Here is a 72,089-nt window from a genome sequence, read left to right on the forward strand (position 1 = left end):
ATGTTACGGTTACGTGACACTATGACTAAGAATTTAGGAATATTGCCACCTATGTGTTTGATGCCAGGCTCAAGTTTTGTGTTGTTCTCAAAACCTAGTAAGTTAACAAGTGTACCTAGATCAACTGTTTCAGTTGCAGAAAGTAATTCTACTCTATGTGTAACAGAATTTTGTGAAAGTAACACACCTCTAGGTAGATGAGCTTGTAATGTTAAAAGATTATACTAACCAGGAGTAATAATATTTTTTTCATAAGATATATAAGATACATACTGTAGAGAGCACGTAGGGCTTAAGATCGAGGATAGATAATATCGTTCATAAAAAAAATTGCTACATTTTCGTATTGAAGTCTCACTACTGAGATGGAATACTCCCATGATGCATTAGATGCCCCCAGGCTTTCTCAAAATATTCAATTTTTGGTTTATTTATTTGTGATAGGAAGGCCAGCATACAAACACATAGGTAGCCACAATTTACATCCTAAAAACAGTGGATATGTTCGTCACTATAATACAGATTAGAAGTATTAAGATAACTAACTAAGCCTGATGTTGGTATTCCACTAAAGAATCAAAAAAGCTATGTTAGGTTATTTCTAATAACAAATCCAGTGAGTGCCTTGATTTTTGAAACTATCCAGATTGACTCTCCACACTCTATTTTATATGTCCCCTTGATAGGTAAGAAATCTGACATGAAAACACCTCTGAAGTATTTAATTTTCAGTAAATTAATCATATTTTCAATATCATGGTTGGATAATTGTTCTATTATTTTTTATATTTTCTCAAAACAATAATACCCCTGCCTTTTTCTCCATTGCCAGATTATGACGTTTTTTCTCATCTAGTTCAGCTTTGAACTTCATTGCGTCAATTACTGTTTTTCCTATATCTGCACTACCTCTTGCAAGAGTCCCCACAGCACCCAGAACTGCTAAAATAGCTGGAATAGTAAATATGAATCCACCAGTGTGTTTCAGTGTGGCTCAGTCGGAGAGTTCCGTGGAAGCCTTCAGAGAGAGCGGACGCGGAAACTAGTTGCTCCGTGAAGGTCAGTGAAAAGTTGCCTTCAGGAAACAACGAGCGGGAGTGCCGTGTGTGTGTTGCTTGTGGCGTTTAATGCAGTTGGCTGGCGAGTAAGTAGAATTGGAAAAGTACTTTAGAATAGTAAAAAGATGAATATCATTAGACAAAATACCATCCAGATACGTTTTCCGTTCGGGGCACCGAGGCCGTCGGCGCGAGAAATTCATGACTTTCTACATGGACAATTTCAACTCCACGTAGATGAGATCTTGGGAATACAAATACCTGCGCATTTTCGATGTGTTTTCGTAAAGTGTATCAGAGAAGCAATAATGACGCGAATATTAGAGAAATGTGGTCCGAAAACAAACTTTTGTTATGATAATGGTGAAACTGTAAATGTGCTTTTGAGTGATGCGGGGCGGGAAAGAAAAGCGGTAAGAGTGTTTAACTTACCACTAGAATTAGATGATGATTGTGTGATAGAAAAAATGACTGAATTTGGGAAGGTGCAATGTATAGACAAAGAAACGTGGTCAGAAAACTTTAAATATCAAGTTTACAACGGGGTGAGAATAGTGAAAATGGAACTAAAAAAACCGATTCCGTCGTTCATTACAGTAAAATCTCATCAGTGCCATGTGATATACAACGGACAGCCGAGAACGTGCAGGGCGTGTGGAAAAGAAGGAAACGATAGCTGGCAATGTGATAGTCGTCAGATAACAACGCTTTATGTGAATAAAAACCGAGAGAGAAATTATAGTGATAAATTAGTGGAAAAGGGGAGTTCCTCGAACGTGAACAATCAGTTCCAACCAGATAATAATCAATACAAGTCGGAAGGTCTACAAAAGGTGATAAAAGAACAAAGGAAATATAAGGGGATAAAGAATGTGCCAAGTGACATTCGCTCGGTGGAAATGTTACAACCGGTAAATATGGCGACTACAAAGGAAGAACACAACCAGAAAATCTTATCGATGGATACAAAACAACCGGGAACTTCCCACCTAGACAAACAAGAGGAAAAATGAAGTGAAGAAATGCAGGATGACCAGATGCAGGACGCAGGGAACTCAGCTGATTTTCCTCCCATCCCAGCGGCAAAGGACAACGTCCCAAAAGAGGAGGACAAGGGACCTTCGAGAGACTGTGAGCTGGAAAGTGAATTTAATACAGAAGAAGAAAGTGACGAAAGTGCCACTTCAGTTTCAAAGTGCAAAAAGTCTCAGCAGATGGGTGCAAAAAAACGGACGAAGAATACTTCGAAAGGTAGCGAGAACACAGTAGCGAAGAGGAGATCAGTGAGAGAGGTAGGAGGTATGAATAGAGTAATGAACAGAAGAAGTAAACCCTAAAAAGGGAAATTTAAATTTGATATTTCATTTGTTATTTGTATAATTTTTTTCAAAGTTATGATGGACGATCGGAAAGTACTATTAACTGTGTGCTATATTATTCATTTATTAATGGTATATACCACTATAATATGTATATGTACTATTAATATTAATGGAATCTTTTCGCCTGTAAAATGTAAAATGTTAGAATAATTTGTACGGGTACACTCCATAGACGTATTGTTTTTGCAGGAAATTTGTATGTGTGACTTTCCGTCAATATATGGTTACGAAGCCATAGTTAATATTGGTATCAATGGCCGTGGGACTTCAAAACTTTTTAGAAACGGCCTAACCATTAATCATGTCAAAAAGTTAGTAAATGAGAGAGGCATTAGCTTTCAAAGTACCAACTACACTTTTGTGAATATTTATGCCCCATCAGGCAATCAAAATAGACAGTCACGTGAACAATTTTATAATCAGGACATTTTATATTTGCTACCGTTAAATGAATCTAAATTAATACTTGGGGGTGATTTTAATCAGGTATTAAATCCCAGCGATTGTTTAGGAGTTTTTCGAAAGAGTCCAGATCTTGCAACATTAATTGAAGAATTGCATTTGAAAGATGTTTGGTTACAGAAAAGACAGGATATAATATTTACATATTTTAATAATAAATCTGGATCGAGAATCGATAGGTTATATACAAATACAGATCAAATAAAAAAAATATAAAATCCATAGAATCATTGCCAGCGCTCTTTACTGATCATATGGCAGTAAAAATGGTAATAAACCTGGAAGAAACAAAACTAGTCAGGGGTCCTTCATATTGGAAGCTAAATATACAGTTATTAGAGCTTCCACATATCAATGAAATATTTGCACAAAAATGGGTCGAATGGTGTAAACAACAAAAGTATTACAGTAATCATAATAACTGGGGGGTTCGATATATAAAACCAAAATTAAAAACTTTTTTCTGCTGGTATGGAAAAGAAAATGCAAAAGACAGAAACGGATTGATCAACTTTTATTACCAGTGTTTACACGAAGCTTGTCAAGGGAGAGATGTCACCAAAAATTACCAAGCCATACAGCAGTATAAAGCGAAAATCTTAACAATCCAGAAGCAACAAATGGACGGCATAACAATAAGAACCAATTCCAAGAATTTAAATCAAGATTGAAGAATTTCGATGTATCACTATATACAGATGCAAAAACAACAAACAACACTCATGATCAACAATCTTGTGGATTCAGGTGGAGAATAGCATGTGAGTCAGTCAGGAATCATGCGGACATTTTATGACTATTATGGGGAGCTTTATCAGACCGGGGAGGAGGAATCAGAGGCAATAGAGACAATACTGAAATCGCTAAAGAATGGTTTGCAAGAAGAAGATAGACAACTTTTAGATACCGAAGTAACAATAGAAGAAGTATATGAAGCGTTACGAACATGCAACCTTAAAGGAGCACCAGGAAAAGATGGTATTGGTTACAAGTTTTATTTGCAGTTTTATGAGATTATAAAATATGAACTAATCAAAATCACACAAGATGGCTTTAAAAATGGAAAAGTTGTTCAAAATGAAGGAATCATCATATTGATACCGAAAAAATCACACTCAAAACAAGTAGACGACTACAGACCAATAACATTACTAAATTGTGACTATAAATTAATGGCAAAGATCTTAGCAAATAGGTTAAAGTTACTTTTACCACTTTACCCTTTGGCACATGGGCTCAAAAATATCCAGATATAGGGATACCATATGTACAGGAAATTAAAATATTAGGAATAATTTTTCACAAGGACGAGGAACAAATGTTAGAATCCAATTGGAAAAAGATAGCGAGAGACATTCGAATACAATGATTTCAAATGCGCACCAGACAGTTGAACATGGTACAACGGGTGTGGTTTTTGCAAACATATATGTTTAGTAAATTAAACTATACGGCCCAAGTGATCCCAATCAATCAAAAATACCTCAGAATAATGATAACACCATTAAGCCTTGTTTCCATGATTATGAAAAACTAAATATGCTGACCAAGGCAGTAATTTATTTTATTAAAAACATAAACTAAACGTAACGTTTCAACCTTGTAGCAAAGTCTTCTTCAGACTCTGTATCAAGTACAAAAGTAACAAGATACAAAAACAGGGCCTTATATATCCACACAAACATTACTCCCTCCAGACTATTTAGAAAGTTGTTTGGAACTTTCTCGCAGGTGACTTTCACTTGCCAACTTTACTTTCACCTAAAAGGCTAAACACAATTACTTCCATATAGAATGTGGTTGGACTTTTAATCTCAAGCTCTTTTCCCTTCATTATTCTTCCTTCTCCTCTCCTCTTTCTCTCTTGTCCTTTCCACTCTTTCTAACATCTTCTTCCATTCTTTGTTTAACTTCAGTCCCCCATTCCAGTTCATTGTGTCTTCTTCACCTTTCTTTTCTATTTCCTTGGCTTCCTTCCATTTTCTCACTAGCATTCTCTTCTCTCTTCCTATCTTCTTAGGCTCATCCCACTCTATGTCATGTCCTGTTTCTCTCGTGTGTTTAAATATTGCATTTCTCTTTCTATTAAGTCGTACATCATCCCTATGTTGTTTCAACCTGTCTTTCAGCCTTTTTTTCGTTTCTCCTATGTACACACTCTGACATTCTTTACATTTCACTTCGTAGATAATCCCTTCATCTTCCTCTTCTCTGTTTTCCTTTTTCTTGTTAGCATTCCTCGCTATTCCTAAGATGCTTCTCCCTCCCTTCCTGTAAGTTTTAATTCCCGCTTTCCTTTTAGGTGAAAGTAAAGTTAGCAAGTGAAAGTCACCTGCTAGAAAGTTCCAAACAACTTTCTAAATAATCTGGAGGGAGTAATGTTTGTGTATATATAAGGCCCTGTTTTTGTATCTTGTTACTTTTGTACTTGATACAGAGTCTGAAGAAGACTTTGCTACAAGGTTGAAACGTTACGTTTAGTTTATGTTTTTAATAAAATAAATTACTGCCTTGGTCAGCATATTTAGTTTTTCAGAATAATGAATTCTGCAATTGGTTGGTTTACGTGGTATGGACATTTGTTTCGAATACTACTATCAAATCTATGGCAAATGAAACTAAAAGGAGGATTGGAGCTCACAAACATTGAGATCAAATGCAAATCCCTATTCCTGGCAAGATCCTATACGCTCTATGGCATTGAAGACTCCATTACATCATTAATGATAAAGTTATGGACGGAGGAATTTCCACCTCAAAATCCGCCAGATCTACGCAGATTGAAAAAAGTACCCTTATATCTCCGAAGTTTGATGCAAGAATTCAGTTATATGGTGCTTCCGCCAAAAGGTGAAGACGTAAAACTCTCTCAATACTTATATACACTGTTTCACAAACAGTTGCAGATACCGACTCACTGCATTGAAAAACATTTTCCCAATAACAGATGTCAAAATATATGGGAAAATTGAAATAAGAAATTTCTGGATACATCAGTGTATAGTGTTTGGTACAATGTAATACATGATATTATACCAACTAATGAACGCTTACATAATATCAATATACTAACAACTATTAAATGCCACATATGTGGAGAGATAGACACCACTGAACATAGAATAGTAACATGTAATGGAGTACAGGGAATTTGGAAATGCCTAACGACATATCTAGGACAAATATGTCGAACAGCACCCCAGTACTTTCAACCGTCGATGTGTACAAGACCAGATTTCAAATATTTTCCAGAAAAGAAAAACAATGCAGTAATTTGGTTAATAGCTAATACAATATATTATTTTTTTGTAAAAAGTATGAGAGCAATATCATTTTGTTCACACAGTATTTAAAAAGAACCAGAAGGAAAATGTTACAATATGCAAAAATGTATGAGTATTTTGGAAACTACCTCAATGTTGTTTAGACAACAATAATTGTATACTTGTGGTGTGAAAGTGTAAACAGGTATTTAATATATGAAGAATCGTATATTTGTATTACAGGTACAACTGCAAGTTTACGCCAAAAATCTTGTAACAGATAGAGAAAATGGAACTCTTACTATATTTATTACTATGTTAAAAATTCTATACAATACTTTTAACAGAATTTATGTAAGAAAGCAGATCTATTTTGTATATATGCTGATAAAATAAAAGTTTGTTAAAAAAAATCGGTAACGCGTCAGACTACCATGCTAAAGGTCCCGGTTTCGATCCCCGGCCGGTTCAAATCCGGGAACTTTTCTAACGATGGAAGCGACCCTGGCGCCCACCCAGCGTCGAATAACATGGCTACCTGGGGGAACCCTGGGGGGTAAAGGAGGTCAGGTGCGTGATGCTGATCACATCACCCCCACTCACGACCGGATCAAGAAAGTGTGGGGCGTTACCCCCACAACCCCCTATACGCCTTCATGGCGTGGTGCTATGCACAGGGGAGCACTTTAACTTTTTTACCAGTGTGTTTCTTGTTTCTGCAACTCTACATTCTTTAAAACTAAGGTGTACTAAGTGTTAATATCATTCCATGACCTCTACTCAAACAAGTTTTTTTCTTCTCCTGTTGTTTCTTAGTGAGGAGATTGTCTAAGGATCCTAGAGATTTTAGATCTGAATAAGGTACTTGGTATACAATACCTTTAGGTTTCATCATAATGGGTATTGATATATCTATTTAGAATTATAGTCCCCACCAACATTTTTATTTTGTATTCATGAGAATGGCTGTACAAAAGGCTTCTTTTTTTCACCTATGAAGCATCTTTGCTGATTAGTCTTACAAATGCTACTTGTTTCAATTTTTGATCAGCCGTATGACAAACACTAAGGTCGTTGTGAGTATAATAGGTTATGTCTTGGTCCTTACAAGCTATATCGAAAGGATTAATTACTTTTTCTCCTTTCTCCAGTCTTTGTTCTAGTTTAGTCCATTGACCACAGTATTGGTGACCAGGTAAGTGCATTTCGAAAGGAAGTTTCTTATTAATGTCATTAACTAAACCCTGACCCTTCCAGAATTTGGGAGGTAGAGTATTAGTAATTTTAATTAAGTATCCTCTGCCTTTACTCTCATTTACAATAAAATTTGCTACTTTAGCACTAATCATATCAATAATGCCTATTTTTTCATTATAGATATTCTTATTGCCATCATTTTCTTCTCCTCCTATGACCAACAATCTATCTAAGAGATTTCTCACATCATACACCCTCATAAACTCTTTGGGTAGAGTATTGTAGTGTTTAATTCCACTACCAGTTATAAGATGGTTCCATATAGGTTTAATCAAATTTTTGTATTTGAAGACCCAGGGGGGAAAACGATGAATGTCAATTTTTCACCAATTTGAGATAGCAGCGCCATCTGATAGCTCAGAAGCTGTACTGTAAGAATTCGAACGAACTTGGTTGGGAAAACGGTAAGAAGTGCCGGAAAGCGCATTCAAACGTACGGGGCAAGGCGGAAAAAACAATGAAAGTCTGAGCGTTTTGTGGAAAAACGATGAGTTAAACAATGTGTGCCTCACTGAAACGGTTAAGCGCTACGGGAAGGTTATTCCAGTCGTTTGTTGTGCGTGTGTTGAATTGTGCAGTGTTGTGATCAGTTCTATTGTGTATTATTTGTGACGAACCTGAATGTTTGCTTAATATTTGTTGAGATATTAAGAGTTTTAAATGTTTGTTATTTCAAATTATGTGCAAGATGTCAGAGACAACTTTAATTAGATTGGTACATATGTTTAGAAATACGCCATAATCTATTCGCATTGACGTCACGTTCCCATCTCAACCGAGGAAGTGACTCGTACACGTCGCAAAAAGCTGTGGTTAAAGCTGGCATCAATGTCTCTGAAAAATCAAAAAGAGAAACAGAACAAAAACTTCATTTACTGAAAGCTCAGAAGTTTTATTCCATCAAGACGTTATACAAAAATAAGAGTAGAAAAGCTGACACCATAGCTGCAATTACCATGGATTTTCAGAAAAATTTACCGCCATCAGTTCAGGTTCTACAGTTTTATTCAATATTCACATCCTTTCCTCTGGTGATTCAGTTTTCTTCACGTACGACGAGACGGTTGTTCATCAAGAGTCAGATGATGGATGTGTGCTCTATGGTCGACAGTTTTGTACACAACTTTTTGCAGGAAAAAGTTCGTCACTTGGTCATCCTTTGTGATTCTTGTGCCGGCCAGAACAAGAACTATACTGTCATTCGATACCTACACCATCTCGTGACAGAAAAACTTCGTTTCGATGCCATCAACATGTTTTTTTTTTTTTTCAATCAGGGGCCAATCCTACTTAGAGTGCTATAAAAATATGAGCTACATAAATCAACAATGCTATATTGAGTTGCCGGACGAATGAAGAGATGTAATAAGGAACACCAGACACAAACCAACGCCATTTGCTGTGGTAAACCAAACGAAGGAGCTCTTCAAGACGTGGACTGAGTTCTTGAAGCCAATGTACCTGCCAAACTGTCCATTTCCTACCAAGCCAGTGAGTTGTTTGGAGATACCAGCTAAAAACACTACCAAAATTTTCTAGCGCAATACCTATCTTGGCAGTTACTTGCGCGTTGATGTCATGTGGCGACTACCGAAGCGACGAAAGGACAACGGGACCTCTAATTCACCTAGAACCATTTGAGAAACCTGTGCGATGGACCGCTGCCCATTCCTTTGCCCAAGTACAAGGATCTCCAGGATTTTAAGCGATTTTTCACCAACCCAGAGGCTCAACAGTTTTACGAGATCATGCTAACGACCAACGCTACTGTAGAAAATGATGATGATCTCTATGTGGACTACTTAGTTGATGATCAGGAATAGTTTGTGAGTTGCCCCCAAGACTGATCCAACTTTTTTTCATTTTGATGATAGTTTGAACAAACAATAATTATTTTAAATGTTGTAGTGTTACTATCATTTTAGTTTGTTCATTAGTGCACACCTGCAATGTAGAATTAAAACCACATTTTTCGGCAAAAATTGTGCTTATTACTCTTTTTAGTTCTCCTCTGATTCTCCAGCAACATTTTCCTTTAGTTAACTATATCTGTGGGAGTAAAAAGATAATTAAAAGTAATTATTTTGGCATATAATTGCGAATTTAGTTAGTTTAGCGAATACTTGTTTTTCATTTCCTGGCAAATCGTCTCGAATGAACATTTATTGTTCTGTCTCCTGCCCCTTCATTTGTCTCCACTGCTAGATTTAACTGTAATCTGTCTAGCGTCATTGTTTTTATATAGAGCATTAGACAGTATTAACATTTCTAAATAACTCTGGTAATCTATGTCTGTATAATCTCTTGGATGTTTCCTGGTGATGAGTTCTCACAGTCCTACAGTACCAGGATATCTAGACCAGCTATTTGACTTTTACATCATCCCCTTGAAAGGTAACTCTAGATTTTCCAATTTTCCAAACTACACCCTCATTAACCTCCATGGTTGGATATAATCCAAAAACTTTAAAAAAAAAAGTAAAGTGTTCCCCTGTACTTAGCACCACGCCATGAAGGCTTATAGGGGGTGTGGGGTAACGCCCCACACTTTCTTGATCCGGTCGTGAGTGGGGGTGATGTGAATAGCACCACGCCCCTGACCGCCTTTACCCCCCATTTAATTCAACGCTGGGTGTGCGCCGGGGCCGCTTCCAACGTTAGAAAAGTTGGGGATCGGCCAGGGATAGATCCCAGGACCTTTAGCATGGTAGTCAGACGCGATACCGACTGAGCCACCGCGACCAAAAACTTCATCTTTGTCAAATTTCCCAGTACTCAAGTAATCTCTTGCCAAGGGACCTAATTCATATTTTTCTGAATCTCCTATGGCATTAGCAGGTGCTTGTTGGAACACTAGAGAAGTATGAATACTAGATATTCGTGTAGGAGAAAAATCTTCATAATTTCTAGCAACAAGAGGCACTAGCTCATTCATGTTCTATGACACCCTTAATTTCTCTACCAAGACCACTGATAATTGGTTGATCTTGACGCTTGAGTTGTTCGTAGTGTCCTCTATTCTCAGATTTACAGCCTTTAAATTTTCTAGCCAGATAGTAACGTAAATTCAAATGGTCTTCAATTTTACGTTTTGTCATTTTTGTTCATAAGTTATTTATAACGTCACAACGTATTTTATAACGGCTCAATATTAATATAATTGTTATTTTTTTCTGTAATTTCCATTGTTTGGTTTTGAGTCATATCAATTGTGACAAATCAAAATTCATCTTTGTTCCCGGAGGAAGAACATAATTTTCAAAATTGACTGTAGTGTAAATCTTTCCTACATAGTCTAATTACATACATTTTTAAGATTAGTGTGATCCTGACGACACAGAAAAAACTAGATTCGTATTATCACGAAGTAACTGTTTGGGAATCTTAGAATATGTCTGAGCCAGATAACAACAGTCTATTCAACTGTGACGATCCTGAGTAAAAAAAATACGTACTTCATTTTGATTTTCTGAACTTACATCCTCAAAATCTACAACTGAGTTTTCAAGATAATTGCCAGGTGGTTTAATTTCTGATTTAAAGTCGCTCATACAGTTTAATAAGCTGCTGGTATTTTGGTTGTTCCAAACTTTTTGAGAAAACATACAAGTGTCAGTTCTTCCAGTCTAACCACTTTGGGCAAGCAGAAAATTATCTACAAGGAGTGTAGTTTTTCTACAACCAGATGGAACTACAATGAAACACCTAATATTGTTCGGTAGCAATTCACCATTTTTCTTTTCAGTTTCTAGTAAATCAGGCAAACGTCTTACCACATTCCATGTTGTTGTGATAGAATTATTTTGTCTGTGGTTATCCAACTTTTTTCTAGAAGTCCTAGTCATTTCGCTAATAACTTTTTTTTACGTAATACTTTCTCAATAAGATATGTATCTGGGTATTAACTTTTGCTAAGTTCATCTTCATAAAATCTTCCTTTCAATATTTCATTGGAATTGTCTATTATTACACATGTATGTCTGTTCTCTAGTAAGACTTCAACCACAGGGAACAACTCACTACTCTAATTTTTAATAAAACCCTTTTCAAAATGCTGTTTAAATTTACTAACTCTTAGTAGATATCCCATTTTGTACTTGTGTACCTTGGTTATATGTTGATATTTAGGACAGTAAACAGTAGAAATCAATTGTAATTCATCATTATTATTTACTTCAGCAGGCATCATACGTATGATTCTATATATAGAGTTATTGTAATTATGAAAAAAATCAGATAAAATTGTTACCCATTTATAGTTAGCCTGCTAAGGAAACTGTTTCCACATATGATTTTTAATGTCCTGTTGAATCTCTCAACTATGCTAGCTTTCAAATTATTGTATGTAGAATAACGTCTAATATAATACTGGACCATTAATTTGGTGAATGTGGAATTGTAAAATTATTTTCCTCTGTCTGTCTGTAAGTGACAATATATTCTGCCTTGTTCCAAACTAGACTTAAAGGCCTCACTGACATAAGTTCCTTTTTGAGATTTCAGAGGAACAGCCCAAGCATATTTACTAAAAGTGTCTATGTTCATTTCAATCAAATCAGCCTGCCACAAACCATCAATTCCTTTTGTAACCACAGTAAGTCATTTGTAGTTACGACGAGCTCGTCTGTGCAGTTCATTAAATATATATTGTCTAGACATTGAGTTTGGTAAGAGATGATTACATAAAAGAGAATATCCTCGGGATACAATTGTTTAACTTCAAATAATAATTAGTCACCAGTTTCAACATCAAAAACAGACGATTGTTTATCTTCATGTATTTTATATTTATGGGTAGTATTATCCGAAGATGCGATTGGTATTTGAAGTGCACTAAATACACCATAAATATCAAATATCCAAACTTCAGAAATTGAATAGTACCATTGAGGAAAAATTCATGAGTCTGTGAATAAGAATATAATTTGTAAATATTACCATCCTTAACATATGTCCAGTTCCCTCTAGCATTTGGAATACTGTGAGGTCTGACAATTTCAACACAGAATAATTGACTAGATTAAACTTCATCCATTCTGCTCAGCATTGAATGCAAGTGTTCTCCTATCGTACGAACGATCTCATCATAGCTAGGTTTAATTTTCTCATCAACATACAGTTGTTTACATTGTTAATTTAAATCATGAAGCTGTGTGGTGAAACTTGATAAGGCTAGTTCTTGATTTGTTTATATAGTCCCAATTTGAAGCTTAATATTTGAAAAAAAATGCTAAAAACTCTTCAAAAGCCTCAATTTGAAACTCTGGCTAGAAAGATCATGTACTTGGTTTTTGATTTCCATAAATAATGAGTAAAGTTCGCTGACAATTTGGTTGGTGGGCACGTGGTAATAGTTTCTTGAATTTGTGCAATTTCTACCTTAATGTTTTTAATATCTTCAGATTTGATTATTATATTTACTGATCTTTTCACAACTCTTAATTCCTGAGAAGTAGGTAAGCTAGCTAAAGTATTTTGAAGTATTGCCAAAACTTATTTCACAGCATCTAATTCAGTGGCATTAGCTACAGTACTCTAGGCATTTAGGAGTTGTATTATGTCATTTTGTGTAGGTGTTGATTGTTGAAGTGTTTCTAATTTCGTTTCTAAGTCATATATCAAATAATGAAAATGAGATAATTCAGATTCAGTGATCAGATTTTCCAGCTTAGTAATTTGTTGTTGGACTATACTCAGAGTTTCAGTAGTGCCAGGTAATTTTGATTCAAATATTTCTTGGACACTAATCAGTTCATATTGCATAGTTGCCAAAGTATCCTCAATATGGGCGATGGTACTTTGAACTTTTCCAAAATCCTCGTAAGTCTCCATCTGGAGTTTGATGTTAGTAACATTACGAGCAATAGCATTATGTTCACTGAAAGAAGGTAGAATAATTACAAAAGGTTCTAAAATTCAAAGTTTGGCTTGGACTTCAGTTATGGCAGTGTTCAGCTCATCTGTTTCTAGTTCAATATTTATATTTTTAAATGTAGGAATCTCAAACGATCGAAACTGCTACGCAAATAAGTAATTATACTACCATAATATTGTGGAGTTTTAATACTGTTCTGTACGAATACTGTGTGTTTGATTATTTAATTATTATTTATGTTGATCTATATTAGTAGCGTCTTGTGACACACTTTTACTAAGCGTGTGAACCTCGAAAGGTTCGGGGATCAAACCTGGAGCCTTTTAGATGAAAGTAATTATTCTATTGGGGGTTAGCGGTAGCCCGTAAGCTCTCGGTTGGCTGCATCTGCTAACTGCAGGAGGTACCTGGATAAACTTAAATTTACAGAACCCTTTATAGAATAGCAACTCTCTAGATTTGGGTTACAATGACCTTAAGTCTGCTTTGGCAAAGGATGGCATTAGAAAAGCATATTACCTGTCTGTCTTTAGAAGCGTGGACCGAAGGATTTGTAAAGTAACTGTCACTCGCTTGCTGAAGTTCGCCTCTTAAATTGTCACTCAGCTTCGCTGCACTCCACTTCCAAACAAGTTTCTAAAAGTCTGCATCCAGCCTGAATCTCCTTCAAAACCAAACTCACTCTCCTCTCTCCAAAACTCAAAACTCCCTTTTCTTACTCCAGAACCACTCTCCTCTTCTCTTCAAAACCCAAGACCAACTCCCCCTCTCCCTAGCGCCAGATCCAACTTCCATTCCTCCTCATCAAAACTCCTCCCCTTTTTCTCTCTCATCAATTTTCCTTTGCAAATAAATATTGGCGAATGCTTTTTGCTGAGCTGGTGCTGCAGTTAACACTTTCCTATACTTCCTGTCAGGCTGCTTAGCTAAACGTAACTCGAAAATGAAAATGAGGGATACGTAACGGTAGTCTGAGCTTGTCTGAATTTCTAAACCTCATTTTTTAATTTGCCTACACTTTCTTCTAAGTTTTGAAGATTGTCTATTGAGGCTATATTATTGTATTTTTGCAGTAAAATTTGAGTTTAGCATGAATTTCGAGAATAGGGTCCAGACACTGAGACTAGAGGCTTGTTATCTCAGATTGGAGACTATAGTTTAGAGTTTCTTGTAATGATCGTAGATCAGTACGTAATTTTTTGACTAATACCAAGTTCAAGAATTTCATCAATGTGATCATTTTGTTTTGTATGACCAAAAACATCATTAGACATTTTGGTAATGGTTATTTTTTTTAAAAAAATAGATACTTTTTCAACTCCAAACAGATATATGCGTTTCTAAATAAAAAGAAAATTTTGAAAGAATTGAAAAAATTGAAAATTTCGAATAAAATGAAAAATTTGAAAATTTGGAAAAATTGAAAAATTTGAAAATTCTGAAAAAATGAAAATTTTGAAAAATATTATTTTGAAATTTAACTTAACGTTTTTGGGTAGTGCCTTATACTACCATTAATATTTCTTATTTTCTAGTTCCTCAAATACTATTATATGTAAAAATAATTTCTACTTAACATAGTACCATGCTTATGGGAATACATAGACTATATCTGCTTTATTGAGAAAGTACATATTACTTTTAACACACCCTGTTGTCTCATCTTGCTTTTAAAATACAGCATAGACTAAAGAGTTCCATCAAAAATGTAAAATTAATTTCTACTTAACACAACTCATTGCTTAAGGGAAAACATAGACTATAGCTGCCTTATTAAGAAAGTGTATATTATTTTTAACACACCTTGTGTAGAACGTGGAGATATTGATTTCCCAAAGGCAGACCTCTGTATTGATGTTCTAAGGCTAATTATACCAACATGCAACATTCCAAGCATGAAAAACAGGTGCAACAGAATATTTATGTTGTTTTCTCATTTTGCTTAGACAAGCATAGTAGTTTTTTTACAGAACATTTAATCTGGTGAGTAATAGGCATTTTGGTAACAATTATTTATTATAGGATAAGTGATTTTGAACTCTATAAATAAAGGAATAAGTCTATCATATTCTCCTAATAATTCTAATTATAAACAACCAATTGCATATATATCATATGTGTTTGCTGTGTCCACCTTATCATATTTAATACGATAGATATTACTCCGAGTAAATAAATATTTTTATCTCATCCGTGCAATCATGAGTTATAGTGAATTGCAGTTTCCCACCAGTGGGGATTTTTTTATAATTAGATTATTATTAAAAATATATAATATTTTACCAGTATCATCATTACATTCTGTTAGGATACTCTTCAAGTAAATAATTAATAGTCCATTTTGTTTAGAAATTAGTGAAATTTGGTAAGACAATCTGAACAGGTACTTCCATAGCTTGTTTTATAAACCCAAGTAAATTCATGGTTATTTGGCAAATATTACAAAGGTCGACATCTACTAGGCAATGGTAATGTATGTATTTCACATGAGAGAATCTGTCTGATGTCATCCTCTGAATCCATGTCAATTTTTCTTATTTTATTTGTAGTTAATATATGATCAACACTTTGAATTATTTTTTCTTCCCTTACTTTGGGAGACTTAGTTTTGGGACAGTTGTAATAATCATCAAAGGAGAGTTTATTCTCTACTATGGTTCTACCTAATCCCTTGGCATTTTTAACACTATATTTTTCTGATCTAATTGCAAAAATCTTTGCAAGTAATCCAAAAAAAATCCTTAATAATATCATTACTTTTTAATTTTTAGTTTACCATGCACCTTTTTGTTGTGGGAAGGTATAACAAAATCATGAAGGAATGAAGATGTGTAAAAACAACCAACCAACTTAGAATGTTTTATATCTTCATACAGATTAGGTGTCTTGATATGGTATATAAAACTATCAGTCTCCATATACAGAGAAGAAAGGTCTTTTGTATAAAAAGGCTTTATATGTGAAGCTTAGACATATCCAAAACTGCAGCTCCCATATAGATAGGTCTGTTAAATTTCAGCCATAGCTTTCCTATTTGGAAAGTGACAAATCTTCATGATATATTGTTCTCCATTTAAATTTTGGATTTGCCACTAACTTAGTATATTTTTTTTGGATCAGAGGCTAGTCTAACATCTACATACTTCCTAATATTCTCTATGGTCTTACAATTTACAGCATTATTCATTAAATTATAGAAATTCTCGTCTAAATCTAAATTAGCTAGTGTTCTTTTTCTTGTGTTTTCTTGAATGTGAGGACTCTTCGAACTTACACTACACGAACATTTTTCTCTATTAAAATTTGAGATTCTTATAGTGTATGAATCTCTCTTTAGATTCAGAGTCATCAGAAGCTTTTCTTCTTTTGATTCAGGTGGACAATTGAACTCAGGGGATGATGGCAAATCAGAAAACAGATTATGCAACTTATGAAGGAAATCAAAATCTACCACTGCAAAGAAACCATACTCAGTATCATCAAAATTTTCTAGGTTTATTGATGTATGGTCTATCCACTGAAAATTAGCATAGGGAAGTTTCTGCATCATTGAATAACCATATAAATTATTTACATCAACATAGAATATATAGCTAGAGGGTTCATTTAAATTATATTCTATTGTCATATGTATATTGTTGGCCCTTTTATATATGTGTGTACATTGTATACCATGCCCCCAACGTATAGCTCTTTCTATAAAATGAAACATGTCCACAAGTGAAATTTGCTCCAGCTCGATTTTTATTTTTTGCAACAGAGCTGACCAAGCTAAAACTGGGAGACTGTAAAATTTACAGGGTGCAATTTATAAGTATACATAGATAATTTTCTACAAGCTTGAAATATGTCGGGAAGAATTGTCACATCTAACTTTAAATAAGCATCATGGTGATCTTCCAGTGTCTTACAAACTAATTTCTTCAACACAAGTTGTTCATGATGGTAATCTTTATCTGTAATATTATTTTCTCTAAGTTGGCTATAGAACTCCTTGAGAAGAGTAAGAGTTTCATCATCAAACTTAGTATGGTCAGTTACATATACATATGGATAGACTTATTTTTGCCTAATATGTTCTATGCCTAAGCCTGGAAAACTGTTAGTTGTAATTTGGAACTGTATATTAGATAATTTGTTGGCAAGATCATCCAGGCCAGTAGAGAGAAATTTCATAGAGTCTACAAATCTCATCTTAATAGTGCCACTTCAGGAATCTTCACTGTTTTGCTTGATTTTCTGCTTCTATGCTTCTATATTTTCTGTATCATAACATAGATGTCTAATTAAATAGTGGAAATCATAGCCACTGCCATTACGAAAGAATATGGGGACAAATTTGTTTCTTTGCATTTTGAGATTACATCTGTTGTACAAAAGCCCCAAAATTTTCTCCTGTCAAAAGATAATGGTGATGAACTTTCTTATTATCATTTGTATAAATATGAATTGCACTGTGGGCAAATCTCAGTAGCATCATATAATTGCTCCACAACAGTAGATATTGGTACTCTTGGCTTTGACACAGATAGTACACCACAAATTTATTTTACTTCTTCTTCTCTTTTTTGGAAAAAGTGTTTGACTGCATTGTGTCCTATGTATAAATAAAAATCATTAGGCTTTAATGATTACGCCACAGAATTACGTAAGCTTAACTAGAGACCTCATGGAGTTGATAAGGTGTAGTAGAAGATATTTGAGGATCACGGTCTGAATATTTAAATGGTTTGTGAAATTCCTAAAAATGAGCTATTATTGTAGCTGTATACTCCAACAGGGCCCTGAATTGTTTGAATTTCTCAACTTCTTTTGGTTTGGGCATAATCGTACGTACATGTTTGTTCTCACCACAGTATTGTTTGTGTTCTTTAACTTTCTGGATGGCGATTTCTTGATTATTGTATTTAACACAGTTCACTTGTTTACAAGTATTAAATGTAGTCAAACACCTACAACAAATTTTGATTTCCCCGTGATATTTAGTTATTTGACTTCTCACCAGACGAAAAAGATTACGAATTAGACAGTAATGGAAATTTTTGTCATCTGAAATTAGTAACAAATCAATCTCAGTATCATTTTCATAATTAATATTACTTATTCTGAGAGGATATATAAAATTGTTCTCTGTCTAAGCATACACATTGATTACAAAGAGTTATTTTGCTTCTTTTTAAAATTTTGTTTTATCAATTATAGCAACATGATATTGTTTATCTCACATAGTATCTATACACTCTGTCTCATATTGTATATAATGATGAACTAGCTCTGATTTGTTTTTGCAATGAATAGGGTAAAGTTTAGCCAAGACCACACCATAGAAAACAATTGTTATATATATTTTATTAATATTGACCACTGCTTCCTTATTCTGAATATCTACTGGAAGAAGGGCATAAGTAGAAGTACATAACGGTGAGAATTGACTTATTTTCAGATTTAGTTTATGTGGGAGTACACATAATTTCCAACCAGATCCTTTAGCATCATATTCCACATGTTTTGTAAGTATGGTGCCCATAAGCTGGGCATAAATTTGTTACAAGTTATCTATTGCACTCAAATATAGAGGCTGCATTTTGGAACAATGGTGATGTATATGATGCGTCTCATCAGGTTTCTCATATTCAGAAGATAGAGTAGTATAAAACTTGATCGGTTTATTTTTAAGTTCACTTTTTACGAGTTCAATTATTGAAGATTTTATGTTCTTCAAAAAATTGTTGATATCACAATGTGGCACTGATTCAAAGGAGTAATCATTAAGACGACCACTAAAAGCTATTGCAATAGGTGTAGCCAAAAATCAACTTTGCTTTCATTCATGACCGTCAGTTGTATAGGACCTAGCGTACAACCTTGTGCAAGTTATTCCAGAATGGATCAATACTAGTATGTGTAGGTGATCAATAGACAGTATGTCCCACAAGTCATATACATAAAGACATGGTGTGTTAAAAATAGTATATATTTTCTTTATATAATAACATGTGGGAAATTTGAATAAATAAAAGCGTGTATGAAAAGTAGTATCTATTTTTGTATTGGTAACCAAGTAGTCAGTTTTTTTTATATCTAAGAAATTATATTTAGTAATAACAAATATGATAGCTTAGAGGTTCATATCATATTTAAGCAATTATTTTGAGTAGAAATAAATATGATAGCACATATTAGTAGTGTTAATTGATTGTTTCAAAATAACACTTTGTAGGTATGCATTTGTAGCCTCTGTTTTTTACCAATCGAATATCAGTTTTTGACATATTTTGACAATTTTTTGTCGATGTTTTTGCGTTTAGCGACGTTTTAGTAAAATTTCCCTTTTTTCCCACTCACACTTAGTAGGTATACATTTGTAGCCTCTTTTTTTATCAATTGAATATCAGTTCTTGACATATTTTGACAATTTTTTGTCTGTGTTCTAGCGTTTAGCGATGTTTTAGTAAAATTTCCCTTTTTTCCCTTTTTTCCCACTCATACTTGGTACGAATGCCACGATCTTACGTGATATAACTTAACCTATTCATTTTTTTTGTGCTAAACTACACGAGAGCCTCTACGTGCTTTGACCTACTAGTAGTGGTTATGGACCGGTTGAAAGTCATTAAGTGAGGATCAAAAAACCTCAAAAACTCACTTTCTCTCCACGTTCCGTGCCTCATTTATTGCGCTGACGATGTTTCACAGCGTAGAAAACAGCACCAAAAACTCAAAAACTCAGTTTAATTCACTGACCTGAGCCACAGTGTTGCCAACCTACGAAAATTTCTCCAAAACCTCAAAAAAAAAAAAAAAAACTCACTTTCTCTTATTCATTGCGCTGACACAGCGTGATGAGTAAATGTACTCTTTCATCCTTGAAGTACGAATGCACCTTATCGTAATTTTCCAAGTCCGGGGCCAATGTTTATATATCGTGACCTTTGTAAACCTCTCTCGGAACGATGTGCCACACACACACGCGCGCGCGCCTCTCATTATTTCTGTATTGTGACGTGTTTTTTTTATTTTAAGCAAACAAACAAATAATAATTGTTTTTCTTTCCCCACATGTATGTAATGCGATTTAGGGGGAAGAGAGGGGCCAAAATTTTTGAACTTACGGCTGAAAAAAAAAAGTCTCTATAACATGTTTTTGTTCGAGGCAAATTCATAGGTAGATATTGTTAAATAAACATTAATATTGTAAATATATATATATACTTATTGTATTTAGTTTTTCGGTATCGAAAAAAGCGTATTTGAAAATATTACGCCTTTGCCTGTGGACATCTAGAAACGACAATTTCGTTCCCCTTTTCTCTGCGTGTGCTAATGACAGATATTCAACAATAGGTAGGCCACGATCTTACGTGATATAACTTAACCTATTTTTTTTCTTTTTCCGCACCGACATTGGACTCCGTTTGTTTTATTATTTCAGTCGAGAACATGAAGACGATACCTGTGGAAATATTTCTAGTGTTTGCTACTAGATGTCACCACCGGCGACGTGGATGCAGTGTTGCCGTACTATGAGGTAACAATTTCCCTTCCTTTTTTTTTGACTATTCTTTTCCCTTCACCTAAGCAAATGACATAATAGAATAATAATTAGTTGTGGTAGTAAAAAGCAGCATTATTAGCGGTGGTGCAGTTGCGGTATTGTGGTATTTTTAATCGAAATTTCTCTTTTGGCTAAAAATCTCGGTCATGTGGCAACACTGCGTGGATGCATAAAAGAACAATTATACAGAACCTTATTCGGTTCTCCTCCGTAGCCGTGCGTGTTAAGGCGTTCACTCGTTCTTGTCATTGTTCGTTCTACGTGTGGCCTATAGGTTCGAACCCGGTCGTGGTCGAAAGTTTTTCAGCGTGTCTAGGAGTCTTTAACAGTGTGTATATTTACTTCTCTGTGTTGCGTCTACGGATTCTGAACAAGGTTGCTTAATGTATATGTTGTTCTTGATATACATTACATATATGTATATATGTGGTGTTCATGTATGTATCCAAAGCACATTGGAAACAATATTCGATCATTAGCTGCGTTCAACCACTGCTGCGGTGGAGTGACCACCCCCTGTTCCCGGTTAAGTTAGGTTAAGTTGTCTATGTCTATGTGTAATGTCTATGTCCATGTCTCTGTCTTTGTAGTTTTTTTTTGTCCTAAGATTTTTTTAACGCTGGACTTAGAAAATTTTCGATTGATGAAAAAAATTGGTTCCATGACGACCTATGTTCATTTTGGTATGGGTGGACAGAGGACACCGAGACTCGACCAACGCACTAAACCCGACCTCTCTAAGACTATTCGTTCAAAAGTTACGAGTGATCAAAGTTTTTGGGGGTTGGGCTAACTTCTTACCCCTTGGCCCCAGGACCACCAAAACTTGGTACACGTATTCTCCACCTCCAAAATCGACAGGGGGGGGGGTAGCTTCACTACCGGGATGGGGGTGTTTTTCGAGTTATTTCTTTGATAACTCTTACCATTTTGGAGATATTTGCAATTTAACGCTGGACGTGGAAAATTTTCGATTGATAAAAAATTGGTTCCATGACGACCTATGTTTATTTTGGTATGGGTGGACAGAGGACACCGAGACTCGACCGACGCACTAAACCCGACCTCTCTACGACTATTCGTTCAAAAGTTACGAGGGATCAAAATTTTTGGGAGGGGGTGGGCTAACTTCTTACCCCTTGACCCCAGGACCACCAAAACTTGGTATACGTATTCTACACCTCCAAAATCGACAGGGGGCATCTAACGATGCCGTATGGGGGTGTTTTTCGATATATTTTTTCGATAACTCTTACCATTTTCGAGATATTTGCAATTTAAGATTTTTTTAACGCTGGACTTAGAAAATTTTCGGTACATTTTTTTTTTGTTCCATGACGACCTATGTTTATTTTGGTATGGGAGGACAGAGGACACCGAGACTCGACCGACACACTAAACCCAACCTCTCTACGCGTACTCTACGTTACCAAAAAAGGTTAAAGGTTCCAAATAACAATAGTTTGAGTTTCCCCAATCTAGTAAAGTGGATTGGTTGAAATCTCCAAGGCGTATTTTGCATTTTTTTTCAAATATGAACACGTTAAAACTGAACTGTCTCGGATTTTTGAGTTTTGTATTCGCCCTGAGAAAATTCTATATAAAATAACATACCTGAAAATTATATTCACAGTAGATTGATTCTTTTGAGTTTTGTAATCACCTCAAGAAATTCTATATAAAATAACATACCTGAAAATTGTATTCACAGTAGATTGAATTCTTAAGTTTTTGTATTCGCACACAAGAAATTCTATATAAATAACATACCTGAAATTCTATTTACAGTAGATTGAATTTTTGAGTTTTGTAATCACTCCAAGAAATTCTATATAAAATAACATACCTGAAAATTGTATCGCTATATACTAGACTTTTTGATTTCTGTGATTTTGGAGAAAGCAATGGCATCCACCACCAGTTTCAATCGTAAAAATGATAAAACTGAATGTGTTACTTGTGGGAAGCTAATCTCAAGGAACAATTTATCGGTACACAGGGCAAGATGTAGCGAAACAGGTTCGAGAATTAATCGTTCGTTACCTTCTAAGTCTTGTGCTCGATGCGGAAAAATGATCAGCATTGAACATTTAAGTAAACACCTCAAAATTTGCAAACCATCGACCGGACAAGCATCGAAAAGGAAAATCGATAATTCAGAAACTGAAGCTTCCACTTCCAAACAAGTTAAATTATCTAATGAACGCAAACCAATTAGATCTGCATTTAACCGTCATATTCAGGATTTCTCTTTTACTTCGGAACAACGTTGCAACGTTTAGAAAGTCGTTGATTTTGTTTCTGTATTTTCCGTCGTTGGGTTTCCTCGTCATGTCGATCGTCGCGAATCCGAAATCGTCACTGTTCCAGCAAGAAGAGCAGCGTTCCGAAAATTGATTGATCAACAGGCCGTTGAGTTCAGATAACATGGAAGGTAGAAATGCATGATCTGCCGTGCGGTGTACAGTCTCCATTGTTTGCTTTCGGAAACCAAAGAGATTCATTGTCCTTGCTAGTTATTTATTGTGTATGTGATAATTTGAGACAGTTAAAGTTTTTTTTTATTTTAGTTATAGTTATTTAAGTTTATTTTTTTTTTAATTGCATTGTCTACAATTTTTACTAATTTCTAAACGATAGTGTCCCCAAGGCAACGTGTGGATTCCACAAGACAAAATACATCTTTTATCGTCATGCGGATCTAATGCTACTTTCCTAATTTTGTTTGTTGTAAGCACGTGGTCTACGCTTTGTATCCTTGTCTCCAAACGTAGAATCCTCGACTGTGAATAAAGGCAATTGATGTAATCCTCGAACACAAGCTTGTTTTTCACGGTATTTTTACCAACACCTTTGGCTTTTTTGGTGATGCTGGTTTCTGTTTTCACCACATACATTTTGGAACGTAAGCCGGCGAACTCCAGAATGATTTCTCCGTTGCATTCATCCTTCATTTTACCAAGCACTTTTTTATTGCGAGAAGGGAGATCAAATCTGTTTGGTTGACGGAAGGAAGATGTGTCGAAATGATCAATCATTTTCGGTTGTTTCAAATTGTTGTAGAGGTCAGATGTCTGTACGGAATAAATAAAACTGTCCGTGTCCGTGTACAGAAGTGTTAAATTTTCATTATAGAAGGGTTTCATGACATTATAATGAAATTCAAACATATGCAGTTTAGATAAATCCAAAACCGTCGCCCCCACGTAGATTGGTTTGTTGAACTTGATTATTTTTTTATCCATCACAAACAGGGCCAGGTTTTCATTATATATATTTCGTGATTTGAATGTCGGCGATGCTATCAATTTTCTACATTTATTTGAATCGGGAACTAATCTCACGTCCACGTGCTTCCTGACATTCTCCATTGTTTTTCCGTAAACAGCATTATTCATGAGTTTAAAAAAATCTTTATCTAAATCTGACGTGGCGCGTGTTCTATGATACGTATTATTTTCAATGTAAGGTTTTCACCACTCGGAATGTTTGAATTTCATTATTCTTCTCACATTTATTACTTGAACTCCCTTCTCAATTAAGAATTGAAGATTTTTGTAATGGAGAACGTATCTCTCTTTCCTATCCAATGTTAACAGAAGCTTACGTTGATTTGAATCAGGCGAACATTTTAGTTCGGGTGCAGGAGGTAGATCTTTGAAGTAATCGTGTAGATGGTCGGGGAATTCGAGGTCCACCTCTATAAACAAGCCAAATTCACAGTCGTTGAAATTATTAATGTTAATGGAAGTGGTATCCGCCCATTCGAACCCGCCGTAAGGAAGTTTTTGTATCATAGCATGTCCGTATAAATTATTTGCATCCACATAAAATATGTATTTCGATTGTTCGTTAGGATCGTATTCTTCTGTCATGTGAACGTTATTTGCTTTTGCATGTCTCTGTACGCATTGCACCATTCCACCTCGTATCCCCCTCTCGATAAAATATAACATGTCCACGTCCGGTATCAATTCGAGTTTTATTTTTGTCTGTAATAACATGGCAGACCACGCTAAGCCCGAGAGACCGTAAAAATATGCAGGATCTAATTTGTAAATATTCGCCGACGTTTTCCTGAATGCTTGGAAAACATCCGCGAGTATCGTCACGTCCAGTTTTAAGTAGGCATCGTGATAATCGCCGAGTGTCCTACATCCTAATTTGTCCCACATCCGTTGCGCGTGTTCGTATTCATCGTCCGTGATTCCTTTCTCTCTGAGTCGACTGTAAAATTCTTTTTGAGGTGGAAGAGTGTCGTCGTTAAATTTAGAATTATCACTAACATATTCGTAAGGGTAAATACCTTTACGTCTAATCATTTCTATGTCTACGGTGGGAAAATTAGCTCTCGTTATTCTAAATTGTTCAGCCGAAAGTTTGCTTGCAAGAGCGTCCAAGCTGGCAGATAAAAATCTGTAAGAATCTAAAAATCTCATCTCCACAGTTTCGTTTGTTCCCGGAATCAATACTCGCTTGCTGACACTGATGTACCTTTCTTCATTCTCTGCTAGAATATTTATTTTTTGTCTATCATATCCAAGATTCCGAATTAAGAGATGGAAGTCGTAACCGCTGCCATTATGAAGGTATATGGGGACAAACGTAGGTTTTTGGATCTTTAGATTACACGTGTTACAGATTCCACCGATGTAGTTTCCGGTGAAGTGATTATGGTGAATTACTTTCCGGTTCTCGTCGGTGAAACGTTGATCGCACACCGGACACGTTTCAATGTTATTGTGAGATTGAAGTTCATCGCTGGATAATGGAAGCATTGGTTTCGATTCGCGTAAGAGGCTGCCAATGGTCTCAACCTCTTCAACCATCTTTTCAAAAAAATGTTTGATTACGTCTAGTCCTCGGTAAACGTACGGTTCATCTATCCTATCCTGTCGCACGACAACATATCCGAAACTCGAGGCTTCGTGCAACTGATACGGTGTTGTGGAAGAAAGTTCGGGGTCTGGTTCGCAGTACGACAACGGTTTGAGAAAAGACTCAAAATCAGCAATGATGATTGCGGGATGCTCCAAAAATGCCTTATGCATCCTAAATTCTTCGACCTCTTTTGATTTCGGCATCAACATGCGAGTCGGTCTGTTGTCACCGCAATAAATTTTATGTTCGGCAAGTTTCTCGATAGCAATCTGACGTCCGGTGTAATTTCGATAATCGACTTGTTTTCGATCGTCGAACATGGTTAGGCATCTCGGGCAAACTTCGATGTGGTTTGCATACTTGGTAGTTTGACTTCTGACCAAACGTGATAGAGAACGAATTAGCGTGTAGTGATGAACATCCTCGTTTGAAATTAGAAGAAGATTAATCACACGAGCATCGTCATCGTCGATATCGCTTATCCTGACGGGTTGCACGAGATATTTATCTGACGTGAAGGAATATACATTAATAGCGATGCGTTTTCCTGCACGATTTTCAAACTTTGTTATATCCGACAATGTCACCGGGTATTCGATGCCAGACATTACACTTTCAAACTCGGACTCGTATTGTTTGTAATGTCCAACCCACTGTGGATTATTTTTGCAATAAACAGGATGCAGTGCAGCCAATATACACCAAAGGAAACACTTGTTATCGCTGTTCTGTATATTTAACACAGCCCTCTTGTGTTGAATGTTCGGTGGAAGAGGAACGTAGCTGGAAGCGCGAAGAGGCGAGAATCGGTTCACGTAAACAGTTAACGTGTGAGGACTTCCACACACAGACCATCCCGCTCCTTTAGCCTCGAAATCGTCGTGTTTCTTAACCAGTTCATTTGAAAGATCAGAATAAAATTCGTCCAAATTATCGACGTCCGCCAAATGAAGAGCCTGGTTTTTTGTTCGATGATAAAAAATACTTGTTGTAAAATCGACTTTTTCGTATTCGGAAAATAGATCAACGTATACTTTTATGGAATTATTTTCCAATTTATTTTTTAGAATATTTATCACGGATGTTTTCGTTTCACGCAAGAAACAAAGAATGTCGCAGCCTGGTTCCGAAGTAAAAGAGAAATCCTGAATATGACGGTTAAATGCAGATCTAATTGGTTTGCGTTCATTAGATAATTTAACTTGTTTGGAAGTGGAAGCTTCAGTTTCTGAATTATCGATTTTCCTTTTCGATGCTTGTCCGGTCGATGGTTTGCAAATTTTGAGGTGTTTACTTAAATGTTCAATGCTGATCATTTTTCCGCATCGAGCACAAGACTTAGAAGGTAACGAACGATTAATTCTCGAACCTGTTTCGCTACATCTTGCCCTGTGTACCGATAAATTGTTCCTTGAGATTAGCTTCCCACAAGTAACACATTCAGTTTTATCATTTTTACGATTGAAACTGGTGGTGGATGCCATTGCTTTCTCCAAAATCACAGAAATCAAAAAGTCTAGTATATAGCGATACAATTTTCAGGTATGTTATTTTATATAGAATTTCTTGGAGTGATTACAAAACTCAAAAATTCAATCTACTGTAAATAGAATTTCAGGTATGTTATTTATATAGAATTTCTTGTGTGCGAATACAAAAACTTAAGAATTCAATCTACTGTGAATACAATTTTCAGGTATGTTATTTTATATAGAATTTTCTCAGGGCGAATACAAAACTCAAAAATCCGAGACAGTTCAGTTTTAACGTGTTCATATTTGAAAAAAAAATGCAAAATACGCCTTGGAGATTTCAACCAATCCACTTTACTAGATTGGGGAAACTCTAACTATTGTTATTTGGAACCTTTAACCTTTTTTGGTGACGTAGAGTACGCGTAGAGAGGTTGGGTTTAGTGTGTCGGTCGAGTCTCGGTGTCCTCTGTCCTCCCATACCAAAATAAACATAGGTCGTCATGGAACAAAAAAAATGTACCGAAAATTTTCTAAGTCCAGCGTTAAAAAAATCTTAAATTGCAAATATCTCGAAAATGGTAAGAGTTATGGAAAAAATATATCGAAAAACACCCCCATACGGCATCGTTAGATGTCCCCTGTCGATTTTGGAGGTGTAGAATACGTATACCAAGTTTTGGTGGTCCTGGGGTCAAGGGGTAAGAAGTTAGCCCACCCCCTCCCAAAAATTTTGATCCCTCGTAACTTTTGAACGAATAGTCGTAGAGAGGTCGGGTTTAGTGCGTCGGTCGAGTCTCGGAGTCCTCTGTCCACCCATACCAAAATAAACATAGGTCGTCATGGAACCAATTTTTTATCAATCGAAAATTTTCCAAGTCCAGCGTTAAATTGCAAATATCTCCAAAATGGTAAGAGTTATCGAAGAAATAACTCGAAAAACACCCCCATCCCGGTAGTGAAGCTACCCCCCCCCCTGTCGATTTTGGAGGTGGAGAATACGTGTACCAAGTTTTGGTGGTCCTGGGGCCAAGGGGTAAGAAGTTAGCCCACCCCCTCCCAAAAATTTTGATCCCTCGTAACTTTTGAACGAATAGTCGTAGAGAGGTCGGGTTTAGTGCGTCGGTCGAGTCTCGGAGTCCTCTGTCCACCCATACCAAAATAAACATAGGTCGTCATGGAACCAATTTTTTATCAATCGAAAATTTTCCAAGTCCAGCGTTAAATTGCAAATATCTCCAAAATGGTAAGAGTTATCGAAGAAATAACTCGAAAAACACCCCCATCCCGGTAGTGAAGCTACCCCCCCCCCTGTCGATTTTGGAGGTGGAGAATACGTGTACCAAGTTTTGGTGGTCCTGGGGCCAAGGGGTAAGAAGTTAGCCCAACCCCCAAAAACTTTGATCACTCGTAACTTTTGAACGAATAGTCTTAGAGAGGTCGGGTTTAGTGCGTTGGTCGAGTCTCGGTGTCCTCTGTCCACCCATACCAAAATGAACATAGGTCGTCATGGAACCAATTTTTTTCATCAATCGAAAATTTTCTAAGTCCAGCGTTAAAAAAATCTTAGGACAAAAAAAAACTACAAAGACAGAGACATGGACATAGACATTACACATAGACATAGACAACTTAACCTAACTTAACCGGGAACACGAGCCCGGGGACAGGGATAGGACCCCCGAGGACAGGGGGTGGTCACTCCACCGCAGCAGTGGTTGAACGCAGCTAATGATCGAATATTGTTTCCAATGTGCTTTGGATACATACATGAACACCACATATATACATATATGTAATGTATATCAAGAACAACATATACATTAAGCAACCCCGTTCAGAATCCGTAGACGCAACACAGAGAAGTAAATATACACACTGTTAAAGACTCCTAGACACGCTGAAAAACTTTCGACCACGACCGGGTTCGAACCTATAGGCCACACGTAGAACGAACAATGACAAGAACGAGTGAACGCCTTAACACGCACGGCTACGGAGGAGAACCGAAAAAGGTTCTGTATAATTGTTCTTTTATGCATCCACGCAGTGTTGCCACATGACCGAGATTTTTAGCCAAAAGAGAAATTTCGATTAAAAATACCACAATACCGCAACTGCACCACCGCTAATAATGCTGCTTTTTACTACCACAACTAATTATTATTCTATTATGTCATTTGCTTAGGTGAAGGGAAAAGAATAGTCAAAAAAAAAGGAAGGGAAATTGTTACCTCATAGTACGGCAACACTGCATCCACGTCGCCGGTGGTGACATCTAGTAGCAAACACTAGAAATATTTCCACAGGTATCGTCTTCATGTTCTCGACTGAAATAATAAAACAAACGGAGTCCAATGTCGGTGCGGAAAAAGAAAAAAAATAGGTTAAGTTATATCACGTAAGATCGTGGCCTACCTATTGTTGAATAACTGTCATTAGCACACGCAGAGAAAAGGGGAACGAAATTGTCGTTTCTAGATGTCCACAGGCAAAGGCGTAATATTTTCAAATACGCTTTTTTCGATACCGAAAAACTAAATACAATAAGTATATATATATATATTTACAATATTAATGTTTATTTAACAATATCTACCTATGAATTTGCCTCGAACAAAAACATGTTATAGAAACTTTTTTTTTCAGCCGTAAGTTCAAAAATTTTGGCCCCTCTCTTCCCCCTAAATCGCATTACATACATGTGGGAAAAAAAACAATTAGTATTTGTTTGTTTGCTTAAAATAAAAAAACACGTCACAATACAGAAATAATGAGAGGCGCGCGCGCGTGTGTGTGTGGCACATCGTTCCGAGAGAGGTTTACAAAGGTCACGATATATAAACATTGGTCCCGGACTTGGAAAATTACGATAAGGTGCATTCGTACTTCAAGGATGAAAGAGTACATTTACTCATCACGCTGTGTCAGCGCAATGAATAAGAGAAAGTGAGTTTTTTTTTTTTTTTTTTTTTTTGAGGTTTTGGAGAAATTTTCGTAGGTTGGCAACACTGTGGCTCACTTCAGTGAATTAAAGTGAGTTTTTGAGTTTTTGGTGCTGTTTTCTACGCTGTGAAACATCGTCAGCGCAATAAATGAGGCACGGAACGTGGAGAGAAAGTGAGTTTTTGAGGTTTTTTTGATCCTCACTTAATGACTTTCAACCGGTCCATAACCACTACTAGTAGGTCAAAGCACGTAGAGGCTCTCGTGTAGTTTAGCACAAAAAAAATGAATAGGTTAAGTTATATCACGTAAGATCGTGGCATTCGTACCAAGTATGAGTGGGAAAAAAAGGGAAAAAGGGAAATTTTACTAAAACATCGCTAAACTCTAAAACACAGACAAAAAATTGTCAAAATATGTCAAAAACTGATATTCAATTGATAAAAAAAGAGGCTAAAAAAGCACTCGTACCAAGTATGGCGTAGAAATAATTTAATTACACGTAGAGGCTCTCGTGTAGTTTAGCACAAAAAAAAATGAATAGGTTAAGTTATATCACGTAAGATCGTGGCATTCGTACCAAGTATGATTGGGAAAAAAGGGAAATTTTACTAAAACATCGCTAAACGCTAAAACACAGACAAAAAATTGTCAAAATATGTCAAAAACTGATATTCAATTGATAAAAAAGAGGCTACAAATGCATACCTACTAAGTGTGAGTGGGAAAAAAGGGAAATTTTACTAAAACATCGCTAAACGCAAAAACATCGACAAAAAATTGTCAAAATATGTCAAAAACTGATATTCGATTGGTAAAAAACAGAGGCTACAAATGCATACCTACAAAGTGTTATTTTGAAACAATCAATTAGCACTACTCATATTTACAAAAGTACAGATGATACATAGATATGAAGAATGAAAGTGTCACAGAACAATTTTAATTGTTTAATTTACTAGAAGAGACTCTTACATAGAATGCCACAAATGTATTAGAAACCAATTTGAGGAACTACCTCAGGTATAAACAAGGCAGAAAATAACTAGTAATCAAGTAGTCTGTAGTTTATTAACATCTAAAAAACTACCTTGGCACCATTTTCAAATAAACTACCCAAGCATAAGTAAAGTACACTTTCAACTAATCAACATAGTGTCACATGATTCTGTGGGTCCAAGCTAGATCTGTGAACACGAATTTAGTATCCATATCATGGTTAGACAATTTGCCACACCTAGAAATTAGTTGAATCCACCATAAGATATAAAAATATAGCTTAATTTTGATTAATAATGGAATAATAATATTAATCACCCTAATACGAGAATTGTATTAATCACCCTAGTGCGAGGGTTTTAGAATTCGTAGCATGGCTAGACAATTTGCTAGACCTAGAAGTTAGCTAAATCCACCAGAAGATATGAAAATATAGGTATGAACAAACGTAAATACCCCTAAATTCAACTTCCATATCTCATTCCTCTTAATCGGAGCAGGTTCAACTTACAAGTATATTTAAGCTCTACCTAAATGTGTTATTGAAGCATACCTGTGACCTCAGATCCCTGGTAAGATGGGATTACAACACTATATATTAAAGGTGTACATCAAGTGGGTTCGAATATGCCGAAAACGGGTTCCATAAAGTAAATATTCTACACTAATTGAAAGTCAAAAACGCCAAGTACCGACACTGCATGAATCACCCATGCCTCATCTCCCCCACTCCCCCTACACTCTTCTCTAAATTAATAAACAATACCGCTCCCCTCGATACTTATTTAAAATCAATAAAAAATTATGTCAATTAAAAACGCATTAATCTTAATTATTGTGTGAGAACTGTAAACACATCTACTAACATATAATGGATATATATCTAAAATGAATGGACCTTCTATCCTATGGATATCACTTGAGCGGTTTGTAACTCTCTAGGGGAATATGGAATCGATTTTCATTTTTATTGAATAGTAGCCTTTCTGATTCGAGTTAAAAATGTGTCAATGCCTAATAATAGTAAATAAGTTGATAAAGGATAATGAAAAAGTGAATTTTATCATTTAAGTAAAAGATACAAGCAAGAAACGTGAATATGTTAATCACAACTCAAGCTCCCTCCACAAACCATTAGAAAAACTAAATTCACACACAAATGAGAATCAGGTTTCAATACGTGTTTCACACTGTGCCCGGCGCGAGACATATGCAGGTTCATTATTTGTTTGAATTGCCTGTAATTATCATCAGCTCCTAATTTACTCAATACAGATTGGAATTGCAATGACATACATTATTTATGTCATGTTTCTATTATTTTAAACTTAAAACAATTCTCGTATAAGTCTGGTGTTGAACAGTGAAAGTTTAGCCACTTTGTGTTGAATATCATATATTTTGAAAATTCTCCTCTTTCTAGTTTTCGTTATTTACACGAATAACGGACTTGCCTCTGGTTTGTTATTGCTTTGTTCATTTTACTTGCATTTCTGCCACGTTGAATGAAATGTGAATTTTATGATGATTGAACATGTAAGCTGTGACGTCAGATAGCCATTTGCTAACCACTTCGTCATGAAGGTTTGAAGGAGTTGCATTTGGAACCGGACTTTTAATAATCCTGTGTTTCAAAGAGCTGTTAATGTATCTGTCAGCTTAACGAAAAAACTATCGAAAATTTTTGGTCTATCCCATTGGAATCACATTTTTAATTGTTGTTCGATTATTGAATAATAGTGCATTCATGATATGAGTTTATTGAAATAAATAAAAACTTCTTTTCTTTATATGCAGATGATATTGTATTGTTTGCAGATTCACAAGCAAACCTACAAAAAAATTTAGAAATAATAAATAGTAATATGTCAAAAAATATATGAAAATAAACAAAGATAAAACAAGTGTGTTAAGGATAGGGAGAACAGAAAAACCCTGCATAATAAGCCTTGAAGATTCAGAGCTAAAGCAAGTACAAAGTTTTAAGTATCTAGGTGTTACAATCAATAGTAATGGAAAAATAGATGAAGAATTAAACACTCGAATAAAGAATACAAACAGATTATATTATGCCATAAACAAAGGATTTTTAGGGAAAAAGGAAATAAGCCAAAAAACAAAAATGATTGTGTACAAATCAACTTATGTACCAACATTGATATATGGAAGTGAATCCTGGATAATTAATGAAAAACCAAAACAAAACTTACAAACAGTAGAAATGAAATATTTGAGGAGAACAGTGGGAAAGACCAGAAGGGACAAAATCAGAAATCAATCAATCAGAATAACATTAAACACAAAACCAATATATCAGGATGTGGAGCAAGCCCAACTCAGATGGTTTGGACACCTCAGCAGAATGCCTGAACATCGAATACCTAAACAGGTATGGGAAGCAAGAATGGGAGGATTGGGTGTAAAGAGACCGAATGGAAGACCACGTAGGACATGGAATGAGGGAATGAAGGATATCCTGAGCAGGAGAAACATCTCGTGGAGTGAAGGAAGGAAGTTGGCAGAAGATCGTGTCAGATGGCGAGCTCTCTACAAAACCTCGATACCAATCGGTAGAAGATGATCTTTAAATAATTTATTTTATCCTCTTCTCATCTTGAATTTCTATACTGACTGTTGCATTACGATAGGATGAGCTGGTTATTTATCATCCACTCCACCAGTGCTTTCAGATAATAAATTGAATCAAGTTTTATATTGATTTTTTTCAAACGGTGTTTCACGAAAATCATATTCCCGTGTACTTGGACTCCTAAATTGAATCCTTCATTTTCTTTATATTTTCAAGTAAAGAATAAATTTTAGCAAGTTCATGATTCGGAGAGTCAGAACATTCCCTCCGTCTGGTGAAAACTTTGACAGTAAACAATATCTGCAGTGTTTTGTTTTGTAAAATTGAAATAGCTTGTATCATGAGATTCGATCACTTTGGAATTTCACATGGGCTGAAAGCGGTGCGCCAGTGTATGCAAAGAGAAATATGCAGTTGTGAAGTTGTTAAATTTGTTATTATATAAAGAATATATTTAAAATTTAAAAATTTGGCAAATTTATGAATATTTTTCGGGCAAGAATATAAACTAAATGTAATATACGTATCAGTGTATCCGATGTAGATAATTGAGTCAGTGTATAAATGTTTACTTTTTCAGTGAACTTTGGTGCAATTGGTACCCTGTTTTTTGGTGGAAGTTTGGTCGCGTGCTTCGAATTCCTCTACCTCTGTCTCATGGGAGCTGTGAGAGCCATCAAACACAAATACAAACCTTGCACAACCCATAGGACAATCAGAGGAAGAAGAGCGGAATCCTCATTCCAGAATATGGAAAAATCTTGGGAAAGACAGAAGATTGAGATATTAAAAAGAAATTACTCTCACGGCTTTCATCACAAGGAATGTTTGCTCTACTTAAGGTAAAGTGAAATTGTGATTCTTTAGTCGCTTTAATTGTTCTATCTTGAAAATCAATAGTAGTACAGAAAGAGAGAGAATTATAAAATCATTCTAGAACCTGTGTTTTACTGAAATATATTTATCTCGTTATTGATTAATTGTTTTCCATTTCAATTCTAAGATCTTCCATTACATGAAGATACCATACGAATCTGGGAATCCACTCTTTATGCGCACAAATGTAAACTTTTCATGGGCACTACTTTTTTGACACTTGATAGTTTGATACAGAATTTTTTAAAGACAATTAACCAAATTACATTCGAATATATTAACAATTAAAATTAACAACAAAAATAGGAAAGAGGAATACCTACAAATGGTAAAATTATATAAGATAAAGTAGCTTACGCATTTTCATGCAACAGCCTTTTGCAAAGAGATTTAATTTTATTTTTTAGAAGAGGGTCTATATTGTTTGTTAAAGTTTGTGTTACTTGGATAGCCTGACTGGAAACACTGGAAAATGTTTAATTTTGGCTTCTGACAAGCGAAAAAGAAGAGTGTTTCTTCTTGTGTTAAGCGCCATTCTAATTTGGAATATTTAAAAAATCTTTGGTTTCAGATGTTTCGATTATGCATTTTATATTGGAATATGTGGTCTGCAAGTGTATGTCTCTCGTGAATTGAACATATCGAATTAAAGATCGAGATGACATTCACAGATATGCACCGAGAGAAAGGATTAGTTGCAGTTGCAAAATATATTTTGTTCCAGAAACTTTCTTACGATAAAAGAAAGTTTCGTTACTCCTACAGTGCAACAATTTACATAAATAATTTGGTTGAGTTCCCTAAAAAAAATATTTGGTTGATGGTATTATGTTTCACCCAAAGATAGCATTGCGTTCCTTTCCGTCTTTGCTTATTACAAACAACTTCTTTGGTTATTAGATACATATGTTTTGTTGTTTGGTCTGGCAAGTGTGATCAACGACAAGATGGCCACCAAAACAGATCTGTTCCGTATCTGAGCTACAGTTCTGCTAGTTCTACCAACTTCACGGGGATTTAAAATCTTCTTACCTACATTTACTGGTAAGTTCAACATTACTGAAGTTAACTATTATAAAATATGTTAAATTGGAATAAATATAGGCGTAGAAGTTCAATGCATAAATTTGAGGCTGTTTTGATCGCATCTTAATTGGTATTATTTATTATGCAAGTACGTAAGTAATATCTGTTAATGCTGAATATACAGTATAATACATTAAAAGTTGTGCAAGCATGTTTTACGTTTACACAGATGCGATAGCTCAGTCAGAGTAGCATGTTGACTACCACACGTACAACCAGGGTTCGTTTCTTGAGGCAGGTGATTTGGGCCAGGAATTTTGTCAGCAGTTAATGAAATATTTATAATATTTTACCTTTGGATTGTATACCACTGGCGTAGCAGTGCAACGATGTTGGTTTCTATCGTATATTATACCCTCTAACATTATAAGTTAACGGTTCCGATTCTTTTATGGTTTTGTTTTCAAATTTTCCAAGCAGAAAGACTAATTATCGCATAATTTTGGAAATTATTGTCACACGAATTTTGAACCTTCTTTGAAGTAATGGGCACTGTTTGGATGCCAAAAAAGTTATTTATATTGAAAAAATAAAGTTAAAAATTACCTTACGCAGGCCTGAGCACTTCCCATGGACAACATATTATCTGTTGACAAGCGACAGTAATTCTCTTAGACTAGTGAGAATGAATGTAGATGTAAATCGGAACCTTAGTAGAGTGTATTTAGTGACATTATTTTCATTCTAATAGAACCATACAAGACCTGACTAACCTAACCACGAAAGCATATATTGAAGAAAATCTTAAGCAATCGCTAAAACTCCGCAGAATTGCTGACAGACGTAAATAGAAATCGATCCATGTAAAAATTTGCATTTGTAGCATAATAAAATCGGAATAAAACAAAAGGAACTTTGGCCCATTAGGGGGTCAGTAGTCTCACTGTACTCCCTCGACAATATATTTTTTTTAAATGACAGATTTCGATCATTTATGTAATATGAAAGGTAACGTTTCGATATAGTGAAAACACAATTCTTCAATTTTTCAGGAGAAACTACTTATGGAAATGAGTTTCTGTGGCATTTTGAAATTTCGTGGAGGTATTTTCTTTCATCGTTGAATCTATTTGACCAGGAAATGATGTATTTTCGAAGAGAAATACATCTCCGACGCACAATTACCGTTCTTCCCGTACGTAAACCGCATGTTCCGTACGTTTGATGACATAACCCGCATTCAGTGTTTCAAACCACACCGTTGTTTTGCAAGATGTGAAGGGTACTTTTTAAGCTCTTTCGCATTGTTTTACGAACAAAATTTTAAATATGCTTGCCTAACCTAACAGAACCTAAACTAACCTTGCCGTAAATTGTTCGTGGGGCTATCCGTAAATGTTTTTTGGGGTTTTTCGTGAATGTTTTTTGGGCTATCCGTGAATGTTTTTTGGGGCTATCCGTGAATGTTTTTGTGGCTATCCGTGAATGAATATTGGGGCTATCCGTCAATGGTTTGTGTTGCTATTCGTCAATGACTTGTGAGGCTATTCAGGTATTTATGGGTTAGGAAGGTTGGAAACACTGCATACCCACGGATGATCCACGACCCGTCAAGCAGTGAACGCCATATTGTGCCTTACGAAAGCGAAAAAAGGAAGAACAATAATACTCGTAATGTGAGTTATTTTCGTGAGAAAAGCAAAATCCCACCTTAAATAATGTTTGGCGATGCATAATAGGTAAGTACCAATGTCAAACAACACGAAATGAACCAATGAAAGGCGTTTTCCCCCACCAAAAGGGTACCATATAAAATTGGTTCTAACATGCAAAAATCACAAATAGCTGAAATATTTAATCCCCAAATATGGTCAGCGCAAGTAACAACTTGCCATGACAAAGTTGTTTCGCCACTTTTTACGAGTAAAAACCGGTTTTGTGCACACTCAGATAGCTAAAGAACACATCGAAAATTGCTATCAGCCCCATACCTAACCCTCCTAACCTAACAATGTTATATTATAACTGCTGTTGTGATATGTCGTGTTAGGTGGTATATTCACTTGCACAATACTTTCATGTTAAAGTATCTGATATACTTTTCTTCACTATACCATATTTCTGCAGGCTAAAAGCAACGCAACACGCAAAAATATTTCATTTCCTTGTGAGAGTCCAGAGGTCTAAACACATTATTATATCAAAAAGATCAAACAGCATGAAAATGGTGTGGTGCATCGTGATAGAATGCCATTATGTTCCCTGTGCCTATTCGGATATTTCCAAGTTTTTACCACAAAAATGGTTGCTAGGTGAGAAGAAGCCCTCCTTGGTCTTCCCCCAAAAGAGATTTATTTCTTAATCATGATGATGTTTAGGTCAGGAACTTGGATACAGGTTCAGTTTTTGTTCATAAGTAATGTTACTTAGGTTTGCGTAAACAATCAATTACAGTGGTTATTAGGTTCAGTGTGACTTCTACAAATATATATATATATATATGTGTGTGTGTGGGTGTGTGTGTGTGTGTGTGTGTGTGTGTGTGTGTGTGTGTGTGTGTGTCCTGTGAAAAATCCCTATGATTAGTATTGTAAGCAGTTACATTGTGAAAGTATCTAGTCAAGTTTGACAATTTGTTGTGCCCCCACACACACATATACTACATAAAGGCGATGTCAGAAGTTTTAAAGTTATGGAGTTATGTATGGCTCAAGTCATAATTGATATTTTTAACAATAGATGTCAGGGGAATTCAGTTTTGTTTTATGTTTAATCTCGAACTAAGAGAGAGAGTGACGCTCAGTCAGTTCGCGAGACAATATGGCCGAGTGTGCGTGGTAGTTTCATTCCGTGCATCGCGTTGCAGTGCAGCAAGTTTGTATATACATGTAATCTTTTGTTTTAGTCAATATATCTTCGTTATTATCAGTGAGTGTCATTTGCAATCATCCGAGTCGAATCACCTTATGGAATATAATATGGTCCTCCACTCCAGAGGTATGGGTTTGTGACAGCGACACGCAGTAAGTACTATCATTTTCTTTGGCGTGCATCGTACAATTAGACAGACCCATCTCGGCCCAACAGCCAAGCACATTTTGGTTCATCAGTGGCCACACACAAAACATTCATTTTGGTCCAGTGACCGGACTCATTCATTTTGGTCCTTTCCGGCACGGATGTTTCAGCTACGTGACATTCTGTTCAAGTTCAAGGTCAAGTGCTAGTGCAGTGCGGAAACAACAGTTTCTTACAGCAGCCATATTGCCAACAATGCAGCTCCATTGTCGTTCGCAGCAAAGGAATGTAAACAGCTAGACGATACTTTTCATGCATCATTTTCTTCACGACAACGGCGCAGGAGGTCGGTAAGTATATTTTACTTTGTCTGGCTCATTTCCTTACATTTATTTCCTTTAACCTTTCGTGTTCTTCATAAAAATGAGTGAGAGCGAAGTGCAGCAGCGTCTCGTTAGACAACGAGGGACATTAAAAGGAAAAATCACTCGAATGGAAACTTTCGTCAATCAATTCAGTGAAAGTGAAGGAAACATTCAAGAAGTGCGTACTCGTTTCAATGCATTGTCTCGCATTTGGGTGGACATTGAGCAAGTGCAAGATCAGTTAGAAGCTGAAACTGGTTCATCGCAGGATGACGTCAGAGACGAATTGGAAACGGCGTACTACAAGTTGAGTGCCCGGATGCAAGCTTTATTATCGCAGCATGATAAGGTTCAAGCGGAGCATGATGCTGTCAACACATCGCATGTCACAGCAACCCGGCTCAAACTTCCCACAATAGAATTGCCAACGTTTGAGGGTGATTATCGGCACTGGTTGTCCTATGAAGACACTTTCACGTCTTTAATACATAATAACAAAGGCATCGCTTCCATTCAGAAGTTTCAGTATCTACGTTCGTCGCTCAAGGGCGAGGCGTACAAGCTCATTCAAAACTTACCCATCACGGAGGCAAACTACGCAGTGGCCTGGAAGTTGTTAGTGAGTAGATATTCAAACAAGAAGCTAATCGCATCATCGTACATTCATGAAATATTGCACATCAAGGCAGTCAGCAAGGAAAGTGCTCAGGAATTGCGTTCCTTTGTGGGATGTGCGACAAGCAACTTGAATGCAGTAAATGCGCTTTACACAGATGTACCTTTAGCGGATATGTTACTCACTCAGCATTTTGTGTCTAAGCTAGATTCAGGAACTAGGAAAGCGTGGGAACTGCAAAATAGTGAAACAGATTTTGTCAGCATGGCTGATTTCTTTTCGTTTTTGGAAAGACGATGTCAAGCACTGGAAAGCATTCAGCCCGCAACAAGTGATGTAAATAAACAATCAATCAAACCTCAGCATTACAATGTAAGATCAAACAAGGGTTTTTCGAAATCTTTCATTAGTACCACTAGTGCGAATTCTCGTTTCTTTTGTAAAGAGCCGCATGCTCTCTTTAGGTGTGCATCATTTATTGCCGCGACTAACAAACAGAAGTATGATTGTGTTAGAAGGAATAAACTCTGCACGAACTGCTTATCTCCAAATCACATACTGCGTCTTTGCAAGGCAGGTTCGTATAAAAAATGTTCACGCAAGCATAACACATTGTTGCATAATGATAGTATATCAAGAACGTCATTTTCCAGCACAGAATGTACGGAAGAAGGCAAGAATGAAAATTCTCAAGCAACGCAAAACGAGAATCAAGATCAAACTCCACAAGCTTCTTATTGTGCACTCAAAGGTCAACATACATCACGCGTGTTACTTTCCACGGCAGTGGTAAAGGTCAAGAATCATGCAGGTCAATGGATATACTGTAGAGCCTTGCTAGACAGTGGATCCCAGAGCCACTTTGCGTCTGAAGAGTTGGTTCAGCGTCTCAAACTGAAGAAACATCCTCAGCATTTACCGATTCAAGGCATAAACAATGCGGAGTCACAAGCAAATTTCAAGGTGGATTTTCATTTGCAATCTAGAATAAGCACATGGCGTTCCAACATTGAATGCTCAATATTGCCGCGGCTCACAAGCAACTTACCTTCACATCGAGTCGACCGAGCATCAATCAAAATACCAAGACATGTAACATTGGCAGATCCGACATTTGATGTGCCAGCAAAGATAGATCTTTTAATAGGCACCCAGATCTTCTTCGAAATTCTCAAGCCTGATCGCATAACACGTTCAGTTGATTTGCCGATTCTACAAAACACTGAATTCGGATGGATAGTCGCAGGACGCCTTCCACAACAATGCAGTGGCAACAATTCATCGATATCATGCTTCCTTCGAACGGAAGAAAGTCTCCACCTACAGCTTCAGCGATTTTGGGACCTTGAGGAGATATATACCAGGCATAGAACAAAGGAAGAAATCAGCTGTGAGCGTCACTATTGTGAAAACACGGTGAGGGACGAAACAGGCAAATTCATCGTTCGACTTCCACTCAAAGAAAGCCGAGAAGCATTAGGCGATTCACTTCAACATGCCACCAAGAGATTTCTCCAAATAGAGAAAAGACTTGAGCATCAACCGGAACTAAGGATTCCTTACACAGAATTCATGAATGAATATGAACAGCTAGGTCACATGGTACCTGTAGGACAATTACCGATGTCTCATGACCACAGGGTAGCCTACTATTTGCCACATCACGCAGTAATCAAACCACAGAGTTCCACCACCAAGGTCCGTGTTGTTTTCGACGGATCGGCCAAAACCACAAGTGGCAAAAGCCTCAATGACATATTGATGGTCGGGCCCACCATACAACAAGATTTATTCTCCATCATGACAAGATTTCGCACACATCCTATAGCATTCACAGGAGATGTAGAGAAAATGTATAGAATGATTAAGGTGCAAAAAGATGACAATCCATTACAGCGAATATTGTGGAGAAGCTCCAACAAGCATCCAATTGAAGTTTTTGAGCTCCGAACGCTTACATATGGCACAGCTTCGGCATCATTCCTAGCTACTAGATGCTTACAGCAACTGGCAGACAGCGAAATCAGCAGGCATCCTCGCATAAGTAGTATCATCAAGGAAGACATGTTAGTTGATGACGTAGTGAGCGGAGCACAAGACGTAGCTGAAGCATTGCAGATTCAGGCAGAATTAATTAACATTATGCAGCGTGGAGGATTTACTTTGCGTAAATGGTGTTCGAACAGCACGACAGTGCTAGAAGCAGTTCCACCAGCCATGCGTGAAATGAAGCTTCCAGTCGAATTTCACGATTCAGAAGTGAAGACTTCAGGCTTATCTTGGGATCCTATTGCAGATAAATTACTGATCAACAGCAAAGCTTCTGAAGTAGCGAATAACGTCGAAATATCAAGCACTAAACGACAGGTAGCATCAGTCGTTGCGTCAATATTTGACCCTTTAGGTCTCATCACTCCAATTGTTATTACATACAAATCATTTCTTCAACAATTGTGGACATGCAATGTTCAGTGGGATGAAGAACTTCCACAAGACTTGAATCAGAAATGGCAACAGTTGCGCAGACAACTCCCTGCAATTAAACTCATCGAAGTCAATCGTTTTGTTCTAATTAATGGAAGAGTTAGAAATATCCAGATACATGGATTTGCGGATGCATCTCAATATGCTTACGGTGCATGTTTGTATGTGCATTCAACTAAACACAAAGGTGAAACAGCAGTAAATCTACTTTGTGCTAAATCACGAGTAGCGCCAGTCAAGAAGGTGACATTACCTCGTCTTGAATTATGTGCATCATTACTCCTAGCAAGATTAGTCCACAAGGTATTACCAGTTTTACGTCTGAAGGTAGACGAGATACATCTCTGGTCGGACTCACAAATTGTATTGGCATGGTTAGCAGCACCATCCAACAGATGGAAAACCTTTGTAGCCAACCGGGTAGCAGAGATTCAAGATATTACGCAAATTAGTGATTGGAAACATGTTCCTTCAGCAGATAACCCGGCAGACATAATCTCAAGAGGTATTGAACCCACTTCAATACAACATAGTCATTTATGGTGGCATGGGCCACATTGGTTAACAGATACAGAAGATCATTGGCCACTTACGCAGCAGCCAAGGAAAGTAGAAATACCGGAGGGAATAAGCATAACGGCAGTATCAATTTGCCAGAGTTCGCTTGAGCAAACAATCGAACGATTCTCCAAATTATCGAAATTAACTCGAGTGATAGCTTTCTGTCAGCGATTCATACATAACTGCAGAAAGTCCAACAACAAAGTAAAATGAAGTCTTTCAACAAAGGAAATGCAATCAGCATTGCATACATGCATCAAGACTGTTCAGCTATCAAGCTACAAGTCTGAAATTCAAGATCTTCAACGGCACCAACAAGTTTCAGCCAACAGCACATTGAAGAGCCTGCACCCATTTTTGGACAGCAACAACCTTCTTCGCGTTGGAGGAAGACTCAAGAATAGCAATTTGACGTATGAAACAAAACATCAAATTATTCTACCTTCGAAAGGTCACCTGACACAGCTCATAATAGAAGCGGAACATTTGAGACAGCTTCATGCAGGATCACAGTTATTGTTGTCATCCCTCAGGCAACAATACTGGATTGTACGAGCAAGGCGTACAATCAAGCAAGTAATTCACAATTGCCTCGCTTGTTACAAGTTGAAGGCAACCACGGCCAAGCAACTCATGGGTCAACTTCCTTCACCTAGAGTCACACCATCAAGGCCATTTCTCAACTCTGGTGTAGACTATTGCGGACCTTTTCTATTTAAATCGCATTCGCCACGCAGCAAAGTTCATCGTAAATCATACGTGGCTTTATTCATTTGTCTAGCCACCAAGGCTATACATTTAGAGCTCGTCTCCGATCTCACCACAGACGCATTTATCGCAGCCTTGCGAAGATTTACATCTCGTAGAGGTAAATGTGCCAATCTGTAAAGTGACAATGGCAAGAATTTCGTCGGGGCAAGAAACGAACTTGAAGAGCTACATAGCTTATTTTCGTCGCAGGAATTCACACAAAATATTCATGAGTACGCGAGTTCTGAATCCTTCCAGTGGCATTTCATTCCACCTAACTCACCACATTTCGGAGGAATATGGGAGAGTGGAATACGCTGCATGAAGTGTCATTTAGTCAGAGTAGTAGGAAAGTCAACATTGAATTTTGAGGAATTTGCAACTTTGCTCACACAAATAGAAGCATGCCTAAATTCAAGGCCTCTGACTGTTTTATCCGACGATCCTGAAGATTTAAGTGCTCTCACTCCTGGACATTTTCTCATTGGTTCAGCCCTTACTTCCTTTCCCGAGCCAGACCTCACTGACCTCCCAGGAAATAGACTGTCCAGATGGCAGAGACTCCAAAGCTTTCATCAAAACATTTGGCAGCGATGGTCCAAGGAGTATTTAAACAGTCTTCAGCAACGTTCCAAGTGGACTAGCGTACAAGAAAACTTCAAACTAGGTTTGATAGTTCTTATCAAAGACGACCACTTGCCTCCCCTATCATGGAAATTGGGAAGAGTTACCAGCGTCCAGCCAGGAAGAGACGGCTTAGTGCGAGTGGCCACAGTGCATACAGCTTCAGGGATCTTCAAGAGATCGATTCACAGACTAGTTCCACTCCCTCAGTGCAATAAGGACGGAGATGAGTGAATTTAGTTGGTCAAACGTTGTTTGACCAAGAGGGGGGAATATGTCTCAAGTCATAATTGATATTTTTAACAATAGATGTCAGGGGAATTCAGTTTTGTTTTATGTTTAATCTCGAACAAAGAGAGAGAGTGACGCTCAGTCAGTTCGCGAGACAATATGGCCGAGTGTGCGTGGTAGTTTCATTCCGTGCATCGCGTTGCAGTGCAGCAAGTTTGTATATACATGTAATCTTTTGTTTTAGTCAATATATCTTCGTTATTATCAGTGAGTGTCAATTGCAATCATCCGAGTCGAATCACCTTATGGAATATAATATGGTCCTCCACTCCAGAGGTATGGGTTTGTGACAGCGACACGCAGTAAGTACTATCATTTTCTTTGGCGTGCATCGTACAATTTAGACAGACCCATCTCGGCCCAACAGCCAAGCACATTTTGGTTCATCAGTGGCCACACACAAAATCATTTTGGTCCAGTGATCGGACTCATTCAAAGGCGATGTCAGAAGTTTTAAAGTTATGGAGTTATGGTAGTTAGAATGTATTCCGTAATGGTACGTTTCTTGAACAATGGAGCTGCATAATTTGTGCTTAAAATGTGTGAATCAAATCATAATTAGATCATACATTTATACATGAATTAATGTAATTTGGGGAGAGGGGTAAGGCTAGGCATAATCATTTAGCTTTATATAAATTGCTGAGACATACTCAAGAATTAATATGACAGGAATAAATGGAATTATCAGCTTAGCCAAAAATAAAATATTTTAAATTTATTTGTATCATTACTGAAGTTCAGAAATGTATTAGAGTGGAATTTGTAGAATAACATTTCCTTGTTTTCTGTATATCTTATAGACAGCCAATAAAGCAGTAAGTGCTGACTGGCCAAAGCAGTGAAACATGGGGAGAGGTGCTGAAACACTGCCACAATACTGGAGCATTAGGCAGTGCTACAGCAGAAACTGGGATCTACAGAAGGGATCAAATGAAATGTACTTTCCTTTTCCTACCAACTCGGAAGCGAGTTGGAAACTCTTCATTGCTCCTGTATAGATAAAAAAGTTGGGGGGGGGGCAGTAGCAGCAGTAGCAAAATCACGCAAACTTGTTTCCGCCAAACTCTCTGTTGGAGTCTTGACAGTTTGTGGAAGGATTTTGTGTTCCTATCCCCCCGCGCCCCCCTCTCTTATCTGTTTGTGTGTGTGTGTGTGTGTGTGTGTGTGTCAATGTGGGCGCGCCGCCATATTTTTCATTTTAAATTTGAAGTATTTTTAGTGCATCGACTAATTGCTGTCCTGATTGGGAATTAACCAGGTTAGCAATGGAGACATAATGAAGGAGTGTCATTCTAAAGAATGAAGGGATCTGAACCAGTTGTTTATGCAATTAATTGCTGGGGTGATGTAAATTGGTCATCATTCATCCTCTTGATGAGACCACTCGTCATTGGATGACGAGTTATCGCTTGGCAATGCGAAAGGTACAAAATCACACTAAGGAAGTTAACTACAGAAAAGACAATGGTCACTCGTTGGGCTGTATGAACCGTTGAACCTGAATCATGGCTGAATGTAGGATAATTACCTGTCTATCTCAAGTCTTTAGCTGAATCAAAATAAGCGAAGTCCTCTGTAAGCTTCTCCACTATGCTGACCAAAGCGTCCTTCCACTTCTGACCTACTCTCTTGCTGACAACCTCGTCTCTCTCAACTCAATCCCAAAAGTCAGTCCTCTCCCAGCTTGTCTCGCCTCTATATTACTAGGCCATCGAGCTCTTCCTCTATGCCGAATCGTGTTATTTCATTGCTACCATGCAAACCGCTGACTCTATAACCACAAGTATTATCTGTTTCCTGAATGCTCAGGAGGTTTGCATGGCACAACACAATGCATTGTAAACATGCCTCAGAGGTTGAGACAGCTGAGAAAAACAAGTGAATGCCCTGGTCAACGTGAAGCGTTCAGAGAGACTTAATAAAATAAACATACAATCTTAGGGATTGATACGTTCGCCCACGCGGAGAAAAATTTTCCCTATTGAAAATTTAAAAGTCAAATCGCAAAGCTTGACATGACCCAGGTTCGCCAATTCCATATATTTTCTTAAAAAAAACCAAATATACAAAATAAAAACCACCAAACATAACTTTCTCTTGTTTGCCGAATCCCGAAAAAAAGAATTCCATTCCCTAAACATGACAATTAAAAATAACAAATTCGTATGTTCTTATGATATAAAAAACAATAATATGTACTATTATATGACTAGGAATCACAAGAGTTCGTGTAGTTTAGCGATATAACTCTCAATGTACCACATTTGTGTGTACGTAATGTTTATTATGTAGAATTGCTCATTTCACGATCACTCAGTCAATAGTCTGTGCAAGGCGTAGCTTGCCATGTTAACAAAACATGAAATGGCTGCTGTTCTTACCAGGAAAACTAGTTCCCAATGTTTCTATAAATTGGAGCCCGTAATGGACCCTTCAAATAAACTACAAAACCTTAAAAAGGTGCACAAGTAAGTAGAAACGTAAGTAGGCATGTAGAACATTGTCACAATATACACATCTCACTGTTTTGCCTGTGTGAAAGCCTGGTTATACCAAAGTGTAATACGTTTTGATAACTGCGTAGCCACTTCACTCCTGACGTCGTCAAATATATGAACTTGCACTGGCTATGTTGCACATTCCGATGTATTATTATACAATATTCGATGCATATAATTAGTTACACTGAAAACTGTCGCTGGTAAAAACGTAGATATAGCGTTCAATTTTCTCAATTATGTTAATATATACACTGTAATATAGCCTTGCATTTATATAGCCTTGTAACATATTGATATATAACTGCACAAAGAAGAAAAAAAATATCTTGCAAGTGTCCAAAACTGTGTTCTCGAATTATAAATATCAGAAAATGTTCTGCGAACAAATGTGTCGCTTTTGATATTCCATGTTGGTGAGAAAAAAAAAATAATAATAATAACTGCTTGCGATAAACATATGCATAAAATATTGGCACTAAAGCATGCTTCCTGAAATGTTCGAAAGTGCTGTAGTTATGCTTTTTATTGCTTGCCTGTCCATTTATTTATTCAAATTGCAAAATTTCTTCTTAAAAAAAATTACACTAGTCGTTGCTAGCGCTAGTTAATGGACACAACTGGCGCTTGTCGCCTCCTTGTAGTAAAATAAGAACTATAATGCATGTACAGACTGGCTAGCATGCATGGTACTGCACTGAACATGGGAAGAAGGTCTATGAGAAACTATTCTTTCCCATAATGCATGTGTATATGTTGAAAACCACTGTAGCACAACTTGAATAATAACTCTGTAGTTGTTGTAACAAAACTGCTGCTTGTGGGATATATCTTCTTGCTGCTTCTCTTCTTGTATTAGTGTAAGGCAATGTAAAAAATGTAGGAAATTACCCGTAGAACTTGGGAAATGGGAAAAAATGTTGTCCCAACTGCAAACAAAGTTGAGGGAAATTATTATCTGCTTCCTTCACTAGGTGTCGTTGAAAGTCTGGAATCCATTGAACTGGAAAATTCCTGGTTGAATATAGCTTTCCGGGAAAAATGTAGTCCTCGTATAATAGTAGAAAATGTCTGCATGCTTCCTTGTAGTATGGTAATAAGTCTTTCTGCATGGTAGTAATAGACTGCCTGCGGATGTCCGTCATGAAAAGTGCCCATGGATGGTGTAGGCATTGCTTGTCCACGTCGTTCCGTATAGACAGGTTAGGTTAAAAGGGAAAATTATAATAAAGAAAGGAAATTGCAAAGGATGGGTAGATATAATTCACCTTTATGCACAAGAACCCAAACTTATTTCCATTGCCTTTTCTTAAAATTAAATTAAATTGCCTCATCATAATAAAATAAAATTAAAATAAATTAATGAAATAATTGCCATAACTCTTTGAAAATAAATAAGGAAAATTTAAATAAAAATATACAACCGTAATTAAACTATTAATGTCCATGATTGATGTGTTGCCTTAAATTATTAATTATTACTGTGCTGCTCTAAATGAACCTGTCTCGAAAGCTGATGATGTTTATACAAATAATACCCAAGTACTTATAATCAAAAATACCAAAATTACTGACATGAGTAATTAGTAGTAATGGTAATGTAAAGTTCCTCGTGCGTATAGCCCAGTTCCATTAAGACACATTTAGGGGATGTGGCAGTGGCAGTAGGGCCCCACATATTCTCGAGTTCAGCCATTTTGGAAGTCATATGATCAGAACCACGATCCAGCCGCCTTTACTCCCCAGGGATGTAGTAGAAACTTTTTAAATTCTGCGTTTGTTACAGTATTCTTTGAATATTGTCTTGGAAGTATCTGTTAAGATCCTAACCCGCAATTTTGTTTAAGGATGAAACTAGTTGAAGGTCGCGAGTGTTCCTGAGAAGTAATGAGCATATCACATAATATGCAATATTTTGGCTCGCGTTTTTCGGAAAAAAAAGAGAATGATATACAAATCAATTCTACAAATGCTTACGTCATTGTGAAACATGGATTGCATTTTGCAGGCTAACGATGATCTGGCGTGTAGACACCAGTGGCGTAGCATGGGCATTTGGGGTGGGAACGCCAAGTCCGAAGGAAAGGTCGGCCCTTTTTTGGTTAATAATTTACTTATGGAATTAGTCGCCACAGGTGTTGTTTATTTACCTGAAGTCAGCTGGGTTTGCAATAAAGCATCATCATCCATGCAGTTTTTAGGTAGAAAATTAGATGCCTCACTATGCAACAAATGTTTTGAACTCTGGTGTTTTATACCTTTCGGCATGACACAAATCATTATAAAATCTACCTGAAACACAAGCCTCTGGACAACAGTAGACGTCATTGTTGTGAATGATCTTTCTAATGATTGATTTGGTTTATTTTACTTCGCTTTTCTGCCACTTTTGGTTAATCGCGAATATGAATATGAGTGATGATGATATTGATGAAAGAACACCCGTGCTCACCCCGGGATTCGAATCAGGGGCCTCTGTCGTCTTGGCACTCTGACATGGAGGTGGGCTGATGATCCAACTATCGTGCACTCTACTAACGTAACAGTGCTGATTAGTAATTCAGACCACTGTTTATTACGTTTTGAGAATGTTGATAAACATTTTGAAATAATTTTGTCCAGAGACCATTCGATGTTAAGAGTTTTCAAATGAATGCTAAACATTTCCATTGATACAATATTGAGCAGTTACATAATAACGAAGAATTAATAACCCGCAAAACTATTTTTTTTATTAAGTGGTAGAGTAGCCACAGACTGAACTTCTACCACGAGGACTTCAGCAACTTATTTGACAAAAACTGTGTTGATCTTTTAGTTTTTAATTCACATCGCTGTGTGTGTATAAATTATACAATGCAGTGGCCATTATGAAGTGCTATATTTCAGTTTGGTAAAGTTACGTCAGTCAAATATTTCGTATTGTAACAACACATAGCACGAGTGGCACGAATGCGAAGAACAGGGTAGGAATTCTACCGCTGTCGTCTGCTTCAGAAGGCAGGAATGGTCACGTGAACCAATTACGCTGGCGTAAGAGAGAGCATTTGGGCGCGTGGTTTAGAGATCCAAGTTTTCCCTCCAGAAAGGCAGCAAGGAATATAGGGTCCGGTACGTCGAACCTGGGGCCTTAGTCTTGAACTGTCCACACGTTAAGGTCTAACAAGTTCGTGACGTTTTTGTCAAGAAAGGCTACCGAATGCCATTTAGTGTAGTCTCCACTCTTCGTTAACGAATACGGTTACGGACGCGCTAACAGAAAACGAGTGGAACCTACTCACAAGCCAGGCACCTACCGAGTTCGTTCACGGCTGCAGATTTTCAAGATGGACACTATCAGCTGTTGCGGAGGATGGGTTTGAAGAAAGAAGAATTGCAAGCCCACTTCGTTTCAGTCGTATTTCGAGTAAGTACGTCATGTTAGTATGTTATTAATATTATTGGGTATGAACATAAGGGCAATTGGAACAAATCTGGGGGAGACTGAAATACGTATGTAGCCTATTGTGAATTGTTGCTACGATGTACCTAAAGAATTAAATACTTCGTGCCATTTTCCTTCTCATTGTTAATTACATTAATTAAAGCTGATATTTTTGCAACATTCCTTAAGCTTAGCAATCGCGAAATAAAATACTACTTAAAAAATATATTTTGATACACCTGGGAAATGTATGAAAACATTCCACCCACGTCACATCAAAATGTAAAATAACGATGCCGCACAAAATAAGAACAATTAATTTTCTGCAACATATTGTCCTGTTGCAACCAGTAAATGAAATTACGGTACTATAAAATACTTAAATTAGGCACCACTACCATATGTTATATATAGGAGGAAAAAATGGTACGCATGATTTGTACAGTATGTGAACTGATGATAAAGATTTTAAAGGAAATTTTGACACTATGTTTTAAGTTGTATTAATTGCAGGTCGAGTGTACTAAATTACGTACTTCCTCGAATTTCCAGGAAAAATTCCCCATGGAAAGATTAACTGTTGTTAAGACTATATCAGAAGCTTGGAGGCATAGAAACGTATATTTACAGAGTTACGGACATTAGAATTTATCGCAAATCTATTTTTTATCACGACGGGAATGTAAAATTATATTTTTTTTTATTGTAATCACAAAATCTAACCTAAATGCCTAAGCACCAGTAAAAGTGAAAGTACTCCATTCGGTTGCCCAGACACTGGTGAGAGAAAACCTTTTTTTGTGACAAAAAATGTCATTAGTAATGTATATATATGTGTGTGTGTGTGTGTGTGCATGGGAGGGGGTACTTGGTATACTGTATTCATAACCATCAATTGAAAAGGGGAAAATATTTTTTTCTATATGAAACCATCAAGAGAATGCACTCAGTTTAACTACCTTATGTCATGTGTTGATAGTAGGTAGCATGAATTTATTTTAAGCATGAAAATCTTTCAGTCAGTGGGAATTGTTTGATAGAAGTTACCTTGTAAGAGAACTTATATTTATGTTTTCTGAAATAATTTTATAGGTGCTAGAAGCTCTCATTTTCACAACATGGAGGTACCAGCCAGATGGTTATAGGTCATCAGCCAGTGTATAGAGCAAGTGTGCAGTGCTATGGTGGTTATTGCTCCTCACAATGCATGAAGTTCCCAATGATACAAGCAGATCAGCTGGATGTTAAAAGGAGGTAAGATAGTGTACGTTATTTTTGATTCATTATCATAACACCTAATGACATCCATCATGTGGTGGGTTTTACTTCTACAATAAAATGTAATAAAACATAAATACTGAAGTGAGTGGCTGACTGGCCATGTAGGTAGGTATCTTGTGCAAGTGAACATGTTAGTTTATTTTCAATACTATCCATATAGTTCTGGATTAGCAAACAAATTTGTATCACTTTTTATCTCGTATTCCTATTTGCATGGACAAAACAATACAATTATAATTGTTAAGACAAACCAAATCAAAGGTGCTCATGGCAATAACAGTTCCAGAGTGATATTCATTTAATATTTTTTTATTTTTTTATTGGAACACAGTAAAAGGTGAATTTATGGGGTTTTCAAAACAGTTGCTATTTTCAAATAAATCAGAAGTAAACAACTGAGTAATGTGTAACATCAGATGGATGGTATTTCTCATTTAGAATAACATGAATATATATAATTTTTTTTTAAAAAAATCACTAACTTTGTGCAGTATCTTATTATGATCAATACCTCAACTTGTTAACCCAATTATTTGTGCAAAAGTTACAGCACTTTTCCTCTTTTGCAGATAGCCGATTAAAATGAAAATATTGTGACTACTCTCGTTATCCAGGGTGGACACATGAGGAATTCCAACATCAGATACTTTTGTCAATATAAGAATAAGGCAGGTACAAGGAACACTTGGCTGTTAGGTATGTAGATGTTCTAAGTCTGGAATAATTATTGTTAATAATTTTTCCATGAAGTATTTAAATTGCACTCATCTCATATATGAACTGCATTATTAAAGATGTGAAGTACTATGTTTATTACCATTACTGTATTATGAATACATGTGCAGTGTTGTTTCATAATTATCTATATTCTACAATAAGTCTAGTATTCTCTTCTCTCACCTTTTTATTATTACAAAATGTGCGTTATCCGTAAATTTTAAACTTAAACATTTCTGAGTTCTTCAAATGTTATGAAAATGTTTTATTCTTAGATACAAGTAGTAATAATAATAATAATAATAAGAAGAAGAAGAAGAAGAAGAAGAAGAAGAAACCCTACCAGTATACAACAAGACCATGCTAGGGACAATTTTATGTGGAAGCATTTTTATTAATAGAAATGTGAATGTTTCATAAAATCATATAACTATTTTTATTCCAGACAATACTTTACATGGAAGCCTTCACATAACATTCACAGTTAGCATAATCTATAATGTTTGCCACACAATGAGCATGTAATTAAGTATGATACTATGTTTACTTTGGATATGAATAACAAGATTATTGAAATGTAATAGAATTTGTAGAATGTAAATTGAGGATGATAAATTTATCTAACCTCATTTGTTGTAGGCAAGTTTATAAAACACCTAGGAGTAATAACACATTAGCCACGTTTAGTTGACTGCACTTTTTGACTCTCTTTGCACTGAAGCGTCTAGTTGGTTGCACGGTGCAACACTGAGTCGTCTAGTTTGTTGATTTGGAGTCAAGTAATGTATTTGGTGTCTGCACCATCTGCACTATCTTTCGGACTGGTGTATATGGTCACGTGGTGTGTGCTAACTAATCAAATGATCGTTCAAAGCAGTAGACAGGCATTTGTTGAATCTTCTTAACTGGAACACTGCTTTCCGTCTAGTTGGTTGAACGTGATTTCCTTGCACTACTCTTGACACTGGATACACCTGCACTGCACAGAGTGTAAAAAAGTGCAGCAACTAGATGGGGCTATTACTTGTTCATTTGTTCAACATTCCATTTGCTATGGAAATAGAGCTTTTGTGGAACACTTGCGTATTTTTAGAAGTCAAACATTGACATTGCGATTTGAACAAAAGTACTCAAAATTTCTATAAATGTGACACTTTAGAGGATTGCCAAATTTAACATACAGTTTCTTCATAAGAGACTGGGGGAACCATCACCGGATATGTGCACTTTAGATGTTTTGAAGTAAAGGAATAGATTATAGAAGTGCTCATAAGTTAATACTTGAATTCCTGCTGATCCTTTAAAATCATTTAATTGAAGTTACTTTCAATTGTTATTGGGATATTTATTATCTACAATGGAAACTCAGGACAGGCCTTTCTTTATATTTGCAGGTAACAGTGGGTATCCAGAGGACCATGGGTCATGACACCAATAGATGGTGCTGGTGAAAACACTCCTGAGGTGCACAGCTGTCTAATGTAATGGACCATTGGCATCCTAAAACAAAAATGGAGGTGTCTTTTAAAGAACATGGTGCTTCACTATCGCCCTCCTATGACAACAAAAATCAAAGATGGAGGGATGGAAGAAAATTCAGTTTTCCCATCCACTGTCAACTCTGCATGTGTGTGTGTGTGAATCTTCAGATGTGCTTTAATGTTATTAAGTTTGTGTGAAATAGGTTTTCTGTAACATTCATTTTTGAAATATAACATTGTAACGGTACACCAGAACTTTATTTCAATATTGTTAGCAGTGCCAATTCCTCACTTCTTTCATTTAATTATTGAATACTTTAAATGGTTCACTTATTTATTTTTACTACCTGCTGGAAAGTTTTCTTGAAGATTGGGAGTCAACCAACAGAAAACTAAATATCTGCTTGAGCCAGAATTTTCAGATAATTTTTCAGTAAAATGCACATCAGCCATTTCATATGGCTTGGATGGCTGTTACCTTAAAATATATTTATTTAAAGAAAGGAGATTTATATTTTCATATGCAAGCTGAAACATGAAAAGGTTTATTTTATTCTGTTTAAAGCTTCCCCTTTGCAACAGTTTTTAAGCCTTGTTTGTCGTTATGAAATATCAATGTACTTCATTGCCTTAGTTACTTTTGCCATAAAGTAGTGTGTTGTTGTAGAAGATTGTTATTGCAAGAGCTGTAACAGAACACACAAAAGGGTTTCCCTAAAGTTTTAAAAAGCTGATATTACATACAAAGTTCCCATGTAGTCAGGTTTTTTTTTAACTATGCCTTTTCTGTGTACAAAAGGTCTGCATCAGTGTGTATCTGATTTCATGAATACATGTTTCATAATGTACGCAATCACCTCCCACTTGATTTAGAAAAGTTTCATTGCAAATATATTTTTCAGTGCTGTTCTATCTGAAATTGCTTTACTTTACTCATTTGCTCACTGACAGTTACAAGCCTCTTCAATGGTGTATTGGAAATGTTGCCATCTTGTAATCAAGGGATTCCATGTTCAGTACTCAGCAGAGGCACTTAATGGTTCAGATACCACTTTAAACTGTAGCTTGTCTGTGCATAAAGACGGCCTCATGTCATATGTTGCCGTGTGAGAACCAGAGGAACGTAACTCTAAAAAAGCAGTGTTTGGAGTCAGATTCACCTATGTCCACCTTTTCTCATTAGTGGTAAAGAGGATTTAAGTATCTTCAAATTACTGACTTTTTTATATTCAGACATAATCACTCGTGAAAATTACATAAATTTAAGTTAGGTCCATCTGGTTCTCGTACAACAATATTGCAATAGTCATTAATGGGAGGACTTCTTTGAACAGTCTCCCCATTAATAGATTAGTCAAATCTTAATTACCTCAACATCAAGGGGACTCCAGATTTCATTTTCAATCTCTTGAGAGACTTTTCTTTTATTATTATTTTTACGTTTTGATGCTATATTTCCATTTGCATACGGCATCCACAATAATTTTTGTTACATCATCTACTTCAAATGGTAGGGGTGCTTCCCCGATGCCATAGTTGTAACATATTTGCTTTGCAATCAAGGGGTTCTAAGTTTGAGAACCGGTGAGGCATAGTGGTTCGGATCCTACTTTAAACTGTAGGTCCAGTCTCAATTAGCCTATCTGTGCACAAAAGTGGATTTAAAACTCCACTCCACTCAAAGAGTAAGGGAAATCCTACACTAAGATTGTCATTATAATTCATAAATCTTTTCACATCACTGTCTCGGTACAATAACGACTGAAAATTACACTTCACTGAATAAATAGTTTTGAGGAATTAAAGTTGTTGTACCAATCATTAAATAGCATCTAGGAATGCAAAATTTACATGTTAGAGACATTATAATTGACTGAAAATTTAAGAAATGGAAAAACATGTCTTTGGTATTATGTGCCAATGCTCAGAGAGTTTCCAAAAAAAAAACTCTGTATTGCACTCCCATAATTTCCACAACGTGAATCTCTGTGTAAATTTACAATGCCAGTTCTGTAACTTCTTGGTTCTGTTAGGCATTAATAAGTTACAGCATACAATTTGTCATGCAATTACTGTGTTCTTCCTGCAATGGAGGTGCCATCTAGTTAAGCATATTCACAACTTGCCATAAGCTATTGCATATAACTAGCTAAGGATATTCACACCTCCAGAAATGTTAACTTGAATGGTAAGTAGATAGGTTGAGGTACACAATGAAGATTGTGTGGCTGTCATAAACTTCCAGAAGTAACAATTTTCATTTTTGACAAAGCACCTTTATGAAATCAGTAAGTATATTTTCAGATTTTTTCCCCTTACAGGCCTCAGATTTTTGTCATGTTTTTATCCTAGCTTATTTCTCTACACGAAATTAAATTTCCTATCTTCTGTGAACGCTATGATGATGCTGTCATTTCTCATGGAAATGCATAAAAAACCTAAGGCATATTTGTTAGCAAATTCATTGTATGACAGCATATTTTTGTCATTTTTGAGGTATGTTTTCTGTACATTTCACTGAGGAAAATCACACTTGTATTGGTAATGCAAAGAAATTTTGTATACTTCCATCTCCATTCAATAAATTATGAATTAGTGAGGTGAGGAACCTGGATTTACCAGGAATGTACCATAAAAGAATTACATCAAAAGTTTGCTTTTGCACTTTAATGTTATGTCAACAATGGATAACTCCTGTATTTCCCAATGTTTGATGTGTTCGTTCGATTTTTCAAGATTTTTTTTTTTTGTAAATAAAATTTGGAAAATTTAGGATAAAATGCTCATAGAAAATCAGCCCTCATTCACAAACTCCAACAATTACCTACCGAAAATCAATATTCTGCCATTAATAGAGAAGTTGGCAACGGTTCCGAATTTTGAATGATATTATTTTCTTTTTTCTTTCTTTTTCATTTTTGCAAATTTTATAGATGTATTAGAAAGTAGTTTGGAATACTGGAAACAATATGTGAAGGTAAGTTTGAAGCTTGGAGAAGTGAATTAGCACTGTTAAATTCTACACAAAGTATTATTTACCCGAGATACTTCGATTTTTAAAGGAGCTTACACGAGTAGCTGTGATTTGCAGCAAATAATCATTCTTGGTTTCCGGTTATGTAAGACATGGAGTTTTAGCAGATTTTCATCAAGGGAGTTTTGTGCTTGAGACTGGATGTTTTGTTCACTTAGAGATATTGTTATAATGCTAAGAACCCTAAACCTGACTGACCCAACCTTACAACGAAAGTATTTAGGAATGTTTTATTAATTCTAAGAGCCTTAAATCTAACCTGCTTAACCTAACAACGTAAGATACCAATCAGCTATTTGTATCGAAGACAAGCAAAACATTCATTTTAGGAATATGTGTGTATTTTTGCCCTTAAAGTTTTGTAAAATTTTATTTACCAAGAAAAACCTAACCTTCAATATGTTGCAATATATATATATATTCCCAAACAATCATGTAGGTATGTGTGGAAGGGAAATATCGTTCTTCACACGAGATGCAGCAAGAAATCTCTAAAACTATAAGGTATGTGTTAATACAGATAAAAAATCGAGCCGTGTAAAAAATACCATTCCACCATTAATTTTGAATTAAACGATCGCCACTTGGACCGAGAAGTTACCATATATTTGAAACACCTGTTTTCATAATAAATTTGAAAGAAACAACCCTCCCTCTCCCTGCCTTCTATGTGGTTAAGAAAACTACCTTTACATCTTTAAAAAATATTGGGCTGGACATTCATAACATTGTACAACTTCTTTCTTTCTTTTTTAAGTCTTGACGTTATTAGCTAATTTGGTAAGTGCATAGATTTGTTTTATTTTTTCTTCCGAAAAATTCTCATGGAGTGCAACTCACATACATGAATATTATCTATTCGAATAAACTCACTATTTATTTTTCCGTGCAGTTTTACATTTAAGATCAATTTCGACATTTGGGCAACTTCATAAGACAGTAAACAAACCACAATCGATTTTTAGGAAGATCGATCGATTCTTCGCGACTCTCGATTTTAATTCTCGCCATCTGATTGGTCCTTTGGGTGTAGCCTCTACGACAAACTTGTTTTGAGTGCATCACAGACTATATTCTCAGTCGTTAGCGAGAACTCGTAAGCCATCGAAGTCGGCACTCGTTAACGACCAGTCAGGACTACGATTTTCTCTCCGATCACGAGTTGGGGTGATAACGAAATGGTCGTTTCCGTGCTCACGTATTGAGAGTCGGGACTAAGCACCCTGCTCGGCGTCCGGCCAGGAAAGGCATTGAAAAAAAAATATGCTAGAACGAGTGTTGAGAGTGGAGCTTTGGAAGCGGATCGCGAGAAATAGCTATTATAATGCCATGAAGGTCAGACATATATGAAATTAGTCAAGATTTACTCTCTATTTACAGCATTTACTCATTTTTGAAATTTTAAATCTGGGAACGCCGGGCGTACGGGCGTACTATAACGCTACGCCACTGGTAGACACAAGGCTAGTATAATGGTCTGTGAAATTTTGGCTGTGTCCTATGCATCGAACTTTGAAATTGCCCCTCCACAAATGTCATCTTCGTTCGATTCCGTGAACTTCAATGGCGAGATCACAGCATTGCTCAATTCACACAAAATAAGTGTATATGACGCACACACACATTATGTGACGTTATTTTTGTAGAATACCATACTATATGTCACATTCCGTGGAACGTCTTACTGTAAAAATTAAAGCAGAAGAGTAAATCTGGCTTTTCCAAATTTTCATATAACTTAGACATAGAAAGATTCTATGTGTTTGTTTATATTTGCTTGAGTAACTTCGTTTTCTGCCTCTTGAGATTAATGATGACATGATATGAAAAGACACACGTAGCAGATTGTAACGTGCTTCGAAACCAGAGGTATTAAGTTCGAGCCATGATTAAGGCATGGATATGTGTCTATCTCTTGCCTCCGAGTTTCCCCTTTAAACTGTAGGTCTAGTCCCGATTAGCCTTAATGTGCATAAAGTGGACTTAAAACTCAAAGTCAAGTCAATCAATATATCTATGTTTTACCCATCACATCCATGGCATCAGTTGCTCATTTATCATCATCGCGACGGATTAACCAAGTGGTAACGTAATATACCCTAAAGAGAAAAAATCAAGAACATGGAAAAGGGAATGCATATATCGTGCCGAGTCGAGGCTGTGTGTCGTTAGTATAGCAAGATATATTAATAAGGGCAGAAGCACGTTCAATTGTTAGGGCAGAACCATATATCATACAGGTGAAATTGTTGTTGGTTGACATTAATTGTTAATATGCCTAAACTTTTAAAATACGGAACTCGTATTATCGTCTTTTCTTTTCATACCCGTATTTCTGCGCTTACTTCCACGTCGCTACTAGGAATTAGTTTATTCTGGATTATCGTTAGGACAATTACTTAGCTCTTCTGGTCAGAAGGCTTATGTTCTCTCGGTACTATGCTCCTGGTCAGGAGATATAATTCAGAGGATTGTGATTGTCGTAGGATATACCAGAATTCGGGATCGGTCGATAGACTGTTAGTGGTCAACGTTTGTGTCCCTGGTCAGGGAGCACCTTTTCTCATTCTGTGGTCACGGATTAATTTTCAGTTCTCTGGTCAGAGGCTGAAAAGAGAAAAGGAAGTTGGATACTTAACTGAATATTGACAGAGCCTAGTGGGAAAAAGGATTGTTGATTGCTTATAGAATCTTGGTCAAGATCTATAAGTACATTGAGAACCTTTGACCTAGAATTACGAGGGACACATCGAGGATTGAAGAAGCCGGAATAACCCGAACCTTGAGCCGAGGAGACTCAAGCCCCGAAGCGATACTGAGTGTGAAGCTCAATAGACCCATCGAACCAAGTACGATCCAGGGCGGATCCTTACAAGTGGCGCCCAACGTGGGGCTCGAAGTATATATCCGGTGGTTCTTCTGAAGTTACGAAACATCGAGATGGCAACAAGAAAGTCTAAACGCAATTCATTGCCGACGATTGTAGAGGAACACGGAATTTTGCAATTTGATTGTTGCTCCGATCAAGATGAAGAAAAGGGGGCATTTAGGTGCATTTCCTGCAGCCAGTGGAAGCATTTCGTTTGTGAATTTGAGGCTGAATCCGTGGAAGTGCAAAATTTAGATGCCGTCCGGTGTAAAGGTTGCCAGGGCGATGAAGATGAGAATAAGGAACCTGCTATTGAACTTCCTCCTTGGTTGACAGTTTGGTCGGAAATGGAAGAAAAGAAAAGAAAAAAAGAAAAAGCTGCAGATGTGAAAGCTCGGAAGGCGGAAGAGAAAGGTAAAAAAAATTGCTGAAGAGAACAGGTGGCAACAGTTCTGGAGTATGTTAAGAGAAGAGAAAGCAGAAGAAGAAAGAAAGCGACAAGAAGAGAAAGCAGAAGAAGAAAGAAAACGTCAAGAAGAGAAAGCAGAAGAAGAAAGAAAACGACAAGGAGAGAAAGCAGAAGAAGAAAGAAAACGTCAAGAAGAGAAAGCAGAAGAAGAAAGAAAACGACAAGAAGAGAAAGCAGAAGAAGAAAGAAAACGACAAGAAGAGAAAGCAGAAGAAGAAAGGAAGCGACATGCTGATAAATCGGAAATTGAAGAACGGTGGAAACAGCTGCACAAAACTCTAAGCAAGGAACTGTCCCAAAAAAATGAGAAGTGAGAGGTACTCCACACAACGCTTACAGTTGAGCGAGAGCGTGAAATGGAAGGAATTACTCGTTCCATGTAAACTCTGGGAGTGAGTGTAACCGAGATTAAGGAACAGATGACTGCTTATCTAGGGAAAAATGAGGAAATGAGTTCTAAGGTTGCTGAATGCTTCGAGAGGTTAGATAATTTTGGTGAAGAACTACGTCAAGGAGAAAGTAAGGTTTCCTCTTTTTGCGAAGAGATAAATACTAGTATTTCCAGCTTACGTGAAGAAGTAACCCACAATATAACCAGCTTTCGTGAAGAAGTGGATAACATTGCAAAGAGTAACACTTGTGTGGCCACCGAGTTACGTCAGCTGAAATTAAACGTGGAACAAAACATAAGCTCCCTGAGAGACAGGCTTCAAGAACTTTACGTAGATCCATCTCAACAGGAAACCGCTGTTAAGTCACCTTATGGCATTGATAACCATCAGTCAGCTCGAGAGACGTCAGATTACGTTGAGTGTGAGGGCGCACGCGGACCTCCGAGTAAGAGAAAGGAACCTGCTAGGAAAAATAATGTTACGCCCACAGTGGAAGATCCAAATGTTCATGGTTTGGAAGAAATAATTAATCACAGTAAAATGGTGACCTCCATTGGTAACACTGACGCTGGTAGGTTTAGAAAAACGTCGAAAAGAGAAAAATATCGGAAGAGAACTTCTTGTGATTCCTCCTCCGAGGACGAAAGACCACCGGGAAGGATTCGTTATAAGAGGCGAAGACGCGGAAGGTACCCAACTCCATCTTCTTCAGATTCAGAATTTGATAAAAGGATCGAAGGACGATATCGTCGATGTTTTCACGAACTGGCGAATGTGTCAACTCCCCAGCATCACGAACCGGCGAATGTGAAAATTATTGATTTTGAGAAAAACGAAGTTAAAAGTAGCCAATTTTGCGTTACATGCGAATCATTGAAAACAATATTCGAGCTAAACTATATTTTGAGATAACAATAAATGCTGTGTGAGAAGGTAGTTCACATGAGAAAGAACACCGTAGAAAGAATTTTAATGAACAATAAATGAACAAAGGATTTCATTGAATCTATTCGTTAGTTCGTGAAAACAAAAAAATAATAATTTTGGAATATTTTTAGTTTGATTCGTCATTGTAATTCTCACTAAAACTGCGAATTCTACAGTTCAAGGCTAAAACTTTCAACTTATTTATTGGATATTTATACAGAGTTAAATATTAGGCCAATCCTTAATACACTAATCATAACATACACCATAATAGCTTAATACGTAACAGTGAGAAACAGAGAAATTCACACAACACTAGACGTTCCCGCAAATAAATTTCAAGAATAATAAAAATCAGGAAATAAAATGTAAGGAACAAAATAGTAATACATTGACCAACCTTACTCTGTTATCAAATACAAAGTTAATAGACGCAAAATGGTTGTACAATTAGTGAGGTAATCTGACATAGAAGTCTTTAAAATCAGGATGAGAAATTAGTGGTATTACTCCTTGACATAATGACAGCAAGTCCTGGTATTTTTTCATAGGTAGTTTTGGCTTTGAAGTAAAAGCCCTTGGTGGTAAATTGTCCTCTTTAGCACTGCGTGGATTTGGAAGTGATATACTTGAGTGTGTGTTTAGGTTATGCGATGGGACAACCCTTGCGCACTTGGATTTGCATGACTTTTGTCCAGTCCACGGGTTGACTCTCATTTGTTGTTCTAACTTTTAGCATACGCAGGTACTGCGAATATTGTTTCCAATCTAAGACGTCTTTAGTATGTAACTCATGAACAGCATATGGTTGTATCTTTCTTGCAATCCTGATTACCGGCATGAGTTGGGCACGGATGAAGATATCTTCACTCCGTCGAAGTGCATTTTCAATTGTACTGTGAATAGCATCACCTTCACTTTGTCCGTGACTCGTTTCGAAGAAGAAAACATGTATGGTGTTGATGTTTTGTGCTTCATTGTTTAAAAAATAAACGAACATAGAAGGCAGGATACTATTTTTGTTCCGAGATGCACATCCATCGGCGAAGAACGCAACCTGTTTTACACCTTGTTCATCTTTCATCAGCAGAAACTTCCTTAAGTTTGTTGCAACTTCATTCGGACCTCTTTTCGCTAATCCTTCGTGCCAAACGTAGCAATGACCGCTTTTACTAGCTAATTCATAAATTGTAAAATTGTAGGCTGATAATTTTCTTTTGTAATGCAGTTCAGTTCGTTTGCTCTGTGGTAGATTTATGACTTGCTCCATGTCAAAGCAAGCAGCCACGAACTCCTGTGGATTTTGTACAGCTGTACCTTTCATCGCACCTTTAATTTCCCTCACCTTCTGTTTTTGCTGTATGTGCCTGTAGTATTTTTCAATCAAGTCAGAATGATTAGATAAACAATTAGCTGATTTCAACGAGTTGTACGTCTCTCACAAACCACAAATGAGATTCCATCCTAGGGAACATATATATGTGCTTTTTAATATCTGTACGCATTTTTTCGTCTCTTTCTTTTAACGTAGTCTGACGTCCACCTCTCTTTTCTTCTTCTACCATGCACTGGTTCTTTAACTTCATTAGGATTGTCCTTACTTGTCTCTCAGCAATTGCAAGTATGTTAAGAAACATTTTACGACATACTCTTTGTCATACGTTATGGTCATCTGGTAAAAAATAATAAGCGTTCTTTCCTTCCTCTTTTTGTCTTCTGACTTCGTTGACCTTACAGGAGCATTGGAAGCGATGAACTTACTCAACCATTCCTGTTGTCGGGAAACATTTCCTAAATTATAATACGCATAATATGCATTCTTGTGTTGTCATCAAAATCGTTGCACTTCAATCCTCTTGTTTGGCATGTCCGTGACTGACAACGTCGACGAAGCAATCTGAAAGAAGGAATAACTTGATGGCTCTTTTCACTTATATACTCATAACCCAAAGAACGACAGGTTTTAAAATTTTTCTTACTTTTTCCTTTTCGGAAACCTTTCGCTTTACTGGGGTAACATCCTCCTTTTGAGAATCATCTACTTTAAAATCTGTGTGGCTTGATCCCGGATGGTTGTTTTTTTTCTTGTACACTAACACGTCTGTTGTGCTCGGCGCAATCCAATATGAAGTGATTGTAACAAACCAAATCCTGACAAGTTACGCATGCAGCAAATATTTCTTCTTCACAATGCAAGGAAGTACATACAGCGGGAACATTCCTCGGTGAGGAATGTACGAACGATTCATTATCACTGGAAGATATAAGAAAATCAGGATCCTTGCCCTCATAATCCGCTAACTTTTCTGAAGAACTGTCAACGTCACTAACTACTGCACTCGAGTCATTAATCACACCACCTGAGCTCTTCTTTGGCACTGACAGAGGAAGTTCATCACCTATATCACCACTTTCAGAATCTTCTTCCATCCCGATCACAACACCTTCATAATAAATTTTCTCAGGATCCCACTACATTTTTACTTTCGCTCCATATTGCAACTTCTTCATTCCATGGGGGAGTGTAAGTTCTTGGCTTCTGATGGTACTGCCATCAGTCCTCTTCACCAACACGTCCTTATTCATATCTTCTGAATAATTACGCAACGAGCCACACCACTAAGAAGGCTATTCTTCAAATTAATATCAAAAAAATATGGCATTTCTTTTATAAACCATTCGTAATAATTTAGTTGCCAGAAGTAAACCAGATGATTGCCAATTTCATTGAAAGTCTCAAAATATAGACTGTACATTGTTCCAATAGAAACACAAACAACTGTGCCTTGCATGTTTTCTGATATCTTACAAATGGGTTATATTTCTTATGAAAAAAAAGAAATATAAAACGTTTTATTACAGCGGGATCTGTTAGGCAAAATGTAGTCGAACTGACACATCCTGAATGGAGTGTAAAATTATATCATGTTTTTCTCCACGAAGCGGCGAATTTCATATTCGTTGGTTCGTGAAATTATCACAATACTAGTTTTCATATTCGTCAAAACGTTGTCCATCTTTATCTCCTAAACAATATTTAATAGAAACTTGAAACTTTGTGAGAGCAAAGTCCAAGTTCTTCCAACATATACAGCGTCAAAAACTCAAAATGTCAAATTTTGTACATTCGCCGGTTCGTGATGCAGGGGAGTTGACATATTCGCCAGTTCGTGAAAACATCGACGATATGGAAAATTACCTCGGATATCTGACTTAAATCAACTCCCTAAGTTCAGTGGTAACATTGAAGCTCAGAGTGCACAGAAGTATTTGAAGGAACTAAATGTTAACTTTGAGGTCATGCAAGTTCCAGGGAAATATCGTCTCCAGTTACTATCCAGATTGTTTACCGGACAAGCCGAGCATTGGTTCCAGGCCCATTACGAAGAGTTTAGGGACTACAATGGGTTTTGTAAAAAGTTCACTGCTACATTTGCTTCAGAGGAAGCAAAACAAAGACAACTGGACGTCTTGAGAAATAGAAAGTACTATAAAGGCCAGGGTCAAACCATGGAAGAGTATGTGCTGGGAATATATGCTGGTTTTAAAAATCTTTCTCCAGTACTCATAGAAAGTGAAGTCGTGAATATGATAATTAGACAGATGTCTTATAAAGTCAGACAGCTTTGCCTCGTTAACCCACCGAAGACAATGGAAGAGTTAGCAGCATTCCTGAAAAGATATGAAGTGAATGAAGAGTTCGAAAGCTGTAGAGCAGATTGGTTCAAGAGAAATGAAGCTGGGAACAGTAATAATGGAAGGTTTAGAAACCAGCAACCACTGCAGAGAAATACAGCAGTAAGACAAGTCGTCCGAGAAGACCACGGCCCTGCGGGGAGAAAGTTTAACAACGACGTCCGTAACCACGAGGAACCAATGACAGGTAATAATGGTTACCGTCAAACTAGGGAATTTGGAGGAAGGACGTGGTATAGGAGTCGGCCTAATATACCAGAGCCCAGATCTGATCCCGAAACGAGAGCACCAGTAGGAGGTTACATCGAGAGAAGAAGAAACTCAGCATCTCCTCCTCGAAGAAGAACTTATGATTTTCCTAACGGGCAATTCACAACTTCGGGGTCTCAGACACATGAGTCAGATTTCCCGAGGACCTTTGAACAACAACAATCGCTTGAGCAGACTCGTCAGTACTATTGGAGTGCTCCAGTAGTTCCCACTAACCAAGCTTCAAATAGGAATCTTGCTTAAGTTCCGTTAAGCTTTTAAAAAAAAGGAAGCCAGAGTAATCATCACTGTGTTGGATAAGTGGAGTGCCAGTGAAGATAAAATTAGGGAAAAGGTTGAAGAAAGTCAATTCTTGTCCAAGAGTGAACAGGATAGTTTGTTCCAATTGCTTATGAAATATCACCACGTATTTTCACAAAGACCTGCCTGTGCTAAAGATGTTCATTGTGAGATATGGATGAAGGATTTTGAACCAGTGTTTAGGAATCCATATCCGATCCCAGTAGCCGAGAGTGAAGCTTTAGAAAAGAAGCCTGTAGATCGAGTCATCTACCAGAACTTAAAGAAGTTCACCTGTTCCCAGGAACGACGGAGGGAAATACTCGGAGAAAGCCAGATTTCTTGTGACTAGTGTGGAACCTCAAGACTTGCCAGTGAATTGTTTATGAACATTAAGTGAAGTTTTGAAAATTTTCACAATTTTTCTGTGAAAGAGAAAAGTGTTCAAATTTTCTCGTAGGAAGCGGGGCAATTGTAACGTGTAGCAGTGTTCACGTTACAAAGATGTATATAAACTTAATATTTTTCTTTGTTTGGTACTTATAAATTTTATGTGTTAATGTTTAATTACCAAGGAATGTGGAACACACCTCGTATATAAACTATATATCCTGATGTTAAATATAAGTTCAAAGAGTTGTTTCTTTCTGCCAGCAAGCTGAGCTGGAATTTCATTATCGGTGACAACAATGAGAAAGCAATCGCTATTGTGTAGAAGCCAGGCAGACTCAACTTTTTGTAAACGTTGAAACCGGGGAAAAGACGAAAGATTAGGCTGTCTTCCCCACGCTATATCTGTCGTGTCCCTTGGCAGACAATAATTTAACTAATATCATATTAATCCCTGATTCTTTTACTCAAAGACGGTGTAATCAGAATTTAGTTACGTTAAGGTAAAAGAAAGTTATGCCGCGCAAGGCAAAACCTGTATTTAAATAATTTTTGCTTAACATTTTGACGTTGTAAATTTTCTTTATTTTCTTTGTTGTCTTTTCGCGTGGCCGTTGCAGGGAGAGAGGGGAGTTGGAAGAAGCCATACTCCCTAGTCAAATTAAATGCTGAGTGTAACAATTAAAATTATATTGCATATTTAATATTCACAAATGGGTAAAAATAATAATTTCTGTATGTAGCTAATTATGTTCCTCTTTGATATTTTATTAATATGTATTTTATTGTAATGTAAAATTGAGGTAAAGATAAAAGTTGGTAAATCCTTCACGGCACCGAGAAATCCTATATAAGCAACAAAGCTCGGTGTCCCGTGGCCTTTTGTATTCGAACTCCAGATAAATACGGAACTCGTATTATCGTCTTTTCTTTTCAAACCCGTATTTCTGCGCTTACTTCCACGTCGCTACTAGGAATTAGTTTATTCTGGATTATCGTTAGGACAATTACTTAGCTCTTCTGGTCAGAAGGCTTATGTTCTCTCGGTTCTATGCTCCTGGTCAGGAGATATAATTCAGAGGATTGTGATTGTCGTAGGATATACCAGAATTCGGGATCGGTCGATAGACTGTTAGTGGTCAACGTTTGTGTCCCTGGTCAGGGAGCACCTTTTCTCATTCTGTGGTCACGGATTAATTTTCAGTTCTCTGGTCAGAGGCTGAAAAGAGAAAAGGAAGTTGGATACTTAAGTGAATATCGACAGAGCCTAGTGGGAAAAAGGATTGTTGATTGCTTATAGAATCTTGGTCAAGATCTATAAGTACATTGAGAACCTTTGACCTAGAATTACGAGGGACACATCGAGGATTGAAGAAGCCGGAATAACCCGAACCTTGAGCCGAGGAGACTCAAGCCCCGAAGCGATACTGAGTGTGAAGCCGAGGCTCAATAGACCCATCGAACCAAGTACGATCCAGGGCGGATCCTTACACTGTATATTCATTATATTTTTCTTTCTTTCTTAGCAAAAACAACTTCCGTATATCCACTGGAGAGCACTATCTGTTTCAAACTGTCAGGGATTTTTTATTTCTATTTTGATGGATTGCCAGCTGAATAAGTTACCAGACATGTTTCGATTCTGGAGGATATGTAACATTGAATCAATATTTACGTAACAACTCCTGTACTTCATCATTTGAATGTCACCAGACATCTAATTCAGAAGAACTAATTTTTATGTGCACACAAAAGTTTTAATATATGGTGTATGTGTGGGTATGAACTCAAAAAATTTATGATACTTGATTCTTCCAAATGAAAATGTTATTGTTGCACATGAATATGTTTATTTGCTAAATCTGCAAGAAGAATTTTGGTACTCCTAAATTGCTTGTGTGGTGTTTTTTAAGCATTGTGTCACCTAGTTAAGTGCTTGTGCTCACATGTGTAAGAGAATTTCTAAAATACATGCAAGTTTCGCGACATTTTGGAACACTAATGTGGGCCTTAATTATTTCTGATTTCATATATGAATGATGATAAAATATTATTTTTTCAAAAAATGTAGTTCAACTACTTTTAACAGCAATTTAGTGTAACGGCTGTAACATTAAATCTCTATTTATTAATATTTTTTGTATAATTGTGCACTAAAATAGTGTAATGGTGGAAGACAATCCAAATTTAAATATATTGAGAAAATTCATATCATTAACCCTTATCCGGGCAAAACATTTTTGTAACGTGCTCGGGCAAGAAGTGTCTGTCGGACACTGCATTGTTTTAAATGTATCTTGCCCTCCTAATGCAAGATTTTTATGTTTCATCACTGTGAAAACAAGCGAGAAACATGATATTTAACTTAATCATCATTGTTATGTCCATAATTCTTGTATTCATCATCATCATCGTAATGGCATGTTGTAATTTGTGCAGAATAGTATATGAAAAATGTTATGACGGAAGAAAATGTGAGGAAATTGTGTTATTTGCTCATATATTTTCCATTTTTTCTACTTTGGTGTCGATAATATTTTATGTGATGTCTCATTAAATACTTTATTTTTTATTAAACATTTGTTATTACATATTCAAGTAGACTTCTTTACATATCAATTGTACACTGTGCCCGACACCCACTGCTTGTCCGTTTACGTAAGTGAAATGTAATTTTTTATCAAAAAAGTCAAATATTATGAAATTAGAAATAAGGGAGTAACACACAAAATGAAAAATATCACCTTCGCAGAAAGTTTCGTTTGGAGTATGTGACAAAAAATATAAGCAACAGTGTCAGATAGACACTGGTTGCCCAGTTAAGGAATAAAGAACTATTCATATTTTTTTCCCTTTCTCTCTACCATTCACTGAATATTACTATGCATGTTAAAAATACAGAGGTTGCTCACACAGTGAAAACCCCACGTAACAAACATGTTCGCACAGGGTAGAACTATTGTACAGTACATACTGTATTTTCTACAACTCATATATTGGTACATTCATAGCATTTTCAACATTCTTGCCTTGGTGATGTGTTCTATATTCCCTCTACTAGTTTTTTATGATATTCCCAGGTCTTGAACCTGGTTTGGGAACAAATTAAAATGATTCCTGCAGTAACCTTTTTAAAACAGTGTGCAACTTAAGAGATGCTGCCTCCACGATGGTTCAGCGGTAGTGTTGTCCCCTTGCAATCAAGGGGTCCCGGGTTCGATACCTGGTGGAGGCACAAGTGGTTCGGATCCCACTTTAAACTGTAGGTCCAGTCTCGATTAGCCTTACTGTGCATAAAGTGGACTTAAAGCACCAAATCAATCAATTAAGAGATTCTGTCGTGTAATGGATTGCGTTCATTATGTGAGACACCATTATGTATTTCGTAAAAATTTTCAGTGAGAAATGCAGGTCGAAGAGGACTCGAACATGGGTCTCTGGCATACCGTGCCATTGCTCTAACCACTGAGCTCCCGAGCCGGCCTGGCTTCACCTGATTTCTTGGTATCGCTGTTTTACCTGCGTGGAATTGTCTCTGCCAGTGCTACCACAACGGGATCTGTTGCCTTTGAAACACAGTAGACTTCGACCCACCTATCTAACATATAACAACTTCCGAGCACATGTTGGTTCTTTCCATTGCAAGCAAACTCACCACTCTGCCTGTGTGACAATAGGTGGCCTGCAGTTTATCTTTGAACAATACTAGGGGTGATATATTTTTATCTATATAGCGAATGGTTTAACACTAGCGTACGCAAAATTTACATGTTGTGTTCCCTCAATACCCTTCCCTAACTCTTCTACACGTCCCTCCATCTAGCAGTGCCTCGACCAGTCCGTCAGACGTAAGGAGAAGGTAAGCGCTGATCGTCTTGATATTGTTTATGTTTTGCAATGTATGTCAATCTTACGTAGCTCTAGTAAAACGAGAAATATCTGTCACATAATTTTGACATTCGTAAATTCGACTTGGATAGTTAGATTTTGAAAGAAGTTGGAAGCATGCACTATTTTCTTGCAGGATTACAATATTGCATGCTTTCATGATTTACAGTGTTATGAATATTATTTTTGTTTAATTTTCACTGTTTGCTCTTTTCACCTTCATTCTTAATGTACGTATTGGCTTGACAATCAAGACATTATTTTAAAATATTATATGTTTAATAAAGCATTGTTTATACTTTTAAAAATGAAGAATAAAATCCATATATAAGGAATATACAGAAGCTGATGTTCAAAAGGAATCGTCACTTTGTTTTCATGATGTAGAGTTTGTGTTGAAAATAGATTGCTTCATGTAACTAAAATTTATGTAGTGCTATTGAATGTAATATGGAAATGTGCCAGTGTTCTAGGTTACACTGTAATATGGAAACGTGCTAGTGTTCTAGGGTTAATAATACTTTAAGGTATTATTTGTTGTCCATAATGTCAGTGTGAAACCATATATATTTTGTAGCTATGGTGCAATATAATGCAAAAATTATAATGAAATTGCAATGTGTATTTGCAAGTTTCAGAAGGCAGTGCCTCAAATATAAAGTTCCATTTTTTTAGTTAAGTGCAGAGCATTAAGTTAAGATTTTCTATGTCCATTTTAACCGGTGGTCTTGTTTAACATGTTGGTCCAGTCGGTAGGTCGTCCGACTACCATACAGTACACCTTGTTTTGGTTATCAGGATATGTGATTTTGGGAGGCGATTTTTTATCTGTAATGGTACAAGCAGCTATGGCACACATCTACCCTCATATCAGTGGGGGTGTAAAGGAAGCTACAGCATGGTTCTGACCACATATCCACTTTCGAAGATGGAAAGGAAATATACGGGGGCCTTCCATGTCCCCTTTGCACCAGCATGCCGCTGTAATTAACAGGGTATTGCTTCAGAATGGAAAGAAATCATTGAAGACTTGTGCGGGAGGTGGAATAACTTAATTTACACAAAAACATATGTATATGTCTGTGAGAGAATTATTATAATTATATATATATGGTCGTAGTTTATTTTAAAAAGCAGAATGTAAAATCCTGGGGGATGGTGGAATTTCAACCCACCAAACAATTTTGTCTTACGAAAATTCAGTAGGTATAGGAAATAGTTAGCTATTTTATAAATATGTGATATGTATAAGTGTGTGTGTATTATTATATACATATGTGTATACACACACATACATACACATCAGATATTCATAAACTAACAAACCAGTTCGTTTACTAACTGGATTTTTGTAGGACAAAATTGTTTGTGGGTGGAAATCCCTTCTGTTCCGGGGATTTCACGCTTTTTAATATTTTAATAATAATAATTCCAACAAAATAACTTTTACTGCCAACAAATTGGTTTGGTGATGGTACTACCAAGCATCTTGTTCAGAGAACTACACCCAATTAGATACAAAAAACAGATGATTTGGTTGGATGAACAAGATTAAGTCAATCAAATAATTTTGTAGTCTGAACCTTCACGTCTTGCTCGCGTATAACCATCACCTTCTCAAACTGGAGAAAGCCGAATGGCTTCTTCTAGTCACGTGAGCGACGTCATCATCTGTAGGCGAGACAGCCGCCATGTTTGATTTATTTCGTGGAAGTAATGTTGGACCTTCTTAGTGAATGTGGAATTGCAATGCAATTTTAAGAACTGCAACGAAGTTTAAGTGAAGTGTGAACGTACAAGAAATATGGTCTATAAGTGGTGAGTACCCCGGTGTAGAGGAAAGTATGATGAGAACAGTAAAACTAATGTATTTAGATTTCCTCAAGATGTTACTAAAAAAGAGAAATGGGTTAGGGCAATTCCACGTAATTTTGTCCCTACGATCAACTCCAGGGTAAGTAACACAGATTTTATACTTATCAATTAACTTGAGAAATAGCTTAGTTCACAATGTAAAGATTTAATGTGCACGAAATAGGCATCTTACAAACTTTTAGATATACTCAAGTTTTACTTGTTTCTTGCCAATCATTTTTGATCACCAGTATCGAATTGGTAAA

General features: G+C 36.6%; 3 protein-coding genes across 3 annotated transcripts; all 3 read left to right on the forward strand.

Annotated features, from left to right (window-relative positions):
• Nucleotides 1-39,083: 39,083 nt before the first annotated feature.
• LOC145977848 (uncharacterized) lies at nucleotides 39,084-42,899 on the forward strand. The gene has a single exon (XM_083110171.1). It carries the CDS (start codon nucleotides 39,084-39,086, stop codon nucleotides 42,897-42,899), a length of 3,816 nt encoding a protein of 1,271 aa, XP_082966297.1.
• Nucleotides 42,900-42,917: 18 nt separating this feature from the next.
• LOC145977849 (uncharacterized) lies at nucleotides 42,918-43,574 on the forward strand. Its single transcript, XM_083110172.1, has one exon. The coding sequence runs from the start codon at nucleotides 42,918-42,920 to the stop codon at nucleotides 43,572-43,574; it is 657 nt and encodes a 218-aa protein (XP_082966298.1).
• A 183-nt stretch (nucleotides 43,575-43,757) lies between these two features.
• LOC145977850 (uncharacterized) lies at nucleotides 43,758-44,294 on the forward strand. Its single transcript, XM_083110173.1, has one exon. The coding sequence runs from the start codon at nucleotides 43,758-43,760 to the stop codon at nucleotides 44,292-44,294; it is 537 nt and encodes a 178-aa protein (XP_082966299.1).
• Nucleotides 44,295-72,089: the final 27,795 nt, after the last annotated feature.

The sequence above is a fragment of the Lepisma saccharinum genome, chromosome 23 (genome assembly GCF_977018435.1).
Source record: "Lepisma saccharinum chromosome 23, izLepSacc3.1, whole genome shotgun sequence".
NCBI classification, from domain to species: Eukaryota; Metazoa; Arthropoda; class Insecta; order Zygentoma; family Lepismatidae; genus Lepisma; species Lepisma saccharinum.

What these genes read in the sequence shown, in the direction of transcription:
- LOC145977848 (XM_083110171.1), top strand. Translation starts at nt 39,084, where the DNA reads ATGAGTGAGAGCGAAGTGCAGCAGCGTCTCGTTAGACAACGAGGGACA.
- LOC145977849 (XM_083110172.1), top strand. Translation starts at nt 42,918, where the DNA reads ATGCAATCAGCATTGCATACATGCATCAAGACTGTTCAGCTATCAAGC.
- LOC145977850 (XM_083110173.1), top strand. Translation starts at nt 43,758, where the DNA reads ATGAAGTGTCATTTAGTCAGAGTAGTAGGAAAGTCAACATTGAATTTT.